Source organism: Balaenoptera borealis, assembly GCF_965194805.1.
Source record: "Balaenoptera borealis genome assembly, chromosome: 5".
Lineage (NCBI taxonomy): Eukaryota > Metazoa > Chordata > Mammalia > Artiodactyla > Balaenopteridae > Balaenoptera > Balaenoptera borealis.
In genome coordinates this window covers 31982847-32054935 of record NC_138862.1, presented here as the reverse complement: position 1 = coordinate 32054935, position 72089 = coordinate 31982847, and positions in this window count along the sequence as shown.

Sequence of the window (72089 nt, the reverse complement as noted above, 5' to 3'; positions counted from 1 at the left end):
ACTCCTTAAAAATGTCATTACCTTACAAAATATATAAGTAAATCAAGAACAACCAAAATCCATATATTATCAGTGAGAATACCATAACATCATTACTATCTTCCATTACAGTAAAAATGCTCTATGTTCACCACTAGATTCAGGCTGTCAAGATATCACACACTACTCAATTACAACCCAGTGGATTTTTGCACATTGTTTCAAACTATTCCTCAATTTTTACATTCGCCTACCTTTAAAAATACATGGTTATTTTTGAAAAATCTTATAGAATAATTCCATTGTTTAGATGCTTCTGGGTAGGCTTCAGGATAAATATTTGCCCTTATCATTAATATCTGTATTTTACTTCAACTACATCGCTTAGAGCATGAATAAGTTTTTCTCACCATTTTTACTTTAGGACTTTATACAAATGGATTCAAATAAATGCTTTTGGTGAAAATATGTATTTTCCAAAATACTGTTGTTTGACACTGTAAAGCTTTTGTTTTCTCCTTTCCTTCTCAATTTTTGTCTCACTTGTACTTAGATATGGCATCAAATGTAAATAGTCCATTTTGACCTACAGAGAGTAAGTCCAGAAATTGAACTTAACCAAAGTTTTAATAATTGATCTGAGGAGAAAAATATGCTGTGAATATTCAATATACATTATGTGTATGTTTGAAAGACTCATTCTATTTGTAAAACGATTCATATACAAAGTTCTTTTAGAGAAACTAAAGCTAGTGGTGAAATTGTAGAGTATATCTAAAGTCAAGAAATGTTATTGCCTACATGAGAAACAGAAAATGGTGATCTCCAACATTTTATTCTGTGCTCATCCCTTCTTTATTTTTTTAATTTTTTATTGGAGTATATTTGATTTACAATATTGTGTTAGGTTCAGGTATACAATAAAGTGAATCAGTTATACATATACATATATCCACTCTTTTTTTTTTTAGATTCTTTTCCCACATAAGCCATTGCAGAATACTGAGTTGAGTTCCCTGTGCTATACAGCAGATTCTTATTAATTATCTATTTTTTATATAGTAGTGTATATATGTCAATCTCATTCTCCCAATTTATCCCTCTTCCCACTTATCCCCTGGTAACCATAAGTTTGTTTTCTACATCTGTGACTCTACTTTTGTTTTGTAAATAAGTTAATTTGTACCCCTGTTTTTAGATTCCACATATAAACAATATCATATGATATTTGTTTTTCTGTGTCTGACTTATTCACTCAGTATGACAATCTCTAGGTCCATCCATATTGCTGCAAATCACATTATTTTGTTCTTTTTTATGGCTAAGTAATATTCAATAGTATATATGTACCACATCTTCTTTACCCATTCCTCTGTTGATGGACATTTAGGTTGCTTTCATGTCCTGGCTATTATAAATAGTGCTGCAGTGAACATTGGGGTGCATGTACCTTTTCAAATCATGGTTTTCTCCAGGTATATGCCCAAGAGTGGGATTGATGGGTCATATGGTAGTTCTATTTTTAGTTTTTTAGGGAACCTCCATACTGTTCTCCATAGTGGCTGTACCAATTCACATTCCCACCAACAGTGTAGGAGGGTTCCCTTTTCTCCACACCTTCACCAGCATTTATTGTTTGTAGCTTTTTGTTGATGGCCATTCTGACTAGTGTGAGGTGATACCTCACTGTAGTTTTGATTTGCATTTCTCTAAAAATTAGTGATGTTGAGCATCTTTTCATGTGCTTTTTGACCATCTGTATGTCTTCTTTGGAGAAATGTCTATTTAGATCTTCTGCCCATTTTTTGATTGGGTTATTTGTTTTTTTGGTTTTTGTTTCTGTTTTTTGTTTTTGTTTTGTTTTTTGATATTGAGCTGCATGAGCTGTCTGTATATTTTGGAGATTAATCCCTTGTTGGTTTCTTTTTTTTTTTATGGTTTTTATTCTTCAATTTGTTAATACGGTGTATCACATTGATTGATTTGCATATATTGAAGAATCCTTGCATCACTGGGATAAATCCCACTTGATCATGGTGTATGATCCTTTTAATGTGTTGTTGGATTCTGTTTGCTGGTATTTTGTTGAGGATTTTGGCATCTATATTCATCAGTGATATTGGTCTGTATTTTTTTTTTTTTTTGTAGTATCTTTGTCTGGTTTTGGTATCAGGATGATGGTGGCCTCATAGAACGAGTTTGGAAGTGTTCCTTCCTCTGCAATTTTTTGAAAGAGTTTGAGAAGCATGGGTGTTAGCGCTTCTCTAAATGTTTGATAGAATTCACCTGTGAAGCCATCTGGTCCTGGACTTTTGTTTGTTGGAAGATTTTTAATCACAGTTTCAATTTCATTACTTGTGATTGGTCTGTTCATATATTCTATTTCTTCCTGGTTCAGTCTTGGAAGGTTATACCTTTTAAGAATTTGTCCATTTCTTCCAGGTTGTCCATTTTATTGGCATAGAGTTGCTTGTAGTAGTCTCTTAGGATGCTTTGTATTTCTTTGGTGTCCATTGTAACTTCTCCTTTTTCATTTCTAATTTTATTGATTTGAGTCCTCTCCCTCTTTTTCTTGATGAGTCTGGCTAATAGTTTATCAATTTTGTTTATCTTCTCAAAGAACCAGCTTTTAATTTAATTGATCTTTGCATTTGTTTTCTTTGTTCTATTTCATTTATTTCTGCTCTGATCTTTATGATCTTTCCTTCTGCTAACTTTGGGTTTTGTTTGTTCTTCTTTCTCTAGTTCCTTTAGGTGTAAGGTTAGATTGTTTATTTGAGATTTTTCTTGTTTCTTGAGGTAGGTTTGTATAGCTATAAACTTCCCTCTTAGAACTGCTTTTGCTGCATGCCATAGGTTTTGGATCGTCGTGTCTTCATTGTCATTTGTCTCTAGGTATTTTTTTATTTCCTCTTTGATTTCTGCAGTGAGCTCTTGGTTATTTAGTAACGTAGTGTTTAGCCTCCATTTGTTTGTGTTTTTTACGTTTTTTTCCCTGTAATTGATATCTAGTCTCATAGCATTGTGGTCAGAAAAGATGCTTGATATGATTTCAATTTTCTTAAATTTACTGAGGCTTGATTTGTGACCCAAGATGTGATCTATCATGGAGAATGTTCCATGCGCACTTGAGAAGAAAGTGTAATCTGCTGTTTTGGGATGGAATGTCCTATAAATATCAATTAAATCTGTCTGGTCTATTGTGTCATTTAAAGCTTCTGTTTCTTTATTAATTTTCTGTCTGGATGATGTATCCATTGGTGTAAGTGAGGTGTTAAAGTCCCCCACTACTCTTGTGTTACTGTCGATTTCCTCTTTTATAGCTGTTAGCAGTTGCCTTATGTATTGAGGTGCTCCTATGTTGGGTGCATATATATTTATAATTGTTATATCTTCTTGGATTGATTCCCTTGATCATTATGTAGTGTCCTTCCTGGTCTCTTGTAATATTCTTTATTATAAAGTCTATTTTATCTGATATGAGTATTGCTACTCCAACTTTCTTTTGATTTCCATTTGCATGGAATATCTTTTTCCATCCCCTCACTTTCAGTCTGTAGGTGTCCCTAGGTCTGAAGTGGGTCTCTTGTAGACAGCATATATATGGATCTCCTCTTTAGGGAATATTAAACTCATGTCTCATGGAAGATCAAACTGAAGATCATTTCAGTTTATATAAACCAAAGATTCTATACAGCTATTATTTCTATGAAGACAAAACAATTCACATACTCATCTGTATTGTGTAGCCACAGTCTTAATGTGCTTTTAAATGAAATAGCCATTATTTAGAGGAAAGTCATAACAAAGTTATAGGCCCCTGAAGTTTTAAAGGAACTTAAAAGATGTCTAAATTCCACTCACAACCAGTGCAGAAATCCTCTTGACAACATCCCAAATAGACAGTCACCTAGCATCTCGGTGACCATTTTCAGGGATGGGAAGCTTGGGAATAAGACCAGCAAGTAATTGGGAAAAGGCTAGAAGATCCCAGTAGCACTACTATTTCACACACAGAGGCAATCAGGGCCTCTGGTGCATGGTGAAATTGAATGGCATCACTTGCAAACATCAGATCATAGACATATTTTCTATTCTAGTGACCCCCTATCTCTACAGGACTTTTAGTTTTGTTTGGGTCTTTACAATTCCCAACAGAATTTTGCTATGTTCTCTACACATGTGCTGCAGCTTAAACATTCTTTATTTCTTGTTCTCAATTTCTATAAGATGAAGTGCTGCGTTACTTTATAAACTCTAAAAGTAGATATTCTATACAAAAATAATTCAGTGAAAGGGTCTTCATGTTTGACTTTCAGGTTTTTCATTCCATGCTTTTCTCATTTATTTGGGCCATTTGATTAAGTGGTTTACAAATATGTCAATGAATGCCATTAATTATTATGTCACTTTTAGGTTATCCTCTGATTCACTACCTGTAAGAGAAAATATCCTAACAGAATTTTATTTTCTTAATTATATTCTCTAGTGGTCATGGAAGAACATTATTTTCCTGTTACTGCACATGCATATAATTGGCTTAAGTACTATGATAATTATGTGGCTAAGGCATTATTATGCTGTGGTCTAAAAGTAAAGGGGTTACCCCCCCACTTATAGTTATTGTTATATATGGGAGGTGAGCCATGCTTGACAAGTGAAATAAATTATTAGTTATCACACTTCCTATACAGCCCATTGCATTTGATTAAGATCGGCCATTTAGATTAAAGACTGGAACCAAAAGGAGACTTGAAATGGGTCTTTTGGGCTTGATGTAGTTACAAAGGAAATGGAGAAACCAAAGAATAGCTCAGAATGGTGAGAAAACACTTCCCACTCTCTGCCAGTAGGCAGGCAGCCACAAGGGAAGAAAACCAAGAAAGGTGTCTGTGAAGTTGCAAAGACTTTTAGGTAGGGCTGGGGGTCACTAATGTTGGACCAGAGCTTGTTCTTTGAAAAGAAGACTGTAAGTTTTTAGCAATTCTGTGATCAGCTGCTATTTGCTCTTTGTTCACTGAGTTTCTAGAATTCCTTTCTATTAACTGTAACATTAAGATAATTTCTTATAAACATCTATAATTATCAACAGAAAGCTTAGTGCTTCAACATTTGAATATTTTTTAGTATTTATTTATTATTTAAAAAAAATTTTTTTTAATTTATTTGTTTATTTATTTATGGCTGTGTTGGGTCTTCGTTTCTGCGCGAGGGCTTTCTCTAGTTGCGGCAAGTGGGGGCCACTCTTCATCGCGGTGCGGGGGCCTCTCACTATCGCGGCCTCTCTTGTTGCGGAGCACAGGCTCCAGATGCGCAGGCTCAGTAATTGTGGCTCACGGGCCTAGTTGCTCCACGGCATGTGGGATCTTCCCAGACCAGGGCTCGATTCTCAACCACTGCACCACCAGGAAAGCCCCCCGAGTATTTATTTTTAGCCATAGAGAATTTACCTTTTTTTATTATTGAGAATTGTTATTTTTCAGCCTTCAAAGTCTGTTCCTTGATGTAGAACTGTATGTCCATCAAACTGATAACTGATGTAAAAGTTTATTTATTGTGGTACCTGTCAAAAGGTTATATCCATGTGTCAGAAGGTTGTAAGCTGATAATATCATTTTTCAGGGTTCAAATAGTTTAAGGAAATCTTGATTACTGAATAAAATCATTCAATGACAGTTTAATAACATTGAGTAAAGTAGAACATGTAACATACTTAGCACAGTGCTTGACACGTGTTAAATATTGTCACTATTATTTTTTTATTATTATCATATTAATCAAAAGAGAAGAGACCTGAGGAGAATACTCACATATTTAATCAGAAAGCAACAACATATTATTGGCATTTCAGGAAATTTTGAGTCATTTAAGAAAAATGACAAGGAATGTTCATTGCTCTATTGAAGATGGCTATATTATAGTGTAAGTAAATTGGCTAAGTTTGCCGTCATGGGCTTTGGGTTCAAAAGTTAATACCATTGCCATTAACTAGCTATGGGGAGTCTTTGAAGCGCATCCCCAAACTTCCCTGAGCCTGTTTACTCACATATATGATGTGGTGAATACCTCTCAGGGCCATGGTGAAACGGAACTGAGAAAATGCAGCAGTTCAGTAAATATAACATGATTCCATCTGGTTCTACATATTGCCTTAAATTTTAGAGTTGCCAATGATGAGGAAAAAAGCACCGATTGAACTCGTGTTAGAAGATCATTAAGCACCTTTATTGTTAGTCACCTTAGAGAACTAATCTTTATTAGAAATTGAGATTTGAGTTTTAATTCACAGTATATAATAAGTAAACTTAGACCTAAGGACATATTTGAGAAAAGTATCACTAAACAATTGTAAAATTTCTCGTGCAAACTTCTTAAGCTCAAAACAGAAATCACCTTGAAAGAGAAGGAAGTTGGTCTTCTGGGCCAAGGAATAAAGAGTTTCATTAACCCCAGAAATAGTCAAGAGAAATCCCTGAAGGCTGAAATGAGGCGGGACTACAGTTGCAGATAAAATACAGGATATCCAGTCAAATTTGAATTTCACACAAAAAGCAATTTTTTAATGTATCTCATGCAATAATTGGGTAATACTAAAAAAGAACTGTGGTTTATGTCCCAGGCAATATTTTGAACTATCTTATACTAAAAAATTATTCATTGATTATAGGAAATTCTAATTTGACTGAACATTCTGTTTGTTTTGTTTCATTTTGTTATTAAACCTGGCTACACTTGACAGGAGACACTTGATACTGTGTGAGATTGTGATGTGTCCCCAGATGATTCCTCTTCCTGCCACATATTCAGGATAAAGTAGTGGTCCTGGGAAAAGCCCTATTGTCCTCTCAGGAGAAATCTGGGAGGACATGATGGAGAAGGCTAATCTCTAGTGCAGCCTTATTTGCAGTTCACAACAAAAACAAGGCTTCCTTGCACAAAATGCTACTTCATCCAACCTATTGATTGCTATGATTCTTTTTCATTTCTTTGCATATACCATTTACCTGTCTTAGATTTCCAGAAACACTCACTTCTGCTTATTTTAATTCTACCTTTCTTTCAAGGCCACACTTGCCTATTTGCTCCTGTGGTATAATGAACACATAATTATCATTTAAGTCAAAGAACTTTTTTTTTAAACTTATTTATTTATTTATTTATGGCTGCATTGGATCTTTGTTGCTGTGTGCAGGCTTTCTCTAGTTGCGGCGAGCGGGGCTACTCTTCATTGCGGTGCACAGGCTTCTGATTGTGGTGGCTTCTCTTGTTGCAGAGCATGGACTCTGGGTGCATGGGCTTCAGTAGTTGTGGCACGCGGGCTCTAGAGTGCAGGCTCAGTTGTTGTGGCGCATGGGCTTAGTTGCACCACGCGGGCTTAGTTGCTCCGCGGCATGTGGAATCTTCCCAGACCAGGGCTCGAACCTGTGTCCCCTGTATTGGCAGGCATATTCTTAACCACTGAGCCACCAGGGAAGTCCTTAAGTCAAAGAACTTTTGAGAGGAAAAGTGGGTCATATTAATTATTACACCAGGCGTATAGGCATAAATTCGAATTCTTCCATTCAAATCAGGGCATGTGGTCACTCTATCTTATGGACACTTCCCCGACCTCTTCCTCGCCTGGCTGTCTGACTCCACCATTATTTGGAGCAAGCATTTGGTATACATTGCCATATATTCCTGATTATCTTTTTTTTTTTATGTGAATATTGTCTCACTTCCCATTTCAAAATAGAGCGAAAAATTTGAAATCAGAGACTATCTTATATTCTTTGTAATTGAACCTTTCCCAGAGAACCTCATACAAAGGAGACACACAATGACTATTTGTTGACTAAAATATTTTTTAAACCCCAAACCTACTGATGTATTGTAGTAAGTATAACAAAATTCATTATAACACAGCTATGACTGTATGGTGGGTTTGATCATGTTACATAATTTGCTATGGTAAAAATTTGATATATGTGGTTATATGCTGTGACATTTAGAGACCCAATTTTTATTGTCAGCTTTTTAATGTATCACATAATGCAGTAAAAGTTTTTATTATTTCCTTTTTTTTTCCATTTAAGCGTGTGTAGGGCTGCAATTAAGACACATAAGGTTTATGTCATACATACCATTGGTAAACAGTAACTTGAAGCTTAGAGTTGATAACTTATAGTGTAGATTCTATTCTAAGGAAAGATTAAAGTATCCTCTTTTTATAAGTTATTTTGACTTTTAAATGCTAAGATTGTCTTAACGTGTGCCTTTTGGGATTTGTGTATCTGTGTGTATTTGTATATTTCTATTATTTCAGTAATAAATTTGAGAAAATAAATATAAAACGCTGATGAGAAATTTGGAATGTCCTTTTTGTAGAGTTAGTATAATTGCCATGAACTTGGCCAGGTGTAGCTAAATGATATTTCAGGCAAAGAAGTAATAGCACAGCTTTTTACACAGTAATTTCCTGGGTAAGTTTCAACAAAATGAAAACTCATCAGAAGCCCTGCTGGGATTCTATCAGCAAGCATTTATTTGTAGTTGCATGTACACCTGCTTACATAGTAATAACACACTAGTGAGTTAAGTCACTATGCCAATGCAATTTAGCTTTATTTTGAATCTAACACTGGAATCTAACAGATATGCTAACCAAACAAATGAATCGCCACTAGATGGTTAGGAAAAATATTCTATAGCATTTGCCTGTTTCTCTTATTTCTTTTGATTGCAGATAACCTTTTATGAAAAACCTTTCCTTCCCTCGCTTCTACCATTTAGATGAAGAATTTGCAGCATATGCCTTGCTCCATTGGTGCAGCAATATTGAGCAATACAGGCGTGCCATCTGCAATGTGATTTTTCAACCCAAGAGATCCTGTACTGCTTAATTTAAACTTAAAAATCAATTCAGCAAACATTTATAGAGGACCAACTCTCCGTAAGGCATTATGCTAGGTGCTGGAGGTAGGGGCAGAACCTAAAAGATGAGCAAAAATACCTCCTGATCTGAGAGATTTCTGAAACAGTAGTGGGTATAAGATAAATACTCATAATAATATATGGCAAAGCACAAAACTGGAAAAGCCACAAGAGAGCCACAAATTGCTAGAGAAGAGGAATAACAAACCCAAAGTCATTGTAATCAGTAAAGGATTGACACAGGAGATGTCTTGTCAGATAGTTTTAATGTCTAGTAGGATTTAAATATGTTGAGGTTCATGAAGAGGAAAGAAAGCCAGTTCTTTAATACAATGGCCCCTGCATGAGTAAAGGAAAGATACTGGATAAGAGGAAGGCATGTCTGGGTAAACAGCCAGGAGTTCCATTTAGCTGGAGTGTTTTGGTGTGGCTCCACATGGAAGTAGGGCAAGATAAGTATAGAAAAGAAGGAGAATCATATGTCTAATTATTAGACATCTTTTAAGAGTTGATGCCATGCAGGGCACTGCTAGGTTGAGAAGTTAGGAATTCATTCTACAGTTGACAGGGTCTCCCTTATTGAGATTTTTTTTCAGTAAGGGAGTTATGTGGTCAGAATCTTTAGAATATAACTCAAAATAAAACTTTGCAAGGGACCCTTTCTAGCCCAGATACACATCTTTTCCTGCTGGAAATATTCTAGCTGTGTTTACCTAAAGAAACATAAAAGAGATTTATACCAGCATCCTCCAAATTTGCTTACTATACAAAATTAACCTCCTCACTGTTATTTTTTCTCTCTTCTTTTGGGTGATATATTAGTTTCCTAGGGCTGCCATAACAAAGTACTACAAACTAGGTGGCTTAAAACATTAGAAATTTATTATCTCAGTATGGAGCCTAGAAGTCCAAAATCAACGTGTTGGCAGGGTTGGTTTCTCCTGAGAGAGAATCTGTTCCATCCCGCTTCTAGCTTCTGGTGAGGGCCAGCAATCCTTGCTATTCCTTGGCTTGTACATGCATCGCTCCAGTCTCTGCCTCCATCTTCACATGGCATCCTCCCCAGATCTCTATGTCTGTGTCCAAATCTTCCTCTTCTTATAAGGACATCAATTATATTGGATTAAGACCCATTCCAATGACGTTATCCTAACTTGATTAAACCTGCAAAGGCCCTATTTTCAAATAAGGTCACACTCACATGTATCAAGGGCTAGTACTTCAGAATATCCTTTTGGGGGAGACACAATTCAACCTATAACAGGTAGTTAGGCTTTTTTAAAATATATATATACACCAAAGAATTAATATTCTTATAAATAAGCCTCAGTTTCTTTATCTATACAATAGATATAATAATACTGCCCTAATATGATTTCTGTCAAGATGAAATTTAATATCATGAGAAACAACCTAGCATGGGGTAGGCTTAGCTATGTGGTTGGTGCTTGTATTAGTACACTTAATTCAGGTACCTATTCTCAGAAGTAGCTTCAGAAAAAGACTTTCATTGTGTTCTACACAACTATCTGATTCCAAGTACCACATCTCAACAGTTAAAAACTAAGCTATAAGCACCCTGGACATGGCCAAAAGAAGTACATGATTCAGAAAGGATATTAGGTTGTCCTAGCACTTTCTTTAACCTTGGAGTATTCCACTAGAAAACAAATATACAGAACACCTGCAAAGTCAGTGTCCAGCAATTCTGCTTTCCTACTCTGTAATAGTCCTAACTATATTTATACCACAAGGCAGCTTTAGATTTTGGCTAAATGCTGAATTAGATAAATCTGGTTACTTAACAGCTTTCTTCTATTTTTTCCTCTTACTATTGGACGGCTGGGTTTTAATGCTCTGGATAATTACCCGTACTTTCCACCTTTCTTTGCCCTTTGGCACCAGCACATACAAAGTTAAATTTAATGCAAGGACATCATCTGGCAGATTTCTCCAATCTCAAAAAGGTAAATTCCCAAACCTCACTTGAAGTATTTCTATTTTAGCCTGAATTTTCAAGATAATTGCCTCCTCATGTCTCCACTTAATTTGGTTTGTGCAGATACAATCACATGAACAAATACGTGTTAATGGAAAGCCTTCTTTGCTGTCAGTGAGTTGGACATCCATAAGGAATGGTATATGGGAATGCTGGAATTTATAATCCTTTTCACTCTGCCATTAATTAAAAGTGCCCCAGAGACAGATTGGGGGTGACCCAGGGTGAAGGGGCTGGAGGTTAAGCCTTTTAGCTTTGAGCCTCCAGTTTGAATCTGATCTAAGCTAGTAATAAGCAAGAGCTACTGCTATTTGATATGAGTTTGGCGACCCATGTGAAATGAATTAGTAATCTAAGGCTTGTTTGGTGAACAGGTGTCCTCACACAGTTGGAGCTGATAGCCTCTGCAGAAGAACCCAACAACCTAAAAAAGTGGAAACAAAATGGCTTCACAAATGCTCTCTTACCTTGCTAGGATCGTTGTTCAGTAACATGGACAAGTATGAACCCTTAGGATTCCATATGGCCAGCTTGTAAAAGACTATGGGAATAAAAGAGATCTGGGCTTAATAAGACCCAGACAGTAGGTCAAATGAGAATCAGATGGTGGGTCTAAGAGAAATTTAATATCCCTGGCTTCTCATTGTTTTTTTTCCCCTTTCTGTTTGGTTGTCATGGGAGCCTGTGTTTGTGGAAGAAACATTGACTGTATTTGCCCAGGGCAGATGTGTATACCCTCTGGCCTTCAAATTCGGCTTTAGCAGAAGGACAGAAGGATGCATGGCTAGATAGAAAGGAAGGGAGTTTTACTGGTAACGCTGGTAGGCAAAATAAAACATTTCGAACATTAAAAAAAATTTTTTAGAGACATCATGTGCCTAATTGAAATAGAGCTAAACTTTTATTACTAAACTGAAGAAGGCTATTCAGAACTAGGTTTACTGTAATTTTGTTGTTATGATTAATTTGAATCCAGTAGTACTTTCACTCACTTTTTAAATGATGTGTATTAAGGAAATTCTGTTTGTTTGTTTTTTTAATAACCAGAATGGGGAAACCCTGGGGAATTAAATGGAGGAAAGAAACATCCAACCTCCATTGTACTTAAATTTATTTTTCTTTTTGTGAAAATATGAATTATTATTAACTATAGCTTGCTGTTTTTAGTAAGCTTTAATAGGCAAAAGTTACTATTTCTTTCTAAATCAGGTTTATGAGGTTATTTGGATGTGTGTGAGTGGGTGTATGTGTGTGTGAAGTACCAGCTTTATGCATATACCCTAATGCTGAAGAAATCTTGGCGTTCTCCTTATCATTTTTTATCTGATAGATTCTTCAAAGGTAAATTCATCAGCTTGTGGTGAATAACACCAGGAATGTCATGTCTGGCTAAGACCTAATCACCACAAATATATGAAGAACTTCTGAGTCTGTTTTCTTGATTAACTTTTTTTTTTTCCATAAATGTATTTATTTATTTTTGGCTGTGTTGGGTCTTCATTGCTGCTCGGGGGCTTTTCTCTAGTTGCAGCGAGCGGGGTTACTCTTTGTTGCGGTGCATGGGCGTCTCATTGCGGTGGCTTCTCTTGTTGCAGAGCACAGGCTCTAGGCACGTGAGCCTCAGTAGTTGTGGCTTATGGGTTCTAGAGCGCAGGCTCAGTAGTTGTGGCGCACGGGCTTAGTTGCTCTGCAGCATGTGGGATCACATGATAAGTGTTTTCATGTAAAAAGTTAATGCTTGATTATGGATTGAATATAAAAGTTGAACCATATTAAATTGTCTATATTTGTTTGTTTTTAACACAGAACAGTAGTTTCAAATGGTTCAGACTTAGGACTACTTAATTTGCAATTAACAACAAAACTCCAGTGCTTTCTCATGGTAATATTAGGGGATTGGAGTCACAGCAGTCAATGACAATGATATTTTGGGGGATGGAAACCTTTTACTGCAATCTTCAAAATCCCATCATGTGAGTTATTATGCACACAAGTGGCATCTATTTTTGTTTCCTAGGAATGACATAAGAGTGGTACCAAAACTTTAGAAAATGATCACAATATGCAGTTATTTATTGGTTCACTTGGGAGTTGGAAATTTTTAACATGAACTAGTACTTGCTATGATGTTATTTCCGTACCATTTTAATAAAACGTTAGTTTTAAAATTAGCAACTATTTGTCATAAAATTACTATTCATTAATTCTCTCATTAAACTGCCAATTCCTTTAGTGTGTAGATCTTGACAATATTCCCCATGTCACTAGCCTTAAGATCCTAGGGACCCATCAAGGAGCTATTGAGATCTTGAAGCCATTTCCAGATAATCAGATAAACCAGGTGTGGTATTATCCCTTTTGAAAGTGAACAAATTCTGGCTTAGAGGCTCTATGTAGTTGCCCAGGGACCCAGCCAATATCGCCAGAACTGGGTTTTAAACTGAATTCAGTTGGACTTAATACACCTCTTTTAACACAGAGAAAACTTTCTTTTGATGACATTGCATCACGTTTTCTGCTTTAAGTGTACTTTATTTAAACCAGCATAACTAAGACATCACTGAAAATCACAATACTACTTCTGTTTATGATGTATTTTGAGACTGAAGTAGTGAAATGCATTTTCCAACTGATTAAGTTGTTCAGAAATAATTTTTGCTTCAATCCTTGTGATCAGAAATTTTTCTGAAATTTATTTGCTTGTTTCCCAGCTTAAAATTTTAGAATTAATTATTAAATACATGCATTCAGGACATATTTACTGAGCATCTACTATGCATCAAGTACTTCACAACAGGGATGATCAATACTACCTGTAACGTGATGTGTTTACATGAAGTGTGGGAGGTGAGGATGCAATGGTATATTGATTATAATTAATCATTTTTTTTTGTCTGAACATCTTGTATATCTCAAGTTTATTATCATAGGGATCAGTTTTCATTATATTAAAGATAACATGTATACAGTGTGGGAATATGAGCTGAACCACACTTCTTGGTCATGGCCAGTATGTAGCATTTGGTGCTACTTCTATTTATTTATTTTAAATGATTTGATTTTTCCTTCAAAATTCCACTACGGCCCCCCCCCCCAAAAAAAAGGTCTTAAGCAATCCAAGTCCTTAAATGTATAAATATTTATAAATCACCAACTATGTATCAAATATGGTACTGGTCCCTGGGTGGCTAGAAAGGAGGTATGGAGAATAACATACAATAACACACAAATAAGTAAATCAGTATCAAGTGTGAAGAGTCATCAAGAAAAAAAAAAGATTTGATGATAGAGTTAATGACAATGTGACAACAACTAGTAAAAGTTGAGTGGTCTAAATTAATGAGGAGCTAACATTTAATCTAAGACCTGAAGAGAGAAGAGAATCAACTGTTCAAAGAATTGGTGAAGAAATTCCAGGCAGAAGGAATGGCTTGTGCTGAAATTGTGAGGTAGAGCAGAGCACAGCATGATGCAGGAATAAAAAGAATGTCACTTGAGCTGGAGCAGAATTCAGGAGAATAAGAAAGGGATGCAACAGAGTGACTGAACTGAAGCAGAAATGAACAGGTGCATTCATTCCAGTTATGTAAGATTTTACTGTATTTTTGCAACTAGATGCAGGGAGAAGTGTTTCACTGAAGCTTGAGAAGAATGCCCTGGAGCCTGTAATTCCCATTTGTCACTATAGAAGGGGCACCGCAAACTAGCTCACTTCTGGCTGTATTTTTTTTTAAGGCAAAAATTGAATTCCTTATGGCTGTACAAGCAAATATATCTGTTTCTTAACTTCTGTTATGAAAATACAACATAAGAGAGCTGATGTAGTATTGTTACATCACCTATAGCAGTATTTCGTACCAAACAAATTGCAAGAATAAACTCTATTTTATCCACCCATTAATACAAATCACTTTCATTAAATCCTTAGTTTTAGCCAAGGAAGTAGATTAGCATAAGTCCCTTTGGACTAGCTGTTAATGCCGTTCCATGGACCATTTAAGAGGAGTTTTAAATTTAATCTCTTCAGTGTTCCCTGAACACACCTTTGAAAAAAATAATTATTTTCTGGCCTCATGGACACATACTACTTTTAGGCCAATAAAATTACTTTTTCTAGGCTTTACTTACTGAGAAAAAATATGTGTTGGCAAACACTGGATTGCCATTTTAGCAATGCAGATACTTAAGTGTTATATTTTGCAATGGGTTTCCAAAAGTACAATCTCCAAGGACCTCTATTTGTTACTGCATTTTCAACTGCCAGTTAGATAAAGATTGTGTCATGTGAATCCACAGAAATGTGCTCACAGCTACACTGGTATCCCCTTGTAAATATGGTATTCAAGGGGATTTTGTAGGCTAAATTCAGTTTCAATTGTAGTTGGCCTATTTCAGAGTTATGATCTGACTGTGATAAACACTAACATCTATATTATAATGAATATATTTTAATGTTTTTTTCCAGTATAGAAAATATTTGTAATAATTTTTTACCCAAGAAGTACAGGTGAAAATACAAAATGAAGATAAAATTACAATGAAATACATTGAAATATGAAATAAAACTTTCAATAGTAAATCAAGCAAAATCTTCCGAGAATCATAAGTTTTAGGTTTCTCTTTATAAAGCATGTAATTTGAAGATTAGACATAATATAATTCACTATGCCTTTAGTTTCTTGTTTGTAATAACGTTAAGATCTGAGGCATCTAATTATTTAACAAACAACTTTTGAGCATATAACACGCCAGAGTGTAATCTAGAGAACAGAGAAAAGAAGAAGATTAATATGAAGTAACCCCTGCCCGCATAGAGCTGACATTAAAAACAAATAAATTTAAGAAATTGTTATAGGTTTAATGATGGGAGTACAGTCATAGCACAATGGAGTCACAAGCTGTAGTGTTAAAAGTGAAAGAAAAAGAAAAACAACTTCTTGTGTTTATTTCTGACTATTAAAGAACTTAGATAATTATTTCACACTGACATTTAAAACTTCCATGTTGACAATACAAAGAAAAGATCTACCAACACCAATCTGATTATATAGTGTGTAACTAATCTTCCAAATATTTAGTTGTTCATTAAAACGAAGAGTAGCCAGTTTCCAGGAATACAGATAAAATTTTAATTAAATATGTGTATGTACGTGTGTGAGACTTAATTTAAAGATCTAGGTTAAAATTATAGCCTTAACACTTACCAGCCTGTGAAATTAAGTAAAACACTCAAACTGTCTGAAATACAGTTTTCTGATTGATAAATATAAGTATTATTTTCCTGCCTACTGGTCAGTGTCATCATCAGAAGTGAGATATGTGTGAAACGCACGTGGAATATTATATGAAGTATAGATAAGTCTATTTGAGCATCTTTTCCCATTGCAGCATAGTGTGTAATATAAGTCTAGACCTTCTTACTGCTAAGTATGTAATGTTCATCTTTGTATTCTTTGCACCTAGAAGAGCACCTGGTGTCTGATAGATAAATAAAAAATACTTGATGAAAAAAATTAGTCTACTGATTACTGTTTCTATATAAGCTTGCATTTAAAAGTAAAAATTTCACAATGTATCTGAATATTTAGTCTTTATCTGAATCTTTAGAGAAAAGAGAAAGCTTGATATTTGAAAATATTTGTATTTTTAGTGGTAACATTTAATCCATATAGATAGATCTCCCAGTGTAGTTTAAATATTCAATTAATTTTAACCAACATTAAAGGCTTTGCTTTTTATATTTGAATTCTTAAAGTTAGAATACAACATTCCATGGCAACAGTGTATGTCAACCAAGCAGAGGAATTCAATTTTAGTCCCGGTAACATTTATATTCTTCTAGAGGTTAGTCTAAACAAATAGACACACATATACCTACTTCATAAGTGTACTCATATTCTGCATGTTATTTTAAATTTTGATATTTTTACTAAACAGAAAATAGTAAACAACATTCTATACCAACAATTATAATGATCATTTATAAAAGCTGTATAGGATTCCACTTTGTAGGCATACCATAATAACAGACAATTTTGTTTCTTGTAAGTCATAATTTAAAATAATATTGCATTGTCTGCCTCTCATTAGATTATTCCTACTAGTAAACAAATATGTCCTAATGTGTCCCATATTTAAAAAAGAAATCTCTCTTGACCATACACATCTTCCTGAATCTGATTTATGTTTCTCATTATAATTCAATATCTCAATAAACTTGTCTACATAAATGTTCTTAAAACATATTTAAAACTAATTTTTAAAAACTACATATCCCCTGTATGTTTCAATTGACTTCCATTTTTTTCATCGTAAGTATAAATACTTGCAAACAATATAATATTTTCATATGGACATTTTAAATCACCAATAATTAGATAAATCAACATCATGTGCCTCCTGACGTGATGCCCTGAGGACACATCATTTCTGTTGTATTCTGGCCCAAAATGCATAACCTGAATTTAATCACAAATAAATACCATACAAACCCAAATTGAGAGACACTGTACAAAATAATCGTCCATTGCTCATCAACCATCTCAAGATTATGAAAGACAAAGAAAGACTGAGGAACTCTCTCAAATTAAAGGTGATTAGGGAAAACAATAACTGAATGCAGTGTGTGATCAGGAATTGGATCCTGGACCAGAAAAAGGACATGAGTCAGACAGCTGGAGCTACTTGAAGAAGATCTGTTAATTAACATTGAATCAATGTTAATTTCTTACTTTTTACTATAATTATTTGTGGTTATGTATGAGGTTGACATTTGAGGAAGCTGAAAGAAAGATATACAGGATTTATATTTACTATTTTTGATGTTATTGTAATGTTTAAACTTATTTCAAATTAAAAAGTTAAAAAATTTAAATTCTGAATTGTTTTCATTTCAATTGGCATTTGTATATTATTGACTAAAAAACTGTAAATATGTTAGTAATTTTGATAAATACATACTAAAAATTTTTTTTTGTTTTTTAAAAATGCATTTTATTGAAGTGTAGTTGATTTACAATGTTGTGTTAGTTTCTGGTGTACAGCAGAGTGATTCAGTTATAAATATACATCATAGTTTGCATTTGCCAATCCCAAACTCCCAATCCATCCCTCCCCAACCCTCCATCCCCCTTGGCAACCACAAGTCTGTTCGCTATATCTGTGAGTCTATTTCTGTTTCGTAGAGAAGTTCACTCGTGTCATATTTTAGATTCCACATAAAAGTGATACCATATGGTAATTGTCTCTCCCTTTCTGACTTACTTCACTTGGTATGATAATCTCTAGGTCTCTTTAAGTTGCTGTAAATGGCATTATTTCATTCTTTTTTAAGGCTGAGTAGTATCCCATTGTATATATATGTGTATGTGTGTGTATATATATATATATATATATATATATATATATATATATATATATATATATATATATTTATATGTACACCACATCTTTTTTTTCCATTCATCTGTTGATGGATATTTAGGTTGCCTCCATGTCTTGGCTATTGTAAATAGTGCTACAATGAACAGAGAGGTGCATGTATCTTTTTGAATTAAGTTTTATCCAGATAAATGCCCAGGAGTGGGATTGCTGGATCATAGGGCAATTCTATTTTTAGTTTTTTGAGGAACCTCCATACTATTTTCCATAGTTATTAAACAATTTTACATTTCACCAACAGTGGACAAGGATTTCAATTTCTCCACATCCTCATCAATATTTATTATCTTTTTTTCTTTTGATAATAATTATTTTACCAGGTGTGAGGTAATAAAAGTATTGTGATTTGGATTTGAATTTCTCTGAAGATCAGTGATGTTGAACACTTGCAGGGGCAGAAAACTTTTTCCTTCTTTCCTTCTAGGTTCTTTGGTTGGTCTAATAATTAAATTGACATAAGACAGATTTATAGGAGAAAAACACATTTAAGTTCATATGTACAGGAGACTCAAAGATATGAGACTCAAGGGCAAGTTGGGCAATTGAGGCTTATAGGCCATCCTAAACTAAGGAAGGGGATAGGGACCTGGGGCTTCAAAGAAGAGGAGGGCAATTCACAGGATGATAAGAAGAACAGACGTTTGTAATTAGAAGTTTACCTTGCATGCAGGCAGGTCTTTCATTTAAAAAGTTATCTCTGGTGGTAGTTATTTTTCTGGTACACATCCGCTATCTAAATTCTTTTAGGTAGGTGAGGGAGAGGTAAAATGTTTTCTCAGTTTGCTGGGTCTTGATTGCATTCAGCTTAAAATAATCTGCATGTCAAAGCAGTGTATTTGGGAATGGCATACTCTGCTCCCCTTCAGCATCTGGTAATATACCTGTTGCCATGTGTATGTCTTCTGTGGAGAAATGTCTATTCAAGACCTTTGCCTGTTTTGTAATGAGGTTATTTTTACTTAATTTTTTTTTTTATTTTTGCTATTGAGTTGTATGAGTTCTTTATGTATTTTGAACATTAATCCCTTTGTGGTTTGCAAATATTTTCTCCCAATCCATAGTTGACTTTTCATTCTGTTGATTTTTAACCTTTGCTGTGTAGAAGCTTGATATAGTTTGATATAGTCCCACCTGTCTATTTTTGCTTTTGTTTCCTCTGCTTTTAGTGTCATATCCAAGAAATCATTGCCAAAGCCAATGTCAGGAAGATTTTTTTCTCTTGTTTTCTTCTAAGAGTTTTACAGTTTCAGATCTTGCATTTCAGTCTTGAATCCATTTTGAGTTGATCTTCCTATATGGTGTAAGATAAGGGTCCAATTCATTCATTCTTTTACATGTAAATATCCAGTTTTCCCAACACCATTTGCTGAAGAGACTAACCTTTCCCCATTGTGTATTCCTAGCATCCTTATCTGATATTCAGTTGACTATATATATGTTTTTATTTCTGAGCTCTCTATTCTTTTCTGTCTTTATGTCAGTACCATACTAAAGCAAAGATTTTTTTTTAAAAACAGCTTCAGCCTGTCATGTTACAGACCTACAATTACAGTGCAATACATTGAATTAATTTTTTTACTTTACCTAGTATAAATGCTGCATAATTCTATTAAACAGCAGTCATTTCCTATAGGGGAAAAAAAAGAAAAAAACAATTTACAACAAGGTAATTTAAAATTGTGGACACTGTTTAAAAGAGCAAAGCACAAAAAATATTTTTTCCTTTCTTTGAAAAAAAATTTTACCACTGAGTGTACTAAGATTTGATTAAATAAAACTATGCAGTAAGAATAAAATAAACTGGACCTCACATCAAATTATTAGTAAGTAGAAAATCAGATCTTAAACAAAAAGTGTCCAGCAGTAGCATAATCAATCACGGATATGCTACTTAGGGAATCCAAAGGAAAAAACAACAGTAAATTAAAAAAAGAAGGAAAGAAAGAAGAAAAGAAAAAGAAAGAAAGAAAGGAAGAAAGGAAGGTCCTACTGGGTTGAGTGATATGAGTGAAACTGAATCATGAACCATTTACACAATTCTTGATTTCATCATGCCAGTTTTGGATTTTTGCACTCTCTTTTGTGGTTGTAAATGTTATTTTCTTTTTGTTAGTACAACCCAAATCAACTTTGCCCACCCCTGTGAAAACCACACTGAGACTCTATTCAGATGACTTATTTTCTTAGACCAGAAAAGAACTTCCACTTTAATCCAACTGGCTCCCTGGCTCCCAAAGCATTCTGCACCCCCAGAATGGTGTCCTCGATAAATAGCTCTGTGGGATGAGTGTTCCCACTTCTTCATCTCTCTGTCTTTTCCAAATTTTCCAGTAATTTTCTAAAACAAGTTTGAGTCTTTTCTTTGATCAAAAGGTCACTAGTTACACATGATCTTGGCTACTTGCCGTTTCCATGTTTGTAATTCTATCCAGGCATAATGGGCCTAGAATAGAGAATCATGCTTGTATTGCTAGCAGCTTCTGTGAATACTAATGTTTTCATAACTGCTCAACATTTATGGTTCCATATAAATTTTATGATTATTTAAACAAAGATTTTTTAGCTGTATCTCTCAGTAAGACAGAAGGATTGTTTTCAGTTAGTTTGGGTGTTTATCAATGCATATTACTTAACTCTAGAATGAGGTTCAGAATCAATTTTGCTCTTTCTGTTTTGTTTTTATTTTGTTGCTATCTAAGATACCAGCACTGAAATATCTTGTTTAAATAAACAAAAGATGGGGAAGGAGTTTTGTTATTAATGGGAATTCTTTGAACTCCTTTTAGTTTTTATATTCAAAATAAAAAAGTGTTTGTTATAAAAATTATTTTTAATGACTTAATAGCTACAATTTTACTAGATCTTCCTTCAACTTTATTGAAAGCAGGTAACTGAGAACATTGTATTTGGGTCATTTTCTTTCTCATTTTGTGGAAGAAATATCAAAAATATTTTATTGAAACATATAACTAGTAATTATATTTGCTATATTTTTACTTAGAGACACAATGTTCAAATCTATATAGCCAGAAACTGCTGAGGAAATCAAAATAGTATTCATTTCAATATGACTTTGCAATATGCTGTTTTTTTAAATGAAATACTTTTATCATGTTCCACAAAAATATTTGTCAAAATGTTCAAACTTCAGATTTACCCCATTCATTTTAGGGAAAATGTCCACAATGTAACCTACTCTCAAAGCCAGTTTTCAATGTCAAACTAATCAGTCAGGTCAGACATACTTTCTTCCAGGAAAAAACAAGCAAGCAAACAAACAAACACATGATGTAATTTAAAAATTCAAATAAATATGGTTAATATGTTCCAAGGAATATTACAAAAATACCAAAAACTAAATTAAATATTGAAAACATCCTGTAAAACAGAATGCTGAAGGCAATCAATATAATCTAATTTAATGAAGCTATCTATGTTTATAAGTTATGAAACAATTATAAGTCTAATGGTTGTTTCTCTTTACTGATTTTTAAAAATAATCCAATGCTATTTGAAGCTAAAACTGTCAATTATTTAGGAGGCAAAATGTTGTGATAATATATATGATGCTTCTTTCATAAATATATGTACATTCATATTTTGAATTCTAGTGTTAAGTTTTGACAAATAATTAAGAAATAATCATATATAAAAGTTCAAAAATATCTCCATTAATTTCATTAAATATCACAACCAGTCTTTTCCTGTTTATTTAATGAAAAAGAAGAGTATATATTAGTAACAATTATTATGAGCTAGCATGTAATTTTAATTTTCTATTAGAAGTAAAAACTGTTTAAATTTTATAGATTAAATAAGGTGGGTATTCTCTATTATTCAGAACATATATTTCATATAATTAGTAAAACAGATTTTAACCTCCCTATTGAATAACACACTTAATCTGAAAGATCTTTTATAAAATTTTTTCATGAGTTATAGTTATTATAAATTAACATTTTTGCTTCTTATTATTTAGTGATCTGTATCCTTAAATAGCCTGTCAGAAAACAGGTGCCAATTTTCACATTCCCAACAGTTTATAGGTGACTCCTTCTCCACACCTTTTCCAAGAATTCCCAAAATTCTTTTTAGGGACTTCCCTGGTGGTCCAGTGGTAAAGAATCCGCCTTTCAATGCAAGGGACGCGGGTTCAATCCCTGGCTGGGGAACTAAGATCCCACATGCCGAAGGGCAACTAATCCCGCGCGCCACAACTAATGAGCTTGTGCGCGTCAACTATAGAGAGCCTGCATGCCACAAGGTACAGAGCCCACACCTTCTGGAGCCTGCAAGCCACAATTGGAGAGAAGTCCACGCACCACAACTAGAGAGAAGCCCATGCATTGCAACGAAAGATACCGCATGCCTCAACGAAGATCCCCCATGCCGCAACTAAGACCTGACACAGCCAAAATAAATAAATAAATAAATAAAATAAATATTAAAAAATAAATAAAATTCTTTTTAAAATTTTTGATTCATATGTATACACTGATAATACATTATTTTACTTTTAAACTTTTTCAGTTCTCTGGAGATTGAATATATTTACCTATATTTATTGGTCATTTTGATTTATATACGTATTAGCTTGCCCATTTGTGTCTTTTTCCCATTTAATGTGTAGCTTGCTTTGTTTTCTTATTAATTTTTAGATCTCTTTTTCTTTGTATCCCAGTGTGTGTATATATGTGTATGTGTAGGATATTACTCCTGTCAGTCATATTTGTTTCAAAAGTTTTCCCAGTTTTTTTTTACTCTTTATTTAATTATTAGCATGCAATTTCTACTAAAGCAATTAGGTAGAAAATGAAAGAGAAAGAAATTATATGACTAGTTGACTCCTGCTTAACTGCTACTCCCACAAATCCTTATTAATATTTGTATTTGTCATCCCAGTGTGCTAAAACTCAGCAGCCAATTTTGAGGCATGAAAACATTATTTTGCTGCTGATTGTCTCTTTGATCCTTTGATGCTCAGGTAGCAAAAATAAGGGAGTAATATTCCTTGAAGAGTTTGCTTCCTGCATGGGGATGATAAATGAGAATATGTCTCCACTTCTGCACAAGGATATATAGAGTGAGACTGGTAGTTTTAAGTTGCTAAATATTTGGTCATGTAAAAGAGGAAAAAAAGTAAATTAAAAGCATCTGTCAATGTTTTCATTATTAAACAGTGGAATCATAGAATACGTGGCTCTTTGGCTAACAAATAATCCATTTAATAAAATTTTTACATACATAGATACTCCCAGAGTGTATTACAGGTTTGGGAGTGGATACTGAAATAGCTCTGAAGGTAAAAGAATTAAAAATAGAAACTTATAAATTATAAAAATGTGAAAAGACTACTATGAGTGAAAATAAAATATTTAAGAGGATAGTGGCAAACAAACAAACAAAAAAGCTTTTTGAAGCAGAAAAGAACACCCCCCCCAAAAAAAAGAACAAATAAAATGCATTATTCAACTTTGCACTTATATCTTAAGTCCATATTAAATTATTTCTATTTTGACATCTATGGGTGGAAGTGACATGATTCAGCTATGATTTGAAGTTATTACTCTGGGAAATGAGTAGAAAATGGCTCATAAAGATAGAAAGCTTAAAGGTAATATAGGTGAATGCAGTAGTCTGGGTCAGTGATAAGAAGGATCTGAAATAAGTAATGACAATGAGAATAAAAAGGAAAGAGGAAATTTGATAGATATTTTTAAAAGTATAATTAATATTCACCAATTGGATATAGAGAAAAGTGACAATGAAAGAAAGAAATGAAAGATGACACTAAGATATTTTCTTTGTCTTATTAACTAGAAGAATAATAATGCTGTTAACAAAAATAAGGAGGTCCTAAGAGGAAGTCCAGATGATGAGGTAGAGGGAAATTCGACAAATTCAGTTTTGAACATATTGGTGCATGGATAATAGAAGTCTTTCCCATCATCTAATGGAAACTTAGAAGTGCAGCAGTGCAGACTGGAAAAAAAATTGGTGATGGAAATGTAACTTTTGAAGTCATTTACTTGAAGTGATTGCTGAAGCCATGGGATTTTTTTCTCAAAATCAAGAGAAAAAAATGGTAAGGAGGAGGTAATCCAAAATGGGTTGAAGAATGAACATTGAAACATGCTTACAATGATCAGGAAAGAGGATTAAAGGTAATAAGCAATGAGTATATAGAAATAGTGGAAGGAAGCGAAGAGAATGTAACGGTATGGAAGCCAAAGGAGGAAGGAGCTTCAAGAAGGAGTTCGTAATGAACAATTTTAAGTCCTGTAGAAATATTAAGGAAGGTGTAGAAAGAAAAAGAAATCACTGCAATCACTTCTTGCTTACCTTTGAAAGCTAGTTTTAGTAAAGTGCTGGCTAGAAAATAGATTTTATAGGGATAAGATATAATGAGTGCTGTAGAGTACTCTTAACCAGAAATGTGGTAATAGTGAAAAGAGGAGAGATATGGAAGCAAATTGAAGGGATATTCATGTAAATTAAGGTTTTATAGTTGATTTGTTTTTAGTATAGAATAGATCCAAACATTCTGGGACTTACTGCAGACACGAAAATGAGAAGCTGTAGTGTTGGAACATAGAACAGGAGAAAGTGGGATGAAATGGATCCTTTAGCACAAAGATTGGCATTAGAATAAAGAAGAAAAGGCTGCTGTACTTTGAAGATAAGGTAGAAGAAACGATGGTTGAATAAGAAACACTGAAGTGGAGAGAAGAAATGTGGGAACTTTTTGCATTGTCTTCACTTATTTGCAGGTGATCAGAGTAGTTTTTTTTTCTTTTTTTAGACTTTTTTTTTTTAATCAGTCATCAATTTTATACACATCAGTGTATACATGTCAATCCCAATCACCCAATTCAGCACACCACCATCCCCACCCCACTGCAGTTTTCACCCCTTGGTGTCCATACGTTTGTTCTTTACATCTGTGTCTCAACTTCTGCCCTGCAAACCGGTTCATCTGTACCATTTTCATAGGTACCACATACATGCGTTAATATACGATATTTGTTTTTCTCTTTCTGACTTACTTCACTCTGTATGACAGTCTCTAGATCCATCCACGTCTCAACAAATAACTCAATTTTGTTTCTTTTTATGGCTGAGTAATATTCCATTGTATATATGTACCACATCTTCTTTATCCATTCCTCTGTCGATGGGCATTTAGGTTGCTTCCATGACCTGGCTATTGTAAATAGTGCTGCAATGAACATTGGGGTGCATGTGTCTTTTTGAATTACGGTTTTCTCTGGGTATATGCCCAGTAGTGGGATTGCTGGATCATATGGTAATTCTATATGGTAATTCTAGTTTTTTAAGGAACCTCCATATTGTTCTCCATAGTGGTGGTATCAATTTACATTCCCACCAACAGTGCAAGAGGGTTCCCTTTTCTCCACACCCTCTCCAGCATTTGTTGTTTGTAGATTTTCTGATGATGCCCATTCTAACTGGTGTGAGGTGATACCTCATTGTAGTTTTGATTTGCATTTCTCTAATGATTAGTGATGTTGAGCATCTTTTCATGTGCTTCTTGGCCATCTGTATGTCTTCTTTGGAGAAATGTCTATTTAGGTCTTCTACCCATTTTTGGATTGGGTTGTTTGTTTCTTTAATATTGAGCTGCATGAGCTGTTTATATATTTTGGAGATTAATCCTTTGTCCATTGATTCGTTTGCAAATATTCTCTCCCATTCTGAGGGTCGTCTTTTGGTCTTGTTTATGGTTTCCTTTGCTGTGCAAAAGCTTTTAAGTTTCATTAGATCCCATTTGTTTATTTTTGTTTTTATTTCCATTACTCTAGGAGGTGGATCAAAAAAGATCTTGCTGTGATTTATGTCAAAGAGTGTTCTTCCTATGTTTTTCTCTAAGAGTTTTATAGTGTCCGGTCTTACATTTAGGTCTCGAATCCATTTTGAGTTTATTTTTGTGTATGGTGTTAGGGAGTATTCTAATTTCATTCTTTTACATGTAGCTGTCCAGTTTTCCCAGCACCACTTATTGAAGAGACTGGCTTTTCTCCATTGTATATCTTTACCTCCTTTGTCATATATTAGTTGACCATAGGTGCGTGGGTTGATCTCTGGGCTTTCTATCCTGTTCCATTGATCTAGGTTTCTGTTTTTGTGCCAGTACCATATTGTCTTGATTACTGTAGCTTTGTAGTATAGTCTGAAGTCAGGGAGTCTGATTCCTCCAGCTCCGTTTTTTTCCCTCAAGACTGCTTTCGCTATTCGGGGTCTTTTGTGTCTCCACACAAATTTTAAGATGATTTGTTCTAGTTCCATAAAAAATGCCATTGGTAATTTGATAGGGATTGCATTGAATCTGTAGATTGCTTTGGGTAGTATACTCATTTTCACAATATTGATTCTTCCAATCCAAGAACATGGTATATTTCTCCATCTGTTGGTATCATCTTTAATTGCTTTCATCAGTGTCTTATAGTTTTCTGCATACAGGTCTTTTGTCTCCCTAGGTAGGTTTATTCCTAGGTATTCTATTCTTTTTGTTGCAATGGTAAATGGTAGTGTTTCCATAATTTCTCTTTCAGATTTTTCATCATTAGTGTATAGGAATGCAAGAGATTTCTGTGCATTAATTTTGTATCCTGCAACTTCACCAAATTCATTGATTAGCTCTAGTAGTTTTCTGGTGGCATTTTTAGGATTCTCTATGTATAGTATCATGTCATCTGCAAACAGTGACAGTTTTACTTCTTCTTTTCCAAATTGTATTCCTTTTATTTCTTTTTCTTCTCTGATTGCCGTGGCTAGGACTTCCAAAACTATGTTGAATAATAGTGGTGAGAGTGGGCATCCTTGTCTTATTCCTGATCTTAGAGGAAATGCTTTCAGTTTTTCACCATTGAGAATGATGTTTGCTGTGGGTTTGTCATATATGGCCTATATTATGTTGAGGTATGTTCCCTCTATGCCCACTTTCTGGAGAGTTTTTATCATAAATCGGTGTTGAATTTTGTCAAAAGCTTTTTCTGCGTCTATTGAGATGATCATATGGTTTTTATTCTTCAATTTGTTAATATGGTGTATCACATCGATTGATTTGTGTATATTGAAGAATCCTTGCATCCCTGGGATGAATCCCACTTGATCATGGTGTATGATCCTTTTAATGTGTGTTGGATTCTGTTTGCTAGTATTTTGTTGAGGACTTTTGCATCTATATTCATCAGTGATATTGGTCTGTAATTTTCTTTTTATGTAGTGTCTTTGTCTAGTTTTGGTGTCAGGGTGATGGTGGCCTCATAGAATGAGTTTGGGAGTGTTCCTTCCTCTGCAATTTTTTGGAAGAGTTTGAGAAGGATGGGTGTTAGCTCTTCTCTACATGTTTGATAGAATTCACCTGTGAAGCCATCTGGTCCTGAACTTTTGTTTGTTGGAAGATTTTTAGTCACAGTTTCAATTTCATTACTTGTGATTGGTCTGTTCATATTTTGTTTTTCTTCCTGGTTCAGTCTTGGAAGCTTATACCTTTCTAAGAATTTGTCCATTTGTTCCAGGTTGTCCATTTTATTGGCATAGAGTTTCTTGTAGTAGTCTCTTAGGATGCTTTGTATTTCTGCGGTGTCCGTTGTAACTTCTCCTTTTTCATTTTTAATTTTATTGATTTGAGTCCTCTCCCTCTTTTTCTTGATGAGTCTGGCTAATGGTTTATCAATTTTATTTATCTTCTCCAAGAACCAGCTTTTAGTTTTATTGATCTTTGCTATTGTTTTCTTTGTTTCTATTTCATTTATTTCTGCTCTGATCTTTATGATTTCTTTCCTTCTGCTAACTTTGGGTTTTGTTTGTTCTTCTTTCTCTAGTTCCTTTAGGTGTAAGGCTGGATTGTTTATTTGAGATTTTTCTTGTTTCTTGAGGTAGGCTTGTATAGCTATAAACTTCCTTCTTAGAACTTCTTTTGCTGCATCCCATAGGTTTTGGATCGTCGTGTCTTCATTGTCATTTGTCTGTAGGTATTTTTTGATTTCCTCTTTGATTTCTGCAGTGATCTCTTGGTTATTTAGTAACGTATTGTTTAGCCTCCATGTGTTTGTGTTTGTTACTTTTTTTCCATGTAATTCATTTCTAATCTCATAGCATTGTGATCAGAAAAGATGCTTGATATGATTTCAATTTTCTTATTTTTACTGAGGCTTGATTTGTAACCGAAGATGTGATCTATCCTGGAGAATGTTCCGTGAGCACCTGTGAAGTAAGTGTAATCTGCTGTTTTTGGATAGAATGTCTTATAAATATCAATTAAATCTATCTGGTCTCTTGTGTTATTTAAAGCTTCTGTTTCCTTATTTATTTTCATTTTGGATGATCTGTCCATTGGTGTAAGTGAGGTGTTAAAGTCCCCCACTATTATTGTGTTACTGTCGATTTCCTCTTTTACAGCTGTTAGCAGTTGCCTTATGTATTGAGGTGCTCCTATGTTGGGTGCATATATATTTATAATTGTTATATCTTCTTCTTAGATTGATCCCTTGATTATTATGTAGTCTCCTTCCTTGTCTCTTGTGACACTCTATATTTTAAAGTCTATTTTATCTGATATGAGTATTGCTACTCCAACTCTCTTTTGATTTCCATTTGCATGGAATATCTTTTTCCATCCCCTCACTTTCAGTCTGTATGTTTCCCTAGGTCTGATGTGGGTCTCTTGTAGACAGCATATATATGGGTCTTGTTTTTGTATCCATTCAGCAAGCCTGTGTCTTTTGGTTGGAGCATTTAATCCATTCACGTTTAAGGTAATTATTGATATGTATGTTCCTATGACCATTTTCTTAATTGTTTTGGGTTTGTTTTTGTAGGTCCTTTTCTTCTCTTGTGTTTCCCACTTAGAGAAGTTCCTTTAGCATTTGTTGTAGAGCTGGTTTGGTGGTGCTGAATTCTCTTAGCTTTTGCTTGTCTGTAAAGCTTTTGATTTCTTCATCGAATCTGAATGAGATCCTTGCTGGGTAGAGTAATCTTGGTTGTAGGTTCTTCCCTTTCATCACTTTCAGTATATCATGCCACTCCCTTCTGGCTTGTAGAGTTTCTGCTGAGAAATCAGCTGTTAACCTTATGGGAGTTCCCTTGTATGTTATTTGTCGTTTTTCCCTTGCTGCTTTCAATAATTTTTCTTTGTCTTTAATTTTTGCCAATTTGATAACTATGTGTCTCAGCGTGTTTCTCCTTGGGTTTATCATATATGGGACTCTCTGCGCTTCCTGGGCTGGGGTGGCTATTTCCTTTCCCATGTTAGGGAAATTTTCAACTATAATCTCTTCAAATATTTTCTCAGGTCCTTTCTCTTTCTCTTCTCCTTCTGGGACCCCTATAATGCGAATGTTGTTGTGTTTAATGTTGTCCCAGAGGTCTCTTAGGCTGTCTTCATTTCTTTTCATTCTTTTTTCTTTATTCTGTTGTGCAGCAGTGAATTCCACCATTCTGTCTTCCAGGTCACTTATCCGTTCTTCTGCCTCGGTTATTCTGCTATTGATTCCTTCTAGTGTACTTTTCATTTCAGTTATTGTATTGTTCATCTCTGTTTGTTTGTTCTTTCATTCTTCTAGTTCTTTGTAAAACATTTCTTGCATCTTCTCGATCTTTGCCTCCATTCTTTTTCCGAGATCCTGGATCATGTTCACTATCATTATTCTGAATTCTTTTTCTGGAAGGTTGCCTATCTCCACTTCATTTAGCTGTTTTTCTGGGGGTTTATCTTGTTCCTTCATCTGGTACATAGCCCTCTGCCTTTTCATCTTGTCTATCTTTCTGTGAATGTGGTTTTTCTTCCACAGGCTGCAGGATTGTAGTTCTTCTTGCTTCTGCTCAGAAGCTGCTAGTGTTGGAGGGTCTCCTGCTGAGGCAGGGTGTGGCTCTGGCTTACCATGGGGACAAGGACACTGGCAGCATAAGTGCTGGGAAGTACTCCTTTGCGAGAGCCCTCCCAGAGTCTAAAATAATGGTAAATTAATATTTTAAAGACCTAAATTTACAACACAAAGGCAATGCAAGCAAAGAAAATGGCAAAAACCCACTGAAACTGGAATGTAGATGGATGAGTGATTGGTAAATGATACAGCAGTCCTGAGAAAGCAGAACTCTAATCAGTGGTTAAGAAAGTCTAGAAGCAATTGTTTTATATTAGAGGTTCCTCCAAAGCACAATTGTTGGTCTCATTTCAGTAGTATTAGGAGACCATCTCAGGAGTATTAGGAATTCGGTAGTATCAGACTACCACTTTTCCACAACTGCCTTTGTCCAAGCCCACAGAACACTAGAGCTCTAATTCATTCTCTGGGGTTGGTAAACAAGAGGCAACAAGCACAGCTAAGGAAAGAGACAATTTACTGAAAATAATGGATTTAATTGGAAGTTTATAAACTGAATGTCGTGCCTCTCAGTCCTCTTCACTCATATGGCAACTAGAAGGGACCCCATGGATAGGATATTTTTGAGCCTTCTCTGGGTGTTCTGACCAACCCAGTGAAAACATAAAAAACTAAAAATCAAAGGTTCTCTACAGAAATGGTTCAGCAAATTCAATCTAAATGAAGAACTGCACTTAATAAGTCTTCTCCACTCTCAATACAAAAGAAGTTTCCAAACATTCTTTTAGTACTGTACTTATAAATATAAGTAGGCAGTCAAGGAACATCAGACAGTTTAGGAAAGAGTCTGATATTAAGCCTGTTGCAAAGTATTGAGGCAGAAAAAGCAACTTTAAGAAAGAGAAACTATACAATAAGAAACTTGAGGAAAGAAAACTCATTTATAAATTTACCGGAACAAGAAATGTTTTATTTAAAAAAGAAAACTATATAAATAATTTATCAGAAAACAAACATGGCTTTTGACACTTAAAAATGTGAGCACAAAATGACTGACTTTCCAGAATAGACGGAATATAAAGTTGAGAAAACCTCTCAGAAAGACCTGTGGACTGAAGAAAAAAAATGGCTGTGAGAAACTTAAAAGGAAAAGGAAAAAAATTAAAGGATTGGTCTAGGAGGTCTAATAGCTGAACAATATGAGTTCCAGAAAAGGAGGACAAAGAAAAGGAGAGGAAGAAATTATCAAATAAATAATTCAAGACATTTCCACAATTCTGATATGTTTCCCAGTTGAACAGCAGACTGAATGCCCAGTAAAATTTATGAAAATTGATGCATTCCAAGGTTCCTTAGTGTGAAAGTTCTGAATACTGTGGACAAGTTTTTGTCTACAGATTTCCAAATAGGAAAAAATAGGTTTCATACAAAGGAACAAGAAACAAGAGTAGTGTCAATCAAATTACTCAGCAGTACTCAACACTAGAAGCTAAAGACAATGGGCCAGTGCACCAAAATTCTGAGGAAAAATTACCAGCTCCAAATAAACTACCCAGTTCAACTATCAACTTAGCGTAAGGGTAGAAAAACATTTTCAGACATACAACCTCTCAAGAGAACTAATTCAGACGAACCCCTATTCAGAAAGGTATAGAGGATTTCCACCTTTGATATCAGGGAGTAAATGGAAACGGTAATGTGAGATCCAGGAAAAAGGATATTCCTCACTGGATAAGTATTGGGAATCCCCAGGATGATGGTGAAGGGAAATTCCAACACAAAATCTGTGTAGCGTGCCTTAGAAGTAATCAGTTCATTTTGGGGCAGGGTAAAAAGCTGTGGGAGAGATTTCTGAAAGAGGATTAAAAATGATAGGAGAACTAATGTATTTGAAAATGTTAAGAGGGAATGTATTCAACTCGGTGAGCATTTGAATTGAATTGAAAACTGTGCAAATGGTTAAAACAATGCAATTAATTTCAGGTAAAACAAAAAGGTGGGCAAGGAAGGAAAAATGTAATATTTTGCATGGATTAGATACAAATATTGATAAAAACCTGTTTCAAACACTGAATAATGATCTAATGAAATTTATATCAGGACTATTTTGGGAAGATTTTATTGCCTAAGGTAAGAATAGTGAAAAGGCTAAATCCTAAGCTTTCATATAGAAATAATCAATAGATAATATCTAACAGATAAAATCAAGAGGCACTAATATCAAATTATTTATAGAAAAAAATACATATTTTAAAATTTGCTAATAGTTATGGGGAACAGGAAATGAAAATCTTAACTCAAAAAGGCTTGTAGATTATTTGAGCTTTTAAAATATGTACCATAACCTTGCCAAAATAATAACTTCTTTTTAATAAATGAGTTTTGTTAAGAGTCAAGTAAAGGTAGTACTGAAAGTACAAGAGATTGTAGGAAAATGCTAGGTTGAAGATTTTGGAGGAGGAGAAATTCAGAAAGATACCAGAGTCAAATTGTGGCTCTGGTGCTTGGGAGCAAGAAGTGAATGCAGTTGAAGCTCCAGGGGCTGAAGAAGTTGAGAAACTGATGACAAAGTATTTGAAGGATTGCCATAAGGAGGATGTCATGAGCAGCTCCAACTTTCAGGAAGAGCACTAATGAACAAATTCAAAGGCAAGAATTCAATTTTCTGATTGATAGCTCTTAACTGTGAGGGAAAAAATGAATCACATGATTTAAAACTAAGACAATAAGGCAAGTGAAAGATGGAAATTTGAACTAAATTGTAAGAACTCTTGAGCTAGAGGCTCACTGAAGTATTAAATACCAGCATTCAAACATTTTCTCATGAATCTACTCCTCTAATTCATATGCCCACATGCTTATATGAGCCTCACAAGAATCATTCTCACGAAGAGGGAAGGTTTCACCATTTTTTACAAAACTGAAGAAAGAAAGGTTGGACTTACCTCTCCATCAGGTGTCATTGGCTATTGTGTGCTCATATCCTGCCTTCCAAGATAGAAACACAGCCAAGGAGAAACATTCCATAAGAGTCTCAAATCATACTAAATAGATCACTGGAAATTGTTTCTTTGCCTCACACTTTCGATACCACCTTTATATTTTTATCGTTCTGATCAAAATTAGATCAAAGCATGAGATATATGTGTTTGCTTTTTTGTCATGGTTTATTTGGCTAAGAATAACAAAAACCAAACATGCTCTTTCTGTAAAAGCTTTATAGAGTGGTCCAAAGTGTTGAAAGAAGCAGGCTAACATAGGTGGGCTGTTGGTGTCACCTAAGTCTTAAGAGTTTTAAATGGCTAATGTTTTAATGGTAGTGTCAGTACGGGGAGAGGAAGCAAGCCATTTTCTTTTTACCTATTTATTCATTTTTAGCACTTTAGCAAACAACTGTAACAAATTGCCATGGGGGAAGAGGAAATGAAATGAGAAAACAGGATGATTTTTAGATTCTATCTTGTTTGTCATACTAAAACCACGAAAAAAAAATGGTTTAAGGAGTCGTTGAGGGAGAACAAGTATGGAATGCCATGGTGGAAATTTTATAATCACTTCCCTAAAAATAACTACATTTTAATTGCCAAAGAAAAAATCTACATACATAAGAACCATGGTGGAAAACGAACCATTGTGATGAAAGGAACAAAGAGAAATTAAATTCAAATCAGAGTATTTGCTTAATAGCTTAAGCACTTGCTAATGTTTATATATTATAATATGAATTATAATGCTTGGAAAATGAATTTGTTGCTTTTTGAAAAGTCATGAACATTTCAACTGACAACTTCTCATACTAAACAGATATGCAAATACTGTTAGGATGATTGTCTATTTTACAATAAGGTTAATTTTGGTAAAAGGCACATTAACTCTATAATCATAATAGGGCTAATCAAGACTGGGCTTGATAAAGAAAGCAACAAAGGTACATGCTAAAGAAAAAAAATAGCCAATTTGGATAATTTAGGCCAATACAATAATTTTTGTTTTTAAATAGAAGGGTTGGATTCTGTTGGCCTGATGTAAAATGAAAAACAGATGATTTCTTTTCACTTACCTTCTTTTGCAGAACTTACTAAATGTATTCTGATTGTGTATTATTGTGGGCATGAAGATGGTAAGGAAATCTTGAAAGTAGATAGTTGCCATCTAACTAATGCTGAATATACATTTTGCTAAAAAATGTAATAAAACTCCCATGGATTATATTTATTTCAATCCTGACTTTTTTCCATATAATAGTGATTATATTAAAATATTTGAAGATACATGCATACTATATTCAGTGCACTAATTGGAAGCTAAATTGTGTTCATTTTAACATTAGAAATCTTTTTAATGCTTAACTATTTTGAAATATCCTTTTAAAATAGGACATCATTCTATTTAATTCTGAATATACACCATATTTCAACCATAGATGCCAAATTTTGAAACTAGAAGGGACCTAACACTCATAGGGTGTTATCTGTTCATGTTTCATGGGAGGGAAATGAGCCTCAGAGACTTTATGAGATTTGACCAAAGACACATAATTAATTGAATAATAATTCTCTGGAGACATTATATACCTTACATTTCACAAATGTAAAATCATACATGTATTTACGACTGACAAATCAAAGGCTTAAAGTGATAACACGGCTTGCCTCAGAAGACAACTATTTGATGGAAGATCTGGGGCTCAAACCTAAATATAATTTTATTTATTACTGCATATCTTCTAGAGTGTTTGGTTATATCTAAACTTCATTAATTTTGTGTGATTAAATATTCAGCCCAATCTTTTCCTTGAGCTCTAGACTTTTATTTCCAAATGCCTATTTGACATCTCCACTTAAGGTCTTGCAGATATCTCAACTTTTACATGTCCAAAATTAAATTTCTGATTTTTTCCCCATGCATATTGATTTCTTATTCCCACTCTACAGTCTGTTCATCTCAGTTAATGGTACGATCATGCCTGCCCCCCCCAGCCTTGTCTTAAAGCCAGAAACTTAGCAATAATTAAATTCTCTCTTTTTCCCATTCTCCACATATAAGCCATGCCAGTTCTATTTCCAAAACACATCTTGAATGTGTTGTCTGTTCTCTATTGCCACTGTCACCACCTTAATCCAGAACATTCTCAATTATCTTGCCTCTATTATCATCTGATCACCACCAGTACTATGACATCCTTTCCATTCTCCACACAACAGGCTCAGTTGTCTGCTTAGAGAGTAAAGGAAATCATGTGACTCACCTGCTAAAGAACCATCAGTATATTTCCTTACACTTAGAATAAAATTAAACTACTTAGCATAGCCTATGAGGACTTACCTGACTTAACTGCAGTTCGTCTTTCAACACTCTCCCCACCATTCATAATTTTCTAGCTATTCTGTTTTCTTGCAGTTTCTTGAACACTTAAAGGTTTCTCCACTTTGGGCATTTAGCATTTCCTTTCGACTGAGTCACTCCTCCCCTTATCTTTCTCACGGTTAGACTGAGGTGACATCTTCTGTGGTAGGTAATATCTACTACAGCCCCAAATGAACCCTGTCTCCTTCCCTTTAGTACCTTTCTTCTAACCAATAGGATATCTCAACCTAGTGGGGATTTCACTTCCATCATTAGATTACAGAGATTCTGACTTCCATCTTGCAAGAACACTGTCACTCTTACTGGCTTTGATGAAGCAAGTCGCCATGTTGGCAAGTTCATGTGGTAAGAACCTGAGGCAGCCCCTGACCAAAAGCCATCTGCTCAAATGCTTAGTCCAATAACCTAAACAGAATTGAATCTTGCCAGCAACTACATAACTGGGCTTGGAAGAGGAGTCAAGCCTCCACATGAGACCTTAGCCCTGGCGGATACTTTGATTATAGTCTTATGAAAAACCTCAAAGCAGAGGATCAAGCTGAGCCAATACAAGACTCTAGGCATAGAGGAACTGTGAGATAATAAATGTGTGTTGCTTTAAGCTACTAATGCAGAAATAGGTATCTAATACATCTTCTCAGGGAAGATTTCACTGACTACCTAGGTAGATCACCCTCCATCTCAACCAGTCATTTAGTTTTTTGTTTTTTTTTGTTTTTTAACTGAAGTATAGTTGATTTACAAAGTTTTAGGTGTACAGCAAAGTGATTCAGATATATATATATATTATATATATATATATTATATATATTCTATTTTCAGATTCTTTTCCATTATAGGTTATTATAAGATAATTGAATATAGTTCCCTGTGCTATATAGTAGGTCCTTGTTGGTTATCTATTTTATGTATAGTAGTGTGTATCTGTTAATCCTAATTTATCTACCCTTCCCCCTTTGGTAAACATAAATTTGCTTTTTATGTCTGTGAGTCTATTTCTGTTTTGTAAATAGGTTCATTTGTACTATTTTTTTAGATTCTACATATAAGAGATATCATATGATATCTGTCTTTCTCTGACTTACTTCACTTAGTATGATAATCTCTAGGTCTATTCATGTTGCTACAAATGGCATTATTTCATTCTTTTTTATGGCTGAGCAATATATATATATACCACATCTTCTTTATCCATTCATCTGTTGATGGACATTTAGGTTACTTCCATGTCTTAGCCATTATAAATAGTGCTGCTATGAACAGTGGGGTGCATGTTATCTTTTTGAATTAGAGTTTTCATATTTCTAGATATGTGCCCGGGAGTGGGATTGCTGGATCACATGGTAACTCTATTTTTAGTTTTTTAAGGAAACTTCATACTATTTTCCATAGTGGCTGCACCAATTTACATTACCACCAGCAGCGTAGGAAGGTTCCCTTTTCTCTGCATACTCTCCCGTGTTTGTTATTTGTAGACTTTTTGATGATGGTCATTCTGACCAGTGTGAGGTGATACCTCATTGTAGTTTTGATTTGCAGTTCTCTAATAATTAGCAGCGTTGAGCATCTTTTCATGTGCCTGTTGGCCATGAGTATGTCTTCTTTGGAGAAATGTCTATTTAGGTCTTCTGCCCATTTTCTTGATTGGGTTATTTGGTTTTTTGGCCATTTAGTTTTTGGGTTTTTTTTTTTTAATAATTCTTTATTTTTTATTTATTTATTTTTGGCTGTGTTGGGTCTTCGTTTCTGTGCGAGGGCTTTCTCCAGTTGCGGCAAGCAGGGGCCACTCTTCATCACGGTGCGCGGGCCTCTCACTATCGCGGCCTCTTTTGTTGCGGAGCACAGGCTCCAGACGCGCAGGCTCAGTAGTTGTGGCTCACGGGCCTAGTTGCTCCGCGGCATGTGGGATCTTCCCAGACCAGAGCTCGAACCCGTGTCCCCTGCATTGGCAGGCAGATTCTCAACCACTGTGCCACCAGGGAAGCCCCAGGCCATTTAGTTTTAATGTCACCTATTAAAAGCTCAAGTTGATTTATCTACTCATTTCTCTGCGTACTTTTTTGGTCAGGCTTCCCTACACAAGTGTGAGGTCTCTGAGTTTGAAATGAGATATGTATGCATCACTGGATTATGTATGATCCAGCCTTCCTTTTTGTTTCTTTCTGGCCCAGGGTGCTTATGAAAACTATGTGGTCGTTAGGGTCACAGCCTTCTCATTTCAAGATATTGGAATTTTTCTTCATTTTCTTAGTATTCCAATACATGTTTGGTTTCCTAGAATAAACCTTTTTATTTTGAAGGGAGATAAAGGCACAGTTAGAGTTTGAAGTTAGATGTTCTTCATGATATTACTATTTTTTGGTTGTCTATATAAACAAGATAAGGTAGCATAGTGTTATTTGGTGAATTCAATCAACATAGATAGTATAGTCAATCTGTATAATTCATGCCTTAACAGTTGCTCGTTTCTGATGTGCAGAGAATTATTTTTTGCTTGGTTAATCAAGATCATAGCTTTACTTCTCCACCTCTCTTTGCTTTTGTACGCACAGAGGCCAGAAAGGCTTAATCCACCTTGAACCCTTCAGGTAGTTCAGAGGGCTTCCACCTTACATGCAACTCCACAGTATATTAATTCTCCTTCTTTTGGGAATACTTGGAACTTAAGTGTCTCAATAGCTCATGTGAAGCAGCTGTCAAGATGGTCTGATTCTACATTTTTTTTATTCTACATTTTTAAAGCACATTCTAATTGTCATAATGCATTCAAGTCTTTGCTCACAATTATTTTAAATGATTATGAGCAGATTTATAGCCCTAAAACTTAATGGAAGATATTGAATTATTTGATTTATTTTCCTTTGTGTATTGTTTTTCCAAAAAGTTGACTTTCCAGTGTGGTCTAATGACTGATGATAATTCCCGTGGCCCTCTGTTTGACCTACCTGTTGATACATATATTTTCCCAAAGGACAATCTCAACAGCTTAAGTTAAAAGCTGAACTTAATAAAAGCTGGATATTAGCACATTGGTATCTCATTGAAATTATTACCATCCTTCACATTGTCACATTTTCTTTTCTTTTATTCAATCCACCGACAAACTGTAGCAGGTGGAGTGAGTTGAAAATAGACCCTAATTTTGCACCAAAAACTGAAACGTAGAAAAAGCACATTTACCAAAATTGTAGATATTATATTTCCAGGCCCAAACCGTTTCTTCTAGGCTTCCATCATAAGAGAAAATGCACGATTGTATTTGCATTTTGAGTTTCTGAAAAACTGTAACTGTAAAGTATTTTTAACTACTCCATGGTCATTGTCATTGGTATTTCATGTAACTAAATTATAAGTCTGAATTTCTCTATTGTCAGAATTCATCTAAAACGTTAAAAGAAAACAGGTAAGAACTTCAGATAATTCATTTTAGCCACATTTTTCTTTCTGGCATTGTAATGAAGCAAATCTATTCAAAGTTTGGTTGAGCATATTTAAAGAAATAATTTCCATTTATTAAGAAAATTTTGTATATAGCTTTCAGGTTAAATTATCAATTATATTAAATATAATTGGTATTTGATAGAGTTACCTTCCACTAATGAATGAAAAGGAAATTTCAGACAATTGAATGACTCTGTGGCACAATCTGCTGTGTGTAATAGAATCTCTGGTGTATACAGCACCAAGAGATGTCCTGAAGACATGATTACAGAGGCCTCTCTGATATGTGGGTGTTGGGATAGTGATCAGACCTTCCCCAGGACATTCAAAAACTCTGTCACCAATTGAAAAATGAAGCAGAGAATTGAAACCTAACATTTAGTCAATTGGGTTAAAATAATAGTAAAAAATCAATTTTGCCTGATATAGACATTTAATAGTCCTGAGAATTTGGGGGTTTTTTTGGTATTTATTTATTTATTTTGCTATTTGGATCATAATAACTTTTATATACCTTACTTAGGTTAAGACATAAGCAAACTGTGGACATGAGATATGACTTTCAGGAAGTTCCTGGGGGCAGAGATTTCAGAATACCCCTTGTTATGGCAAATGTGGTAGGAAACAATGTTTTTATCTCTACAGCTGGGATATTACTCCTCTAAGATAAAACGTTAATAAAAATTAATCTTTCAGCTCACATCTTCTAACACATTAAAAATAACTACTCTTCAAGTAGCTTATAGCATGACCTCTCAAGAGCGAATTAGAAAGTTAGTACTCAGAATTGTCAAACTACTTGTGATATATTAAGATATACCAACATTTCACAATGTCCTGGACCCAGTATATATTCCAAAACTCACTATAATTCCCCATAGGGATCATATCTGAAAAGGGTGGCATGCCTAAGTGTTTATAGTGGTTTTTTTCCTGAAATTTTAGGATGAATTACCTATATAATTCATCCTTCTGTGCACTATACCATACTGTGAAACCAGTGTTTTTCCTTTCTTTTTGGTATTGAGACTGAGGGAGATGGAAGGCATGAGTGAGCAAGTTCAAAGTGACCAATGTCTGATAAAAGTATAATATTTTATTTCCCCTTTTTAAAACTACCATTTTTCTCATTTCATTGAAATAGGAATTGAAATCAATACTCTCTAAATCAAACACCTCCCTGTACCTATTGTAACGGGTACATTGTTTAGTGTGATGTCTTGCCCAGTCTTTCCAAGATACTTTCCTCCCATTTTTCATTCTGAAGTGTTTGGAAGTTAATGAAGCCTTCTGCATGGCCCCCATCTTTAGAAAACACTTCTATAGAATAGATCTCCACCCTCTGTTCTAATCTCCTTTGGTACAAATGGTCTGCAGGGCTTATATTTTTGCCCTGTTGCTTTATTTTTTGAAACATTTTTATATAGCTGGAAAAGGCTAGACCCCCATGGAATCTTATCAAAACACTGCAGAGTGCTCGAATGCATCATATTATTGGTATTAATAAGATGAAAAATTAGCCACTGCAATAGACACTAGGAAATGTTTCAAATCACAGAGAGAGGCTTTCTTCAGGGTAGAGCTGAAAGGAAATAGGACAGCAGGGAAATAGATTTGAGGAGGTTTTTTAAAGTATGGAAATCAAACAAAGCTTTTGGAGAATAACAGTTTCCTATTGGACTAAATTAAAGTGTGTGGACATTGTGTGTGTGTGTGTGTGTGTGTGTGTGTGTGTGTATGTGGTGTATGTAAAGACAATAAAGGATAGAAGGATAGGTCTCTATGGGACAATTAAGTTGAGCACTGAAGTAAGTTTTGGCTAGGAATATTATTAATAAATCCAAGTGGGTTTTTTTTCTTTGACTTCTTCATGAATTCCCTCAGTTATTCATTTGTGTATCAATTGGCATTCTGAACATAAGAAGCTATATGAGTAGATTTTTACTTAACTACAAATTAGGTAGACAAACATTTTAAATTTAACTGCTTCCTAAACAAAACCAAGTAAAGATTTAAGGAAATTATCAGGGATTTTTTTAATTTAAAAATTGCTATTAAAAAGTACTTCACTGAAATCTTATTTATTTTTATATTGACTCTCTACATAGCCCAAATGTATTAGGCAGTTGCCAGATTTATTTAATCTGTAAGTAAAAGCAAAAAGGAATGAAAATATTTTAGAAAAAAACTAAAATGGTTAATAGATATATTCCTTCCTTTTCAATGAGATTATAAATTCATTAAGGGATAATTTGATATATTTTGTCTCTCCCTGTATGTTTCCTATAGTGTAGATATTTAGTAAGTAAACTATAATTGTTGGACGAATGAATGAAGAAACCCCTGGAATATAGATTGAGCATTTTTCTTTTTGTTCCAAAAATACAAATCCTGTCTAAATGCTAATTAAAATGTTACTTCACAAAGTGACAAAATCAAAATATTAATAGACTATAGACTATGTATTGCTCAAACTTCAAGGTGGGCAAGATTGATAGCCACTATGCTGTGACAGGTGAAGTAGAAAAAAAAGGACAACCATACATCTGACAAACCTAACACCAATAGACACAAACTGATAACTAGCTCAAGGGGGGATTTTCTCCTGAAGTCAAGAATAAATATAAAAATAGCAATCTAGGGGGACCTTCAAGATGGCGGAGGAGTGAGACATGAACATCACCTTCCTCCCCACAAATACATCAGAAATACATCTACATGTGGAACAACTCCTACAGAACACCTACTGAACGCTGGCAGAAGACCTCAGACTTCCCAAAAGGCAAGAAAATCCCCACGTACCTGGGTAGGGCAAAAGAAAAAAGAAAAAGCAGAGACAAAAGAATAAGGATAGGACCTACACCTCTGGGAGGGAGCTGTGAAGAAGGAAAAGTTTCCACACACTAGGAAGCCCCTTCACTGGCAGAGATGTGGGGTGGGCAGGCGGTAAGCATTGGAGCCACGGAGGAGCGCGCAGAAGGCAAAGTGGAGAGATTCCCGCACAGAGGATCCGTGCCAACCAGCACTCACCAGCCTGAGAGGTGAGTGAGTGTCTGCTCACCAGCTGGGGCTGGTGGGGGCTGGGAGCTGAGACTCCAGCTTCAGAGGTCAGATCCCAGGGAGAGGACTGGGGTTGGCTGCATGAACACAGCCTGAAGGGGGCTAGTGCACCACAGCTAGCCGGGAGGGAGTCTGTGAAAAACTCTGGACCTTCCTAAGAGGTAAGAGATCATTGTTTCAGGGTGCACAAGGAGAGGGGATTCTTTCCCTGCCTGCCCACAGAAGGCAGAGAACCACCTAAACAAGCTTCAGAGACGGGCGCAAGCTGCGGCTATCAGCTTGGACACCAGAGACGGGCATGAGACGCTAACGCTGCTGCTGCAGCCACCAAGAATCCTGTGTGCAAGCACAGGTCACTATCTACACCTCCCCTCCCAGGAGCCTGTGCAGCCCGCCACTGCCAGGGTCCCGTGATCCAGGGACAAATTCTCCGGGAAACACACAGCGCACCTCAGGCTGTTGCAACATCACACCCACCTCTGCCGCCACAGGCTCGCCCCACATTCCAATTATAACTACCTTACCCCTCTCTCCCCCGGGCCTGAGTGAGCCAGAGCCCCTTAATCAGCCACTGTTTTAACCCTGTCCTGTCTGGGCAGGAACAGAAGGCTGAGGGCAAACTACAAGCAGAGGTGGGGCCAAAACCAAGCTGAACCCCAGGAGCTGTGCGAACAAAGAAGAGAAAGGGAAATCTCTCCCAGCAGCCTCAGGAGCAGCGGATTAAATCTTCACAATCAACTTGAGGTACCCTGCATCTGTGGAATACCTGAATAGACAACGAATCCACCCAAAATTGAGGCGATGGACTTTGGGAGCAACTGTAGACTTGGGATTTGCTGCGACTGACTTGTTTCTGATTTTTTATGTTTATCTTAGTATAGTTTTTAGCGCTTGTTATCATCAGTGAATTTGTTTACTGGTTTGGTTGCGCTCTTCTTTTTTTCTTTATTACTTTTTATTTTAATAATTAAATTTTTTTAAAATTATTTTATTTTATTTTTAAATTTTTTTTCTTTCTTTTTTTCTCTCTTCTCTCCTGAGCCATGTGGCTGACAGGGTCTTGGTGCTCCAGCCTGATGTCAGGCCTGAGCCTCTGAGGTGGGAGAGCCAAGTTCAGGACACTGGACCACCAGAGACCTCCCAGCCCCACATAATTTCAACTGGAGAGAGCTCTTCCAGAGATCTCCATCTCAATGCTAAGACCCACCTCCACCCAACGGCCAGCAAGCTCCAGTGCTGGACACCCTATGCCAAACAACTAGCAAGACAGGAACACAACCCCACCCACTATCAGAGAGGCTGCCTAAAATCATACTAAGTTCACAGACACCCCAAAACACACCACCGGATGCAGCCCTGCCTACCAGAAACACAAGATCCAGCTCCACGCACCAGAACACAGGCACCAGTCCCCTCCACCAGGAAGCCTATAAAAGTCACTGAACCAACCTTACCCACTGGGTGCAGACACCAAAAACAATGGGAATTACGAATCTGCAGCCTGCAAAAAGAAGACCCAAACACAATAAGTTAAGCAAAATGGGAAGACAGAGAAATATGCAGAAAGTGAAGGAGCAAGATAAAAACCCACCAGACCAAACAAATGAAGAGGAAATAGGCAGTCTACCTGAAAAAGAATTCAAAGTAATGATAGTAAAGATGATCCAAAATCTTGGAAGTATAATGGAGAAAATACAAGAAACGTTTACCAAGGACCTAGAAGAACTAAACAACAAACAAACAATGGTGAACAATACAATAAATGCAATTAAAAATTCTCTAGAAGGAATCAATAGCAGAATAACTGAGGCAGAAGAACAGATAAGTGACCTGGAAGATAAAACAATGGAAATAACTACCACAGAGCAGAATAAAGAAAAAGAAAAGAATTGAGGATAGTCTCAGAGACCTCTGGGACAACATTAAACTCACCAACATTCAAATTATAAGAGTCCCAGAAGAAGAAGAGAAAGAGAAAGGGTCTGAGAAAATATTTGAAGAGATTATAGTTGAATACTTCCCTAACATTGGAAAGGAAATAGTCAATCAAGTCCAGGAAGTGCAGAGAGTCCCATACAGGATAAATCCAAGGAGAAACATGCCGAGACACATATTAATCAAACTATCAAAAATTAAATACAAAGAAAAAATATTAAAAGCAACAAGGGAAAAGCAACAAATAACATACGAGGGAATCCCTATAAGGTTAACAGCTGATCTTTCAGCAGAAAGTCTGCCAGCCAGAAGGGAGTGGCAGGACGTATTTAAAGTGATGAAAGGGAAAAACCTACAGCCAAGATTACCCAGCAAGGATCTCATTCAGATTCGATGGAGAAATTAAAACCTTTATAGACAAGCAAAAGCTAAGAGAATTCAGCACCACCAAACCAGCTGTACAACAAATGCTAAAGGAACTTCTCTAGGCAGGAAACACAAGAGAAGGAAAAGACCTACAAAAACAAACCCCAAACAATTAAGAAAATGGTAATAAGAACATACATATCGATAATTACCTGAAATGTAAATGGATTAAATGCTCCCACCAAAAGACATAGACTGCCTGAATGGATACAAAAACAAGACCCATATATATGCTGTCTATAAGAGACCCACTTCAGACTTAGGGACACATACAGATTGAAAGTGAGGGGATGGAAAAAGATATTCCCTGCCAATGGAAATCAAAAGAAAGCTGGAGTAGCAATTCTCATATCAGACAAAATAGACTTTAAATAAAGCCTATTACAAGAGACAAAGAAGGCCACTACATAATGACCAGGGGATCAATCCAAGAAGAAGATATAACAATTTAAATATTTATGCACTCAACATAGGAGCACCTCAATACATAAGGCAAAGGCTGACAACCAGAAAAGGGGAAATCGATGGTAACACAATTATAGTAGGGGACTTTAACACCCCACTTTCACCAATGGACAGATCATCCAAAATGAAAATAAATAAGGAAATGCAAGCTTTAAATGACACATTAAACAAGGTTGACTTAATTGATATTTATAGGATTCCATCCAAAAACAACAGAATACACTTTCTTCTCAAGTGCTCATGGAACATTCTCCAGGATAGATCACATCTTGGGTCACAAATCAAGCCTTGGTAAATTTAAGAAAATTGAAATCATATCAATTATCTTTTCCGAGACTAGATATTGGAATCTAGTCTGAGATTAGACTAGATATCAATGAGACTAGATATCAATTACAATGATATCTAGACTAGATATCAATTACAGGGGAAAAAAACTGTAAAAAATACAAACGCATGGAAACTAAACAATATGCTACTAAATAACCAAGGGATCACTGAAGAAATCAAAGAGGAAAATCAAAAAATACCTAGAAACAAATGACAATGAAAACATGATGACCGAAAACCTATGGGGTGCAGCAAAAGCAATTCTAAGAGGGAAGTTTATAGCAATACAATCCTACCTCAAGAAACAAGAAGCATCTCAAATAAAAAGCCTAACCTTACACCTAAAGCAATTAGAGAAAGAAGAACAAAAAACCCCAAAGTTAGCAGAAGGAAAGAAATCATAAAGATCAGATCAGAAATCAATGAAAACGAAATGAAGGAAACAATAGTAAAGATCAATAAAACTAAAAGCTGGTTCTTTGAGAAGATAAACAAAATTGATAACCTGTAAGCCAGACCCATCAAGAAAAAAAGGGAGAAGACTGAAATCAACAGAATTAGAAATGAAAAAGGAGAAGTAACAACTGACAGTGCAGAAATACAAAGAATCATCCATTTATGATAAAAACTCTCCAGAAAGTAGGCATAGAGGGAACTTACCTCAACATAATAAAGGCCATATATGACAAACCCACAGCCAACTTTGTTTTCAATGGTGAAAAACTGAAACAATTTCTTCTAAAATCAGGAACAAGACAAGGCTCCCCACTCTCGCCACTATTATTCAACATAGTTTTGGAATTTTTAACCACAGCATTCAGAGAAGAAAAAGAAATAAAAAGAATCCAAATCTGAAAAAAAGTAAAGCTGTCACTGTTTGCAGATCACATGATACTATACATGGAGAATCCTAAAGATGCTACCAGAAAACTACTAGAGCTAATCAATGAATTTGGTAAAGTAGCAGGATACAAAATTAATGCACAGAAATCTCTTGCCTTCCTATACACTAATGATGAAAAATCTGAAAGAGAAATTAAGGAAACACTCCCATTTACCATTGCAACAAAAAGAATAAAATACCTAGGAATAAAACTACCTAAGGAGCCAAAAGACCTGTATGCAGAAAACTGTAAGACACTGATGAAAGAAATTAAAGATGACACAAACTGATAAGAGATATACCATGTTCTTGGATTGGAAGAATCAACATTGTGAAAATGACTATACTACCCAAAGTAATCTATGGATTCAGTGCAATTGCTATCAAACTACCAATGGCATTTTTTATAGAACTAGAACCAAAAAATTCACAATTTGTATGGAAACACAATATACCCCGAATAGCCAAAGCAATCTTGAGAAAGAAAAATGGAGCTGGAGGAATCAGGTTCCCTGACTTCAGACTGCACTACAAAGCTACAGTCATTAAAACAGCATGGTGCTGGCACAAAACCAGAAATATAGATCAGTGGAACATAATAGAAAGTCCAGAGATAAACCCACACACTTATGTTCACCTAATCTATGACAAAGGAGGTAAGGATATACAGTGGAGAAAAGGCACCCTCTTCAATAAGTGGTGCTGGGAAAACTGGACAGCTACATGTAAAAGAATGAAATTAGAACACTCCCTAACAACATACACAAAAATAAACTCAAAATGGATTAAAGACCTAAATGTAAGGCCAGACACTATAAAACTCTTAGGGGAAAACATAGGAAGAACACTCTCTGACATAAATCACAGCAAGATCCTTTTTGACCCACCTCCTAGAGAAATGAAATAAAAACAAAAATAAACAAATGGGACCTAAAGAAACTTAAAATCTTTTGCACAACAAAGAAAACCATAAACAAGACAAAAAGACAACCCTCATAATGGGAGAAAATATTTGCAAACAAAGCAACTGACAAAGGATTAATCTCTGAAATATACAAGCAGCTCAAGCAGCTCAATATCAAAAAAACAAACAACCCAATACAAAAATGGGCAGAAGATGTAAATAGACATTTCTCCAAGAAGATATACAGATTGCCAACAGACACATGAAAGGATGCTCAGCATCACTAATCATCAGAGAAATGCAAATCAAAACTGGAATGAGGTATCACCTCATGCTGGTCAGAACAGCCATCATCAAAACACATACAAACAATAAATGCTGGAGAGGGTGTGGAGAAAAGGGAACCCTCTTGCACTGTTGGTGAGAAGGTAAATTGATACAGCCACTATGGAGAACAGTATGGAGGTTCCTTAAAAAACTAAAAATAGAACTACCATACGACCCAGCAATCCCACTACTGGGCATATACCCTGAGAAAACCATAATTCAAAAAGAGTCATGTACCACAGTGTTCATTGAAGCACTATTTACAATAGCCAGGACACGGAAGTAACCTAGGTGTCCATCGACAGATGAATGGATAACGAAGATGTGGCACATATATACAATGGAATATTACTCAGCCATAAAAAGAAACAAAATTGAGTTATTTGTAATGAGGTGGATGGACCTAGAGACTGTCACACAGAGTGAAGTAAGTCAGAAAGAGAAAAACAAATACCGTATGCTAACACATATATATGGAGCCTTAAAAAAAATGGTTCTGATGAACCTAGGGGCAGGACATCAATAAAGATGCAGACATAGGGAATGGACTTGAGGACACGGGGAGGGGGAAGGGTAAGCTGGGATGAAGTGAGAAATTAGCATTGACATATATACACTACCAAATGTAAAATAGATAGCTAGTGGGAAGCAGCTGCATAGCACAGGGAGATCAGCTCAGTGCTTTGTGACCACCTAGAGGGGTGGGATAGGGAGGGTGGGAGGGAGACACAAGAGGGAGGGCTTATGGGGATATATGTGTATATATAGCTGATTCACTTTGTTAATACAGCAGAAACTAACACACCATTGTAAAGCAATTATACTCCAATAAAGATGTTAAAGAAAAAAAAGGAATCTAATAGTATCAATGGGAAGAAAAAAAAAGACAGTAAAACAGATGTCAGAGCAGGATTCTACATACTTGCTATACAGCCTTGGAAGAGATAAAGAAATGTGAGGCACAGTATATTGGGTCCTGGGAATTAAACTCCAACATCTATTGACAAGGGGGAAAGCAGTGAGTAATTGTAAAGAATTATGATGCAAAGAATTGTTAAGGTTAGGAGAGAGTATTTTATTACATTCAGATATGCATGAAGTTAATATCGGCATTTATATATTGGAGAAGGAAAGGAGATTAACTCCTAATGTGCAAATGGGAAATTTCACTCCTAACATCAGTGTGGAGGAATTTAAGAAAAAGATATTCACATTTTTCTAAGTTAATCATGCAAATCACTCTATTCTCTGAGACAACAGAAGGACACAAACCTTCTCCTTCCATGATCTCTACTTCAGCTCATGGCAGTAGCATTTACATGGAAAGCTAAGGACCATCCCTGACCCTGCCTTGGCTTTAGCACTTTTCAAATGCTATACTAGTCATATAGCGGTTTTACATTAAAAGAGAATTTTTTAAACTTCCCAAAGAAAATGTCAAATCTACTGCTTCTCATAATTATCATTCATCTGTAAAATCGTTTTTCTTTTCTTTTATCTCATTTGTTCTTCATAACCTTCAGTTGGGTTGACATTATTGGCCTTATTTAAAGATAAAGGAATGGAAACTCAAAGAGGATGGTTTGCTTTCCTATCTGTAAATAACGTAACCAAGATTACAATCCTGACCAGTAATTCCAGGTTTGATGTCCTTTTCTGTTATTTATACCTTGCTGATTATTAATGACAGAAATCTTTAGGTATAGTCATTCAGGGACCAAAGCTGATGGAACAGCCACCATCTTGAACAATGATAGTCATCATACCAGATGGAAAAGAGAGCTCTGGAAGTATTTTCAATGCGCACAAATGTCTAAAATGTGGATTAAGTTCCAGGTATGGCCATGGCATCAAAATATGAATTTTGCCTTATTTGATTATCTGTAAAAATCTACCACCAAATGGGTGAGGTTGAAAAGCCAGTATGTACATGAACTATATCTAGGCTCAACATATACATGACCTAGTTTGCATGTAGCCAATCATAGTAAGGGAATAAACAACACCAATCCTAGGGGAACCAATCTCAGAAATGGAAGCTCTTGTTACAGACATATAAACCCTGAACTTCCATAGCTTGAGTGCTCTTGCTGCCACTGCAGAGGTAAATGCTGTCCCCTCATTCTTCTGTCATTTCAGAGCCTAAATTTCTGGACATCACTCAGATAAGACCCCCTCATATTGAATACAGTCCACAATGACAGTGTAGGCAGCTGCCAGAGAAAGAAACTCTATACCTATCAGGAAATTACGTACCACTGGTTGAGGTTTGGGCGTGGGAACAAAACCTAGAGGTTAAGGCACTTTATCTCTAACCAAAAGGATTATAATGTGACTCAGTTTATTGTAGGTCTCAAATCCCACATAGCATTGACAGTCTTGCACTGCTAAAAGAACACTCTAGCTGAGAAGGCACTTATATCACTTCCACAAGTGAGTTTTTGAATATAATTAATAGCATGTTCCCATTGAACCACATGATTTCCAGGAAGTAAAATTCTATTATGTGATAGGAAGTAGAGAGAGCTGGGAATATTTCACTGCCTAAAATTCAGATTGAGTCTTGAGCATGTGTGAACCCAATTTTTACACTGGCAGAAAGAGTTTTAAAAACCAAGTTATCTACCTTTTTTTTTTTTCTCATTTTATGTTGCAATTTGTTGGATTTCTGATTCTTCCTCTCTTAACTAATTCCTGGTACCTACATGCTCCTTAAACTATAACTTGTTCTTTCTAGATAAAACTCCTTCATAACTTCTCTAGCCCAGAATAATACTGCCCAGACATTGCTGCTGTTATCCATTCTCCAGCATCCTAATTTCTTCCTATTTTATTTGTTTCCTTGCCCTACAGTGCACAGAATTCCAAGTTGAATTTTCTCACTACTGCTATTTCTCATGAGGACACACCTCTCCAATAGTATTCTTAAAATTTCTAGCAGCAATGTTGGCTGAGGTGAAAGCATTTCCACTCAGGAAGCACACACTGGGTCATGATCATACCGCTCTTACAGGGAGATCTCAAAACTCTTTGACTAGCAGCTGAAGTGAAACTCAAATTTTGCTATTTTCTGTGATTGTACAATTTAACTGCATCCAGGAAGTAGAACTTCTCACAAAGAAATTGATTCCGTGTATAAGCTGGAGCAGTAGGTCAAATCTGAATGCCTGCTGGAGAAACTATTGTAAGTGTCTTACTTTTCTTCCACTCAGCAAGGAGTCCTAAGCTTTGTGGAGGATCAAGATTGGTTCTCTATGTCTGCACACAAATCATCAAACATTGAATTAGGTTACTGTCTAGAGCTGGGTACAGTCTTTCTTAATTGCATAACGCACTAAAGTCACTCAAATTATTTATCAAACTCACTCTTAGCTTATGTAATCAAAATTAATATAATCTGAGAGATAAATGTAAAGAGGTTTTTCAACTCATACACTGAAAATTAGATATTAGTTCTATTCTTAATTTTCTAGCAAAGCAGTTCAGTAGAAATATAAAGTGAGCTGCATATAAGTAATTTTACATTTTTTGTAACAACCTCAATAGACTGTGAAAAGAAAGGTGATTTAATTTTAAGGATATATTTTATTTAACATGATATATTTATTTTTGCACGTTTCAACATGCAGTCAATACAAACATTTTCAATGACATGCTTTTGCATTATTTTTAGTTTGTTCCAAGCCTTTGAAATCTGGAAGGCACATTTCAGCTGCTCAAAAGCCACATGTGGTTAGTAGCTGCCATATTGAACATTGCTGTTCTAGTAGATTTCCCAGTAATTTGAGAAAATTTGTTGCTCAACACTAGGAGTTATAACTTGTCTATAACTTAATCTTCTTGGGAAAAAAGACAACCTGCCTAACATATTTTGTCACAGTGCCAACACACAGCAAGTGTTCAGTAAATGTTTACTGAACGGCTTTAAACTTCAATATACAAATATTTACATGTTTATTTAGCAGCTACTATTTGCCACATACTTTTCTAATCACTGGGAATTGAGCAGTGACAAACATATACAAAGTGCTTTCATGGCACTTTTGGTTAATTTTTTTTTAAGTTCATGCCAAATAAAATTATAAAAATACAGAAACATAATATATGGTGAGACAAGAGCTTGCCCATAAGCTGTTACTATCTGGCTGCCCAGGATCTTTTATTGCAACACTGCACATGAGCTTGTCTTCTTCAGAAGGCCTAAAGTTGCTTACTGTTTTTCAAGTAGAAGAGTTTTTTGATGTTTCTAGGCCCCTACTCCTAATTCAATGCCAAGCTTAATTGATCCCTCATCCATGAAGTTTCTCCTGACTCCCCTTGTTTGCTCTTTATTCTTTATTTCTTGCTCAACAAGATATTGTGTGGGTCTCTGTTGTGTCATTTATTTTGGACTGTCATTGTATGCTAATTCTTCCCCATAGATCTTTACTTACTTGCTTTAGTTCTTGTTCCGAACAGAGGGAGTGGCACATGACATTACTCAGAGAAGGTGTGTAAGATGGATAGTTTACCTATCCCATATTTTAGTCCCTTATAATCCCTCTTGATCCAAAGGAACCTGCATTCATGAGTTTATGTGCCACAACCTACCCACCTATATTTTTGACTCTTATCAGTGTTCCTATGGGTAGATTGAAAAGGATTGCTAAAATGGAGAGTTAGTGCCAAACTATGGGGAAACACCAGGAGAAAAACTGAGCCTATTGTACTATATTCACAGTTCTCTCCTCTTCCCACAAGAAAACCAGTCCTGACCTTGTATCTAGTCCATTATTCTATTTTTCCTGGCTGCATTGTTTTCTGGGCATCAGTGTTTCTTAGGCTTTGTGGTTTTCCAATGCTGATTCAGGAAGGATATTTATGAACTACTGACTACAATTTGAATACAAATAATGAGCCATGTCCCACTCAGCTTTGAAGGCAGCATTACTCAACACCTTGATGAGGCATTAAACACATTGACTGCTTTTAGAAAGCTTCATTGTAATCCAGCTTTGTATCTACACACTTGGGAACCTGTCTGAGTGCAATTAGACCACAGGATCCTAAGAGAAGTTGTAGCCTGTGGCATTGTTTATCACTGTTTATGATTTGTTGCATTTTCTGGGTTCCCAGATTAGTTCCTCTCCAGGACTCAGGGAGTTTGTGTCTGTAATTCTAAGATTTTACCACTAGATGGTAATATAAGTTTACCTACCAAAATGTCGGCCTCTTTGTTCACCAAAGTGCGGTACAGCTATAGTTGGCATAAATCACGATTCTGTCATTCTTTAGAAAATTACTTCCAAATTACTGAAATATAAATTTTAATATTATTTAACTGATCTAGAGACAAAGAACATAAATAAAGGAAAAGCATATAATCCGATCCAACAAAGGACTAACAGTGTATTTTCACCATATTATAATCTCAGTTTGTCTTTATTTGCTTTCCTTTTTTTGCTTTCATTTAAATAAAGAGGTTTCTCATTAAACTTACAGTATTTTTAGAAGTCATACTGTATATTTTCTGTGGTTAGCTAGTTCTCAACACTAAGATTTGAATTTTCTGGATACAGATGGAAGGTATAGACATTAGTAAAATTTATTATGTAGTAGGAACAACAGAAACAAGAAATCTATATTATGTATTCTGTTTCTAGCCAAGTGAACTTAAGAAGATGCAATTTCTTTTCTGTAAATTGAGGATAATAATAACTTTCTTTTAGAAATGTCGTTGATATTGAAATTAGATAGTGCATGTATAAAAAATTAATCCAATTGTGAGAATCCAGACAATTGCCTCTTCAGCCAGCTTATAAATTCATAGAGAGAATGGGTCATATCGTGTCTTTTTGTTCAGCACTAACCACTCAGTAGAACACCCAGAATGCTCTCCCTAAAGTGAATAATGAATGAGAACAATATCAATGCTCTTTACTGAGTTCAGTAAAAAGGAAAATATTTAGAAATATGAATCATTCCAGGGAGATAAACAGATTCAAGAAACTGGAAAGGAAAAAGTTCTCCTCTGATCATCTTAGGGTCCCAGGCTAGGTCTGAAAATTAAAATGACAAAATCAGATTAATAGTATAAAAGCATGCAAATTTATTTAATATAAAAAATTTTACATAACACGGGAGACTTCATAAGGAAATGAAGACATAAACAGTTAGACCTTAGTATATTCACGCTAGGTTTGACGAAGAGTATGCAGTTATGCAGAAATATAATAGGTTAAGGAGTATGATGTAAGTGTAGGAAACTAGGGAAATCTTGATAAGGCTGGTTTGTTCCCATTTTTCTCATCATCTCTTTATCTTCAGAGATGAGAATGCTCCTTTCCTCTAGGTGTAGGGAGAGTGCCTCTCATGAAGATTGTATGACCTGTTGCAGGGCAGAAAACAGCTTCTGCTGTTTTCTTATATTCCTCTAGCTTAAAATATTCAATATGACAAGATGTCATATTTTGGGGTAATGTGCCCTGAACCCCATCATAATACTTCATGATATAGATTTTGCATTACCAGAGGAGTTAGGCTCATATAGTATTTAAATCTGTTTTGAGTAAAATTCTTTGTTCTGAACAGGAAAGAGGAGTTTCAGACTGTAACATTGAACTAGATTTTTAAAATAAAATTAATGATGTATAATTTACCAAGTTTCTTTATGTTGACCTATATTATTTCTACCCATGTTTATTCTGGACTCTGTGTTTATTAGCCTTCCTCATTTTTTAAAAATGTCACTTGCAAGACACACACATATGCACAAAATTGTATCATTTTACATCTTTACCAGCAATATTTAAGAGTGCTAGTGTTTTACCTCTTTTTAAAAATTTTGGCATTTACAGTCTTTTTTTGTTTTTTTAATCTTAACCATTTAGTGTGTAATTGTGGTACTCATTGTAGTCTTAATTTGCATTTCCCTAGTGACTAATGATGTTGAACATTTTTTCATGTTCTCATTGGCCACTTAATGTAAGGGAGGAAAAAAGGTTTTCTCAATCTTCTTAGGGTCTCTGGTTGGGCCTGAGAATTAACAGAAGAAAAGCATACAATTTTGTTGAACTTTTACATATACATGGAAGCCTTGACAAGAGAATAAAGACCCTGAAGAAGTGACCAGAACAGGAAGCTTTCTACCTTTTAGACAAAGAAATAATAAATATGTGAAGAATTGGCAAGACAGAGGAGCTTGAGCTAGGGGTAGTAAATGGTGAAGAAGTAACAAGGATGATAAGGATTAGTTTAACAAGGTTTGTTTGTAAGATTTCTCAGCCCCAAGTTCCTCGTCCCTGGTCATAAAATGTCTTCTTTTTTTCTTGGTACAGGGATGGTACCTGACATGTGGGAGTTTTATGACCTGTTTCAGGGAAGAAGGGCAAGGGGAGGGGAGATCAGTGTGACATTCCTGCTTCTGTCATTTTCTCAAATGCCTTCAGCTTATGATATTTAATATGCCAAGGTACCATATTTGGGGATAATATATCCTGAATCCCATTAATAATTTAAACAGAATCCAAGACACATTTTATAAAAAATTAGTTGCTTAATTTTTGTGTGTTTTCCCTCAAGAAATAATTTAAACATTTTTCTCTGTGCGGTACCGTAGTCTCCTGCCTTCTCTCTCTCTCTTTTTTTTTTTTTAACATCTTTATTGGAGTATAATTGCTTTACAATGGTGTATTAGTTTCTGCTTTATAACAAAGTGAATCAGCTATACATATATATATATATCCCCATATCTCCTCCCTCTTGGGTCTCCCTCCCACCCTCCCTATCCCACCCCTCTAGCGGGTCACAAAGCACCCAACTGATCTCCCTGTGCTATGCAGCTGCTTCCCACTAGCTATCTATTTGACATTTGGTAGTATATATAAGTCCATGCCAATCTCTCACTTCGTCCCAGCTTAACCTTCCCCCTCCCCGTCCTCAAGTCCATTCTCTACGTCTGCATCTTTATTCCTGTCCTGCCCCTAGGTTCTTCAGAACCTTTTTTGTTTGTTTGTTTTTGTTTTAGATTCCATATATATGTGTTAGCATATGGTATTTGTTTTTCTCTTTCTGACTTACTTCACTCTGTATGACAGTCTCTAGGTCCATCCACCTCACTACCAATAATTCAATTTTGTTTCTTTTTATGGCTGAGTAATATTCCATAGTATATATGTGCCACATCTTCGTTATCCATTCATCTGTCGATGGACACCTAGGTTGCTTCCATGTCCTGGCTATTGTAAATAGTGCTGCAATGATCATTGGGGTACATGACTCTTTTTGAATTATGGTTTTCTCAGGGTATATACCCAGTAGTGGGATTGCTGGGTCGTATGGTAGTTCTATTTTTAGTTTTTTAAGGAACCTCCATATTATTCTCCACAGTGGCTGTATCAGTTTACATTCCTACCAACAGTGCAAGAGTGTTCCCTTTTCTCCACACCCTCTCCAGCACTTATTGTTTGTAGATTTTTTGATGATGGCCATTCTGACTGGTATGAGGTGATACCTCACTGTAGTTTTGATTTGCATTTCTCTAATGATTAGCGATATTGAGCATCCTTTCTTGTGTTTGTTGGCAATCTGTATATCTTCTTTGGAGAAATGTCTGCTTAGGTCTACTGCCCATTTTTTATTGGGTTGTTTGTTTTTTTGATATTGAGCTGCATGAGCTGCTTGTAAATTTTGGCAATTAATCCTTTGTCAGTTGCTTCATTTGCAAATATTTTCTCCCATTCTGAGGGTTGTCCTTTCATTCTGTTTATGGTTTCCTTTTGCTGTGCAAAAGCTTTTAAGTTTCATTAGGTCCCATTTGTTTATTTTTGTTTTTATTTCCATTTCTCTAGGAGGTGGGTCAAAAAGGATCTTGCTGTGATTTATGTCATAGAGTGTTCTGCCTATGTTTTCCACTAAGAGTTTTATAGTGTCTGGCCCTACATTTAGATCTTTAATCCATTTTGAGTTTATTTTTGTGTATGGTGTTAGGGAGTGTTCTAATTTCATTCTTTGACATGTAGCTGTCCAGTTTTCCCAGCGCCACTTATTGAAGAGGCTGTCTTTTCTCCATTGTATATTCTTGCCTCCTTTATCAAAAATAAGGTGACCATATGTGCGTGGGTTTATCTCTGGGCTTTCTATCCTGTTCCGTTGATCTATATTTCTGTTTTTGTGCCAGTACCATACTGTCTTGATTACTGTAGCTTTGTAGTATAGTCAGAAGTCAGGGAGCCTGATTCCTCCAGCTCTGTTTTTCTTTCTCAAGATTGCTTTGACTACTTGGGGTCTTTTTTGTTTCCATACAAATTGTGAAATGTTTTGTTCTAGTTTTGTGAAAAATGCCATTGGTAGATTGATAGGGATTGCATTGAATCTGTAGATTGCTTTGGGTAGTAGAGTCATTTTCACAATGTTGATTCTGCCTTCTCTCTTGAGGGATTTCTGTCTCTTCCTAAAAATCAGTGAGGTCTCTCTGTTTACCCTTGCACTTTCCTGATCTGCCCTAAGCGGCAGTAATGGGAAAGGTTGCATTCCATTCTGACTTTCACTTCTGTTTATCAGTTTCATGGTTGAATTAGGTCTGAGTGGTTTGTCTTCGCAATGGCCACTTGACTTGATGAAGCTGTCCATATCTCACTTTCAAACTCCCTTTTCTGGGGTAGAAGTTCCTATTCACATAATTTATACTTTGTTCTCATAGCCTACAAATATAGTTATAAATCTATGTTCCTCTAAACACATTTATGAGAAAACTTAAAAATCAGAGTGGTATTATTTTTACTTATTTACAGCAAGTGCCTCGTGTCACTCAACCAATTTTAAAATTGACTAGACTCAAAATATGTGAATGGATTAGAATCAAGTCTGCAGATAAACACATGGCCCCATTTGTTAAGAACCTCAACTTAGTATAGTCATTGTGCTTCTTCCCATAAGGTGTATGCAATGCTGCTAAATTATGGCCACAAGCTTGGTGGGAGAGGGTTTGCAAAAAAGTATAAAACTCCCAAGTGCTTCTCCACAGTGCCTCAATAATTTCCAGTTCTATTTCTGATTCGGGTCAGGCTGGAAAGATATTACATCTGAGATGGGAGGTGGATAAACATTTTGTTTCTCCTGCTTCATTGCTTTAACCATCTTAAGTGTGAACCTTAAGGTCATTGGCACTGCTCCAAAGTACGACATAAAATCCTGAGTGACATTCACCTAAATCCTATTGAAATAGCACCTATCATATTAAAAACAAGATTGCCATTGTTGGGAGTACAACAGGGAGAGAAATATTCCACCAATAGTTAATATATACAGGACAATTTTTAACATTTCAAAAAAAGAATGAGAATTCGTTGGTCACTATTATGGAACAATTAAAGCCAGACCAGCTTGAGAGAAGATCAGCATGGGTACAGAACAACTGGGAATGATGTAATTTTGGAGCATATAACTAGAGTCAACACAGAATAACTTGAATTAGCCAACTACTGAAAGAATCTATAGGAATAAACGCTTGTACTTATTTACAGTAACCAAGGAGCCTAATGTACATGCTCAGGGCTTAATTATTGAATGCTTTCAATGTGAAAAGCACATGATGAGGTTTAGAACATGCTACTACAAAATATGGCACCTCGGCATATTGACTGTTTCAAGCTAAACAAATTTGAAAAATGGAATGGGAAAAAAGAACTCTCTGACTTTGCCTTGAAGCAAGTCATAAGACGCTCATGTGAGGGGTGCCCTCCATACACCCAAAGGAAAGGCGCATCCTTATCTCTGCAGACTAAGGGACACAGAGAAGAATGTGAAGGAACAGCCCTTGCTAAGTTTCCCCTAGTTTACTACGCTTACCTCATACCCTTTGTCCTGTCATATCTTTTTTCATCTTTCCACTCTTCATCCGACCCAGCATAAAAACACTCAGGTTTAACCATTTCTTTGGGTCTTCCTCCTTATGAAGCTTCCTGTGTCACACAAATATATTAAATATTATATCCTTATATATTAAACAAATTCATATGTTTTTTGTGTTTTTGTTTTGTTTTGGGTTTTTTTTTGCTAATCTGTCTTCTGTTACAGGGGCCCCAGTCACAAGATTAAAAAGGTAAAGGAAAAAGATGTTTTTCCTCCCTACACTTAAATACCTTCATAGGCAGTCTCATTTAATCCACTCATAATCATCATATGAGGTAATCACTCTCTTTTATAGGGGAGACTTCAGGAACCTGTGTAACATGTCCAATGGCTCTTGGCCCTTACAAGCTGACTCAGGATTTGAACTCAGGTGTGCATGGTCTCCAGAGTCCTCATTCTTAAATAGCCCATTTCATATCCTGAAATTGTCCTTTACCAAATTTGGGAGATAAGATGTTTCTTAAATTCTCTGGGCCTAAGTTTCTTGATTATGATATAAGGATAATAGATTTCCACTGTTGCTTTAAAATTGAGTTGATGAGAGTGTAAAATGGTGTAGCTGCTATGGAAAACAATATAGCAGTTCTTCAAAAAGTTCAAAATTGTATTAGTGTATCATTCAGCAATTCCTTTTCTGAGTATATAACAAAGAGACATTTGTACACCTATGTTCATTGTCCTTCTATATTCTCAGCTGGGGTCCCTTAGCATAGGCAGATTAATAAGAGAAAAACAAATAGAAGTTTATTAATATGTATACCTCATTCATATAAGGGAGATACCTAGGAAAAAATGAATGTCTCATTTAGCATTCAACTTAAATGTCATCTTCACCTAAAGACAAAAGGGAGCAGGGTGTTGGGGAGACTAGTTATAGGGAGATGACCAGGAAAAAAGTAAGGTAAACAAGAGTAAGGTTTGTTACACAGATTTAAGTCTGTGCCTTCTCCATTCAGAGTTTCTTGTGATTTAGTCATCTCTCTCTTCTTGATACAGAGAGGGTGACACCCTCACAAATGAAGATTACCTTTATAAATGTAAATTTCTCTTCACCCATTCTCTCTCTGACTACCCCCATCCTCTGGTAACCACAAATCCGTTCTCTGTATCTATGAGTTCAGTTTTTTTTTTTCCCCCTAGATTTCACATGTGAGGTCATACGGTATTTGTCTTTCTCTGTCTGATTTATTTCATTTAGCACAATGTCCTCAAAGTCCATCCATGTTTTTGCAAATGGCAAGATTTCATTCTTCTATATATGTATAAAGCAATCATATCTTCTTTATCCATTCATCCAGTGATGGGCACTTAGGTTGTTTCCATATCTTAGCTATTGTAAATAATGCTGCAATGATCAAGGGGGTACATATATCTTTTTGAGTTCATGTTTTCATCTTCTTTGGATAAATATCCAAAATCCAAAACTGAAATTGCTAGAGCATAGGGTAGTTCTACTTTAATCTTTTGAGAAATCTCCATACTTTTTCCATAGTGGCTACATCATACATTCTGACTGTCAATGAATAAAATGTTACCTGCCATATCACTAAACAAAGGATGTTGCAGCCATTAAGCCATCACATTACAGCCACCCTGATGATGAGCCCTGAGGAAACTCAGGATAGAAACAAGATGCCTGCCATCTAGTAGCACCTCACTGCTGCTGCCACCTCACCCCTGACTGTGTACCCAGAGGAGGCTTAGGATGAGAGAGCACAGGATACTAACCCCAGAGAGCTGAGGTGCATATCAAAGGAATAATTTCAGTGAGCTCAGACTCTTTCATCTTCCCATACATAGAAAAGCATTAAATTCCTTAACTTGAAATATCTGATTATCTTTAATTAACAATAATCTTTTAAAGTTCTGACTACCTGGCCTTTGTTGCAAAAACTCTTGTATATCCTGGCCCCCTCTTTACTTTCTTGGAGCAGTCCCTCAAAGCTATCTGAGATTTTGTGTCCCTGGCTTAAGTCCTCAGTTTTGTCCCCTTAAATAAAATATAATTCTCAACTTTTAGATTGTGCATTTTTTTAGTCGACACCACCAACAGTGCATGAGAGTTTCCTTTTCTCCACATCCTTACCAACACTTATAATTTATTGTCATTTTGATGATAGCCATTCTGACAGGTGTGAGGTAATATCTCATTGTGCTTTTGATTTGCATTTCCCTGATGATTAGTGATGTTGAGCATTTTTTCAATGTGCCTGTTGGCCATCTGTATGTCTTCTTTAGAAAAATGTCTATTCAAATCCTCTGTCCATTTTTTTTTTAATATTTATTTATTTATTTATGGCTGTGTTTGGTCCTCGCCTCTGCGCGAGGGCCTTCCCCAGCTGCGGCAAGTGGAGGCCACTCTTCATCGCGATGCATGGGCCCCTCACCACCGCGGCCTCCCCCGCTGCGGAGCACAGGCTCCAGATGCGCAGGCTCAACAACTGTGGCTCACAGGCCCAGCCGCTCCGCGGCACGTGGGATCCTCCCAGACCAGGGCTCGAACCCGTGTCCCCTGCATTGGCAGGCAGACTCCCAACCACTGCGCCACCAGGGAAGCCCTGTCCATTTTTTAATCAGATTGTTTCGGGTTTTTTTGCTATTGAGTTGTATGTGTTCTTTATATATTTTGGATATTAACCTTATATCAGACATATGATTTGCAAATATTTTCTCCCATTCTGTAGATTGCTTTTTCATCTTTTTGGTGGTTTCGTTTGCTGTATAGAAGCTTTTTATTTTGATGTAGTCCCATTTGTTTATTTTTGCTTCTGTTGTCAAATCCAAAAAATTATTGCCAAGACTAATGTCAAGGAGCTTACTGCAGATGTTTTCTTCAAGGAGTCTTTTGGTCTCAGTCTTACAATCAAGTCTTTAATTCATTTGAGTTAATTTTTGTGTGTGGTGTTAAAATAGTGCTCTAGTTTCATTCTTTTGCATGTGGCTCTCCAGTTTTTCCAACACCCATTTATTGAAGAGACTATTTTATCCCCATTGTATATTCTTGGATTCTTTGTCATAAAATCCCTCACTTTTGATACCACCTTTTTAACTCTCTCAGCAATCACTTACATTAAAAATCAATTTTCAGCTTAAACTGGCAAATGAATATAGTTTCCTATAAATAAATTGCAGATAACAACTAGTGACAAAAAAAGAAGGATAAAAACTAAAGTTGAGAGTAGTATTTTTAATGTAAAACATCTAAAACATACTGGACTGTATTTAATATATATTTAGGCCTTTATGTGGGCAGCTGGGCCAAATCTACTACAGGTGAGGACCTGTTTGGTTTGACAGGCACAAAGTTAAAAAATTTTTCAAATTAAAAATATCTTTGAGTGGGACAGGTAATTTCCAGATTTATTTTAAAAACTCTCCCCCAGCACCTCCCAAGCTCAGCCTCAGCCCCAGACTTTGTCTTGTCTTGGATTACATATTTCTGTTATCTACATGGTTCCTCTGGACACCTCTGATTCACGGACTATCTTAAGAAACTGTATTTAAAACTACTGAGACTGTCTATAAATATAAATAACTTTGAAGTATCTAAACTTCACAAAAACTTTTATAAAACCTTAAAATTAGTCAAGTGTTTAGATATTTGAATCAGACTAACAACTATGCCCATGGGCTACCATATAATTTTATATATATTGTGCCTTATATATATTGTGCTTCATATATGTGTTTGTGTGTGTGTGTGTGTGTGTGTGTGTGTGTGTGTGTGTATGTGTGTGTTTAACAAGCACTTACTGAGGTACTTATATGTACCAGGCATTAAGGTTTGTTTTACAAATATTGGTTCATTCACCTATCTCCTCCACCAATAAGAATTGTCTTTTACTCAAATTTTAGTACCAATGTCTAAGATATACAAGACCTTAAATGTTTTGTTGAGTGAATATTTGTATACATGAAGAGCCAATATGCACTTAGCAAGAAAAGCTTTTTCAGCAAATTAGATGCAAGGTATCTAAAAGACTCAAATGGCTTTAGGTGTACAGTGGCTTTATATAGACTCTTATATGCTATAGCACAATGATATAAAGAACTAAACTCTGAGAACATAAAAAAAATTAATTTCTGGATTTAGATCATTTTTTTTAATGCAATACTGCCACTGCCAAGTCGTGCTTAAAAAAATTCCCATGCAATTAAAAAATGTTTTATTCAAGCATATTGGTTACTTTGTGAAGATATATTGTTGTCAGAAAATACTGCGGTACGATTGTTCTTTTTTCAGTTTCTTAGAAGCAATTTCTCAAAGGCTGACGTCTTCAACATGTAGTTCAATATAGAGCAAATGTTTATAGCGGAGATGTAAACCTCTTGAAGCATGGAAGTGGTGGCAAAGTGTTAACTGTGAACAGTACCATGATAATCAATTACAGCAATGTGTGATGGACTTAATACTTAGAACTATTCAGTAACCTACATTTGGAATAAAGATTTGCTCATTACATTGTGTCTTCCATTCACAACCTTAATTATTTATATGGATAAAAAAATTAGATGTATAAAACTAAGAACTTATGAGCAGAATATATTTGCATGGATATAAATGGGTGAGTGGAAATTTTAAGTCTATTTGCTTTTAAAATCATTTATGATAATATTTTAAAAGCATACATTAGAATTAACATAAACAACATTAAAAAAAACACTGCTTATTTTGCTTTAAGGAAACTTATTTTCCCATTGAAAATCTGTGATATAATTGACTTATGTTTCAGAAAATTTTTCAGACAAATAGAGAATTAGAAACTATTCTATCCATAGTGATAGGTGTTCTCATTCTCTGTGAAGGAAATATTAGTTTCACAATCTTTTAGGATATTTTTGGGAAACGTTGTGAAGAAAAACCCTTTGAAACTTTAGGGTTTTTAAAAATTGATTTTTAGGTTGTTCTTTGGATTGAACCATAACATATGTAAATTATCAATTCATTACAAGCAATTTTTCCCCTCTTCAAGAGGCATAAATGAGACTTTAAAGATTCCTCATCCTCAGCCTAACATACTGTCATTGATCCTGCTCCAAAGTATAAATGGCGTGTACTGCTGAACAGTTGACCTTATTCATTGGATCTTGGAAGATAGGTCCAATCTAGAAGCATCTGATTAATACAATTCTAAATTATTCTGGAGCTCTTGTCTCTAATGAGTTTCTGTTATTTCTCTACCAGAAGTATATATGATGGAATGAGGTCTGAATGAGAGAAGAAAATATGGCTTTTACTTTAAATTATATTGAGAAGGTAATGTCTCTATTTTTCTTTAATGCTCATGGTCAGTACTTACATTATTAATGTAAATATGTGCAGGTATATGCAGGACTTTTTGTAATTATCTTGGCATAGTCAGGTTTTTCCACTTGAGTTTTTCAACTCTGGTAAACAATCACACAATTTTTTAATATTTTGAAACTGTACCGTACAGTAATGAATAGTTAGAAATTTGAATGAATATGAATGTGAGCTCTATAAAACACATCACTGTATAAATGAGCTTTCTTTCTAATTCAACAGCCTATGCCATCTCTATTCTTCCATGTATATTTTTATCATAAAGATACAGCTATTCATTTCATATTGCTCTCTATATAAATAAATTGCATATTTTAAATAAAATTGGTATTATATTTTCTTGTGTTCATTGATATTAGAATTCAGGAGATTAGATACATTAACTAAGTAGATTAGATGTTTATTCATTCATTAACTAAGTAGTAAGTAGACTAGATATTTATTCAATGAGCTAAAGATGGGAGAAAGTAAAAATGTGTGAAGAATCAAGGAACAATATTTGGGGGTTTGGGGGTAAAAATTGATCTTCCAGTATTCTATAGAAAATGAAAGCTTGATATGACTAAGAATTAAGGGGTAAACAAAGGCAGCAGTTTATGGAAAGATAAAAACTTTGCCTCATCATAGAACTTTGTCAAGGTACCAAACAATTGTACTTAAAGCAAAAGAGTGACAAAGTACATATGGATCTATATATGGAATAAAATATTTTATACAGAAGTAGTGACTGCAATTTAAATATCGATGGCTTATTTTATGTTCATTTTCATGCTTTTAATATAACTTTCTATTTAATGGGAGATAATAACGAACCTCCTTATATCGCGATTAACAATGATTCACTTTTGTCACTTTCTTTTCTAATACTTTTTAGCTAAAATGTTTAAAAAATCACTAACATGTTATTTACATCACCAAATATTTCAGTATGTTTGTCAAAAAACACAAGGGTATTTCTTGTGTAATGACAGTATTAACTTTAAACTCAAATATTGTTACCGAACTCTGGTTTGGCGGTTCTCTAATCAAAAGCCAATAATGGAGAAGCAAGTGTCATTAGAAAAGAAAGATGCTTTAATCAGAAAAGGTGGCAATCTGGGAAGAATGTCCTGAGACCAACTCTGAAGATTCTGCTCAGCCACAACAGTTTTTAAAGAAGAAAAAGGGGGAAGAATCTCAGTGACTCATTAAGGCAGGAGGCTGGGTTCTGCATCATTCTCCATCGCGTGCAGACTGGCTGACTCTCTCTTCAGATATTATCTTGCCTGCATGATCTGCCTGTAGGATTGCTAAGGGGGCCACTGGGGGTAGAGAGCTAGTCACTCTTTAAATATTTAATTCTTGGAGAGCATAAGTCAGAAGTTAGTTTAAATTGCCTAGTGATCTCATTCCTATAATTAGGTTCATTCAAAGTTAGAAGGGGACAGAAATGGCAAACAAGAAAAGGGCAAACGAGCTGCTTTGAATATCTGTAATAGTCACAAAAAATGTCCTGACTTGTTGATTTGTTTAAATGGGATGGATCTCTGCTGGTTTTTCTCTCTCCGCAAGGCAACAGGAAATAGTGCACTGACCTCTCTACCTTCAGCCTTCCCCTGTCTCCTGGACTGGGCAGGGAGAATATGGCAGAGGCACTGCCATGGAGAACCTCAGTGATGTCGTTTACTCTGTCCACTGACTCTATCCTGCCTAGTGCCTAACCTATGGGAGTTTTACTAAATCTGAGAAGGAAAATTGTTTATTATAAAATAAATTTTTTGCCAACTAATAGCCTGTGACTTCAAATTTTGTTTGGTAGACTCTGGTACCCTAAAATATTCTTAGTCTCAAAATGATTTCCTTTGTATTGAGTTCCAAAAGTCACTCCTGAAACAAAGGGTAAATATTAAGCCAGTTTATGTTTCTCCTTGCATTTCTGCTGTAACCTATCTGAAACTACTAAGTTCAGAATATCAGAGGAGTGTCAACCACAGAAACAAATAGCATAAACCCCCCTCCTAGTCTATCCTTAATCTATTTCATTCTTGTATTTGAAATGATCTAGACTAAGAAAAGAGAACTATTGAATAACTAGATATTGACTTTGGAATTTTTGAGAAAAATATGATTTCTTTTGGATTAACACATTTATAAAGAATAAAATAAAAGAAAAAAATCTACTTTCTTTTTGTAATATTAATAGGCCTTAACCCTCAAATACTGGTGTAAACAGAAACGATCACAAGTGGGTAAATTTCTCTTGATAGACACCCTGTGTTATGTGGACATTTGTTAATTTATCTGCAATGTATACCACGTTAGTTGATCTATGGTTATTTGGAAGAAAGGTCAATTAATAAGTGGGAATGTGGGGTGGGATTAAGAAGTCTTTTCTTTACTCTTGTTTCTTTTCAAGCTAGAATACAGTTCCGAATGCTGAAGAGACAACATCTATTACAATGCCATCTACTAGAGTTAGGTAATTAACTCTGAAGGAAACATACAACAAAATATCTTTGCTACAGGCAGAAGTACATGGAAAATCAGGTAGAAATGAGAAGAACTGAGTGTCACAATTATAATGAAGATTATCATGAGCCCAGTTCTTTGTTGATTCAAGATAAGAGAATTATTCTCTTTGAATGGAATGCTGCACATCTGACTAGTATTAGCTCTTCATAGGCACCAGGAACCAAGTAACCTTTTCTGCAGCCAGTGAGTTGAAGTTTTCCATAGTGCTCATAAATAGAAGTTTTAAAGAAACAATTGTTTTTATATAACAGCTTTGGCATAGATCTTACTTTTAAAGGCCAAATCTTCATATCCCCTGAGGACGAATACAAGCTGAGTTTTTGTAGTATGTTTTGCAAATTGCTGTTCCACTTTAAACTCTCTCCTGGGAAGAATGCACACTAGAAATGTAGACCAGACCCATTTTCTTTAACTCAGCATGTTAACTATAATGAAGAATTTTCTCTCCACTCTGCATTTACATAAGTCACTCAATTTGAATCACTTTTGAACCTACAGCATTTTCGTAAAGAACTGTGTTAAAATCAAAGGGATGCTTGTTAAAAATGCAAATGAAAAACCCACTGAAGCACACTCTATGGGGACAGAGTTAGGCAACCTGTGTTTTTAACAAGCAGTGATTCTTTTCCTCATAAACATTTGAAAAACACTGATCTGTAGATTTTTTAGGATTGTAGGAATCTTCCTAAGCTATTTGAGTGATAGATTTCCATATGGAAGACTAAAAGGAGTAAAACGGATCTCTTGCTTTGCTTTTCAATGGCTTCCTCCAACAAAAGTCAGGCACCATCTTAACATTTGCTATTCACTCTCTCATTCAATAGGGCATTCATCAAATAGCTACTGAGTATCTCCACTATGCTTCTAGGTGAGGGGGCTAAGGTGGCCAACACAACACACAAAAATTCCTGCCCTGCTGGAATCTTTTTTTCTGGTGAGGAAGGTAGACAAGAAGCACAATGAGTAAGTAAGTACATAGAGTATGTTAGATAGTAATGAGTGCTTAGGAGAGAAAGTAAGTAGAGAATTGGACTGTGGAGAGGAGGTGGAAAGTGTCAAAAATTTAAATGGGAGGACTAAATAAGGGTATATTAGGAAGTAATTTATAAATAGGGATCTGATGAAAATGAGGAAACTAGTATGCCAACATTTGGAGGATGCCTTCAATAAGGAAACAGCAAATGTGAAGATCTAGAGGTAAAAGAGATTTCGGCAAGTTCAAGAGGGAGGTGAATGAGAAAAGCAGGGGAGGAGAGGAGTCGGTGGTGGAGATGGGTCCCAGAGGCCCTTGCAGATGAAGATCAACAATTTACCTTTTACTCCCGAGTGGATTGGAAGTTAGTCGAGTATTTTCAGCAGGTTGCATTGAGACTGTTCTGAAAGCAGCAAGAGAAGAAACAAGGAGGCAATTTAGGAGGATTTTGCTAAAGTTTAGGCAAGAGATAGTGAGTTTTGGGAAGCTGAAGGGAGTGGTAAGAGGAAGATGGGGAGAAATAGCTCTCCTCTGGGTAGATGGGGAATTTTCATAAAAGAGGGAAACTAAGGATAATGCTAAGGTTTGTGGCCTGAGCACCTGAAGGAATAATGCTGCCAGTAACTAAGGAAAAACTGTAGGGTTTGGCTATGCAGAGCATGTTCAGTACAGCAGTAGGGGCAGAAACTTATTAGGGTAGATTTTAGAGAGAATGGGAGGAGAGTAATTAGAGACAGTGATCAACAAATTTGGCTTTGAAGAACAAAAATGGTGGGAAATTTCAAATACTGAAGTGGAAATGGGGTTAAAAGAGTTTAGTTTCTTTTATTATTTTAAGAGAGAAATAAGCATATATTTAAATGAGGATGAGAATGATCCACTTTAGAGAGAAAAGACATGACTGAGAAAAAAGCAGAGAAAATTGCCAACCAGTGCCTTTTAGAACGCAAGGGTAGATGTGATTTATTGTACAATTGCAAGGTTTTGCCTTAGCTTATAGCACCATAGCATCCAAATATGACAGGAATAAAGGCAGAGTGTTCTGGGACAAAGTCTTGTTGGTGAGTGAATGTTGTGGTAGCAGATGTAGGGATTTTTTTTCTGATAGCCTCTGTTTTCTCAATAAAGGAGGAAACAAAGTGTGATGGTTTATTTTATGTGTCATCTAGACTGGGCCACGGGGTTGCCAGAGATGGGTTAAACATTATTTCTGCATGTGTCTGTGAGGGTGTTTCTAGATGAGATTAACATTTGAATTGGTAGACTGAGTAAAGCACATTGCCCTCGCCAATGTTGGTGGGCCTCATCTAATCCATTGAAGGCCTGAATCAAATAAAAGGCTGAGTAAGAAAGAATTCTTTCTCTTTGCCTGACTGTCTTCAAACTGAGACATTAGTCTTCTCCTGCCTTTGGACTTAGACTCAGACTGGGACTAGGGCTATAATACCATCCACTCTCCTGGGTCTCCAGTTGGCTGACTACAGATCTTGGGACTTCACAGCTTCCATAATTGCATGAGCCAATTCCTTATAATAAATATGCTCACATGTATGCTATTGGTTCTGTTCTATGGAGAACTCAAACTAATACACAGTGTCAGTCTGTAAGAGTGAGAATTGCTGGAGACTTGAGTGTAGAAGCTCTAATATAGTTAGCAGAGATGGTGAGGAAATGGGACTAAAAATATGTTCGATGACTTCCTGGAAGTATTGGAGGTCAGTGGCTATATAAACTAACATAATTCTGCACAATTTGTGCATGCTTTGATTTTCTTTTGTTTTACTTTTCTCCACTATGTATACCAGCATGGGTTCACGCATTATACATGGAGAGTTGGATTTAACCAGGGCTATGGCTCAGCCATACCGGTACTCAAAAGGACAGGGAAAGGGAAATTGAGAATATATTCAAAGGAGTAAGTACAATGATTGGCCATCTAATTAAAGCTGGGAAAGAGAGGACAAGATGAAGATGAGGATAGTGAAATGTTGGCGGTATCCAAAGATTGACAGTAGGGTAAAAGGAATGTTGGAGTTGGTGTTTGGCATATAAAATGGTGAGTTTAAAAGACAGTGTATAATCAATCTCTATTTGAGATTGATATTACGGAACAATTACAATTATTATAATGACAGGTTCAAAAAAATAACTATATGATTGTGATTAAGTGGCTATGACAGGATGGAGACACTAGAAGGAAAAATGTCAAGGAACTGAGAATTCAGGACACTGAAAGGATAAGTTCATGAATTTGAATTCACTAAGAATTATGAGAAGAATGAGTGACAATGGGCCAAGAATCTGCAATTTTCAAAGTATAAAGTGAGGGTGGGGTGGGATTGGTGTAGTAAATCATACTACAAAGCGGGATGGTAAAAGGTGCAATTTAATGACATGAAATTCAAAACCCAGGATTATAAAGGGTAGTAAGGGGGAGACCCAATCTTGTGTCCAGTAGTACCAAGAGCATTGGAGAAAAACAGCCACCACTTGAGGGCTGCAGGGGAATCTGTGTCCTCAATAAAGATAAATGTTTTCCCTAGAACATGAAGGAAAAGAGATGGTATTGAGACGAATTTGAATTTAGAGGAGATTTTGCTGAGATTCGATCTTGAGTTCCACCAGGCATCCTGAAAGGGTTTTAATAACTGGGAGGAGTAGAGATGGAATTAGAAAAGATGAACAGAATCCTATGTTGATGAGAATCTAGTGGATCAGGGTTAAGCTGGGAGTCTTGGTCTATGTGTGGTGAGTGTCATGGTTACAGATGGGGGTTCAGTGAGATGAGTTCTGATGATCTCGGGCAGGGAATTATGGAGAGGCTATGAGTAAGGGAAGGAGGGTTGCAGGCATGTCCCGTCAGTCATACAAGGGACCTGGCGCTCCACTCATCTCCTACTGATGGAAGCATAAAGTTTTGCCAAGGAGTAATCTTAGTCCAAATTCTAATGAAAGGTGGGTTTATTCAGGTACAATAGCCATCCTTTGTCACTTGCTGAATAGTGATCTGCAAAGGAGTATTATATTAAATGAATGAATGAATAAATAAATAAATAAATAAATAAATAAATAAACAAATAAATGAAAAATACCCTCCCTGCTACAGTTTTAGCATTATATCTTAAATCCATCCTGAATAAATAGGCCATACAGGCCTATGTTACATTGACCTGCACAATTCAATTTTTCTAAACATATTAATGTGATTTGTAGACTGAATTAACATTTTTATAGTATCCCTATGGAAATTGGCAGGAGACAAGTAATATATGTATAAGACCTTGTGCTAGGATAACTGAAGTGTGAGTCTTACTGTTTAGGTTAGTGTGAGTAAATCTAGGTAGTCTGTGTTTCAACTCATACCTTGGCTTATTTAATGCAAAACATTACATTTGAAAAACCATAACAGACTATTATGGTTTACTTAAACATAAATGTCTAATTACACTTTGTGAGTAATTAATAGTGAACAGAAGGAGAATACAATTAAACCTCTACGTACACAAATGTATGTAGAAATGCAGGCAGCATTTAAAAATACAGTGAAACTCAGGACATTGTATTAGATTATACAACTGAGAAGCATCCTTTACAATCTTTTCTTTATAAAGATATTTTCCAAGAATGACCATAAACAAAACTCAAATAGTATACTGAAAACATTATATAAATGACCCCCTAAAATGTTCTAAATAATGAAACATTTGAGGCAAAGATTTTAAGCACAACTGTTTTCCTTGGCTTCATATCAAGACAAACTGTTCACTGAAAGGGCAGCTTCTCCAGAGTGTTGAGAACAACTGTTAGTCTCATGTGAACTGAGTGTGCTTTGTTCAATTCATAAAAAAAGTGTTGTTTTTCTTGGAAAACAAAGCATACAACTTTTTTTGAGTTAGCTCCCTAACACTTAGGAGGCACAAATTATGTTTTGGTTTTCAGACAAAATTTCAGACAAAGGAAATTTTCATTCTTACTATAAAGGTATTGTTGTTTGGAGAGAGTTGCTTGGGAGATTTAATAAACAGAAACTAAGATGCACTGTTGATCTCTATTACTAGCATTTTCAATCGCCCCATTTATAAAAAAGATAGTATTTAAAACAGCTCTATATAAAGTTAACATCTCACTTATTTCTCCTGGAAAATTGGTTTTATTAGTAATGGTAACATAACACATATTAGTTGTTTGACAACCTATGCTTTGAGTTAAAATCTTAATTGACACATTTAAAAAATATCATAAATTGGCAGAAACCAATATGAAATCAAACATTTTTCTCTTATTACTTCCTCTAATATTTCTCTCATTAAACAATTATCTTTTATGTCCCTCGTGGTTCATTATACATTGGGAAAACAACAGTGAGTGCAAGCAATATGGTCCCTGTTTCAGTGTATTTAGATGAGATAAAGAAAAACAAAGAGGCAATTACAATCCTGAGTCATAATAGGAATTACAGAAATGGTACAGGATTTGGCATATAGAAAATAAAATTGACCCACACTTAGCAGTTTGGGAAAGACTTCCTAGATAAATGGTGGTCAAAGCTGAGATTTTGAGGATAAACAGGAATTACACTGACAAAATAGCAAAGGAAATGTTTCCAAGAAGGACTATCATTATCTTTTCTGATTTTTTTATTGTAAATAATAGAAAGGCATCTTGAATGCATGAATGTAAAGGAAGAATTTATTTCCTGATGGAATCCAAGAAAGAGTTAAACAACTAACTTTAGAACATACAGGGTTGCAGCTGAGACTAGAAAAATCTTTTTTCTTCTTTTTTTTCTCTTCGTACATTGGCTTCATTCTCTGTTACTGCAAACTGACTTTTAGTTCAAATGGCATAAAAAAAGCCCACTTGATGTTGACTCTCTGAATTTAAAGTTCTAAAATCTGGGGATAGATTAATTGGTTCAGCCTGTGTCCAGTTCCCATTCCTAAGTGAATAGATTGTGGCCAGAGTGGTGGGATCATGTGAAAATTTTAAAACTCCTCAGATATATATGTATACATATAAATATATAAACACAGATATATATATTATATATGTATAATACAATATATAAATATAAAGGACAAAGATATAAAGA